General features: G+C 46.5%; 1 protein-coding gene across 1 annotated transcript; it reads right to left on the bottom strand.

Annotated features, from left to right (window-relative positions):
- Positions 1-35,677: 35,677 nt before the first annotated feature.
- Positions 35,678-69,001, bottom strand: ERICH1 (glutamate rich 1). The gene is made up of 6 exons (XM_005889148.3): positions 68,909-69,001; positions 60,352-60,498; positions 49,155-49,289; positions 41,924-42,418; positions 39,346-39,540; positions 35,678-36,068 (listed from the first exon to the last, which is right to left on the bottom strand). The coding sequence occupies exons 1-6, from the start codon at positions 68,928-68,930 to the stop codon at positions 35,995-35,997; spliced, it is 1,068 nt and encodes a 355-aa protein (XP_005889210.2). The 5' UTR covers positions 68,931-69,001; the 3' UTR covers positions 35,678-35,994.
- Positions 69,002-72,089: the final 3,088 nt, after the last annotated feature.

Raw genomic sequence — 72,089 nt, 5'->3', positions numbered from 1 at the left:
AGCCTGACTCATCCTAACTATGGCCTGAGTCACATGCTCACTAGGGCCTTACTCTTGTCTCTGTATGGCCTCACTCTGGTCCTCACAATATCCTCACACTGGTCCTCACTCTGTCCTCAATATGTCCTCATTCTGGTCCTCACTATGAACTAGCTTAGGTCTCTCTTCTTCCTCATTCTTTCCTCTCTATTACCTGACACTCTTCTCATTCTGCACTGACTCTTCTCCTCAAATGCACTGACCCTGGTTTCTCACTCTGCTCTCAGTGTGGTCCTCCCTATGGCTTGACTCTAAACCTCTCTATGGACTGAATCTGGTCCTGTCTACAGCCTGAATCAGTCTTCACTATGGCCGAACTCTGGTCCTCAGTACGGCCTGACTCTGTTCCTATCTACAGCCTTAACCTTTGACTCACTACGGCCTGATGCTTTGCCTCACTGGGCCCTGACTTGGGTCCTCACTGGGCCCTTACTCCGATCTTTTCTAGAGCCTGGCTCCAGTCCTCAATATGGCCTGACTCTGGTCCTCTCTACAACTTTACTCATTCCTCTCAGGGTCAGACCAAGTTTCGCACTATGGCACGAGCCTGATCTTCGCTGCAGCGTGTCTCTGGTCCTCATTCATCCTCACTCTTTTCCTCTCAAGTATCTCAGTCTGATTCTCTCTATGCCCGGACACTGTTTTTCACAATACCTTGACTCTTGTCCTCACTACGGGCTGACCCTGGTTCTCACTATAGCCTGAATCTTGTCCTCTCTACAGCCTGACTCAGCCTCACAACGGTTATTCCTTGCCTGTGACCTGACTCTGCTACTCTCTACATCCTGACACTCGTCCTCACTCTATGCTGTCTGTGGTCCTCACTGCCCCCTGATTTTCGTCCTGACTACTGCTTGACTCTGTTCCTTACCTGGGCCTGACCATTGTCTGTCTTTGGCCTGGCTCTCATCCTCACTAGAGCTTGTCTCGCATCCTGACTTTAGCCTGACTCTCATCCTCACCACCACCAGACTCTCATCCTCACAAAGGTCTCTGTCCTCTGTGCCTGACATTTTGCCTCACTATGACCTCACTCTTTGCCTCACTAGGACCTGACTCTTGCCCTCACTGCAGACGGACTATGGTCCGCACTAGGACCTGACGTTTGTCCTCACTATGGCATGATTCTCCTCCTCACTAGGACCTGATTCTTGTCCTCACTATGTCCTGAATGGTTGCCACTCGACCTTGAATCAATTCCTCACTGAGTCCTGACACTGGTCCTCTATACAGCTTGACTCTGGTTCTCACTATGGACTGACTCCTTTCCTCTTTATGAACTTTTTCTTTGCTTGACTTGCCTCACACGTTGACTCACTGGGCCTAATTCTGGTCCTCACATAGCCCTGATTCTCATCCTCACTGTGTCCTGACTCTTGTCCTCTCTACACCATTACTCTGGTCTTCTCTATGACTTGGTCTTTAACTAACTATAGCCTGAAAATTTGCCTCATGGATTCTGACTCCAGTTCTCAACTGGGGTCTGATTCTGGTCCTCACCACAGCCTGACTCTGTCCTCACCAAAGTGTGACTCTAGTTCTCACTAGGGCCTGACTCTGTCCTCTCTGGGGCCTGACTCTGTACTCATTGGGGCCTGACTCTCATTTCTGAGCACTCTTACTGTGTTCTCAATATGTCCTCATCCTGGTCTTCATTATGAACTAACTCTGGTCTCACTTTTCCCTCACTCTTTCCTCTTTATTACCTGACTCTTCACCTCAAAACACACTGACCATGACCTTGGTTCTCACTGTGCTCTGAGTGTGGTCCTCTCTGTGGCTTGACTTTGGTCATCTCTATGCCTGAATCTGGTCCTGTTTACAGCTTGTATCTGGCCCTCAATATGGCCAGACTCTGGTCCTCATTTTGGTCTGACTCTAGTCCTCTCTATGGCCTCATTCTGTTCCTCTCTATGGCCTGAATCTTTGCCTCACTACAGCATGAGACATTGTCTCAATGGGCCCTGACTTGGGTCCTCACTGGGCCCAATGTCTGGTCATCTCTGAGCCCGAGGTCTGGTCCTTTACAGAGCCTGGCTCTGGTCATCTAATTTGGGCTGACACTGGTACTCTCTACAGCTTTCCTGTTTCCTCTCAATGGCCTCACTAATTGCTTCACTATGGCATCACCCTGTTCTTCAATATGGCATGACCCTGCTCCTCATTGCATCCTAACATGTTCCTCACAAGATCCTGCGTCTGGTTTTCGCTATGCCCTGGCACTGTTTCTCATGATACACTGACCCTTGTCCTGACTACATGCTGACCCTGGTTCTCACTACAGCCTGAATCTGGTCCTCTCTACAGCGTGACTCTTGCCTCACAATGGTTTGATTCTTTGCCTCACTGGGACCTGACTCTGGTCATCACTGGGCCCTGAGTCTGGTCCACACTGTGACCTGACTCTGATCCTCAATACAGGCTGACTCTGGTCCTCACCGCATGCTGACACTGTTCATCACTGGGCCCTGATTATGGTCCTGACTACGACCTGAATCTGGTCCACACTATGGCATGACTCTTGTCCTCTATAGGGCCTGACCTTCATGCTTACTTAGGCCTGAGTCTTGTCCTCACTTCAGCCTCACTAGCATCCTCATTACATCCTTGATCTTGTCCACACTATGGCCTCACTCTGCTCCTCATTATGCCCTTACTGTGATCCTCACTACAGCCTCACTTTGGTGCTCAGTACAGTTATTATTTTCTCTCAATTACCTGACACTGCTTCTCAGGATGTGCTGACACCACTTCTTGCTGTGACCTGACTGTGGTCTTCACTACGCACTGACTCTTGTTCTCACTATGCACTGAGTTTGGTCTTCACTAGGCCCTGAATCTGGTCTCTTTAAGGCTTTACTCTGGTCCTCAAAATGGCCTGACTCTGAACCTGACTATGGCCTGAGTCTGATCCACTCAACTGCTTAACTCTGCCTCACTACGGCCTGTCACTTTGCCACACTGGACCTAACTCTGGCCCTCGGTGGGCCCTGACTCTGGTCCTCTCTATGGCTTGACTGTTTGCCTCATGACGACCTGACTCTGGTTCTTGCAATGTCCTGACTCTGGTCTTCTCTGTGTCCTGACTCTGGTCCTTTCTATGGCCTGACTCAGGTGCTCTTTACACCCTGAATCTTTGTCTCACTACCAACAGATGCTTTGCCTCACTGGGCCTGATTCTGCTCCCTGGGCAGAGTCAGTTCTACGCCCTGAGTCAGTTCTTCACTGGGCCCTAAGTCTGGTCCACACTATTGCCTGACTCCTATCCTCAACACGGCCTGAATCTGGTCCTCACTACGGCATGACTCTCGTCATCATTAGAGCCTGACTTTCATGCTCACGAGGACCTGATCCTTGTCCCTACTACATCCTGACTCTGGTCCTTAATGGGCCCTGATTCTGTTCCTCGCTGGGCCCTGACTCTTGTCCTCACTAGGGCTTGGTTTCTTTTGTCATCACTACCACTGACTCCTACCAGTCCATCCTAAAGGAGATCAGTCCTGCATGTTCATTGGAAGGACTGATGTTGAAGCTGAAATTCCAATACTTTGGCCACCTGATGCAAAGAGCTGACTCATTCGAAAAGACCCTGATTCTGGGAAAGATTGAGGGCAGGAGGAGAAGGGGATGACAGAGGGTGAGATGGTTGGATGGCATCACCGCCTCAATGGACATGGATTTGGGTGGGCTCCAGGAGTTGGTGATGGACAGAGAGGCCTGGCATGCTGCAGTTCATGGGGTTGCAAAGTCAAACACGACTGAGCAACTGAACTGACTGACTGACCACTGACTCTGTCCTCTATGTCTGGACACTTTGTCTCATTATAACCTGACTCTTTGCCTCAATGGGGCATGAATCTTGTGCTCTCTGGAGCCTGAAACTCTTTTTCACTGGCCCTTGACTCCTGTTCTCACTGTGTTGTGACTCTGATCCTCACTGTGCCCTAGTCTGTTCCTCATCGGGTCCTGATGGTGGTCCTCACTATGGCTTGACTCTAGGCCTCACTGGGGCCTCAGTCTGGTCCTCTCTCGGGCCTGACCATGGTCCTCTGTATGCCCTGACACATTGTCTCACTGGGCCAGTCTCTGGTCCTCACTAGGCTGTGATTTCGCTCCTCACTCATACTAATTCTATCCTCTAACAGCAAGATTCTCATCATCACTAGAGCCTGAAACTCAGGTCTACTAGGGTCTGACTCTGGTCCTCACTAGGGCCTGACTTTCTTCCTCATTATGGTCTCACACATGTCTTCACTACATCCTCACTTGAGTCCTCACTCTGGCATCACTGGGGTGCTCACGATGGCATCACTGTGGTCCTCCCTAAGTCCTCAGTCTGTTCCTCTCTATGGCCTCACTCTGGTCTTCACTACTACCTGACTTTAGTCCTCACTAAGGCCTCACTCAAGTCCTCATTATGGCCTCAATCTAGTCATCTCTACATTCTGATGGTTTGCCTCAAAATGAACTGACACTTTGCCTTTCTGGGGACTGACTGTGGTCCTCATTGTGTCCTGGGTCTGTTCCTCACTGGGCTCTGACACTAGTCTTCACTATGGCCTGATGCTGGTCCTGACTATTGGCTGTCCTTGGTCATAACTAGGGCCTGACTCTCATCTTCATTAAGTGCTGACAAAGGTCCTCTGTATGTTCAGACACTCATCCTCATTAGACAGTGACTCAGGTTTTCACTGTGCCCTGAATCTGGTCCTAATTGGTCCCTGACACTGTTCTTCACTAGGGACTGACTCGTTTCCTCACTTTGGTCTGACTCCCATCCTCACCACGGCCTGACTCTCCTCTCTGGCTTGACATTTGGCCTCCCTATGGCCTGATTCTTTGTCTCACTGGGCCGTGAAACTAGTTCTGTGTGGAGCTGACATTTTTCCTCACTAGGCTCTGATTTTGGTCTTCACTACAGCATGACTCTTGTCCTCTATATTAAGAGGGCCTGATTTTCATGCTCACTATGTCCTGAATCACATCCCAGACTCTGGTCCCCACTAGCCACTGATTCTCTTCCTCAGTGGGCTCTGACCCTGGTCCTCTCTGTGGCTTCACTCTGGTCTTTTCTCCATCCTGAATCTCATCCTATCTATGGCCTACTCTTTCCCTGTCTATGGCCTGATTCCTTGCCTCACTACGGCCTGATATTTTGCTTCCTTGTACCCACTAAGCCGTAATCTTTGGCTCTTTATGGCCTACCTCTTTGCTCACTGGGCCCTGACACTGGACATTCTATGGCCTGACTATGGTTCTCACTAGGGTCTGAGTCTCATTCTCATTAGGGCATGACTCTCGTCTTCTCTACCTCCTGACACTCGTCCTCACTAGCTTCTGACTCTGGACCTCAATGTGTCCCAAGTCTGGTCCTCACTGGGCCCTGATTCTGGTACTCAGTACATCTTGACTCTGATCTTCACAGGGGCCATCCTCACTTTGGCTGACACTGGCCTCTATGGCCTGACTCACTGATTCACTGGGACCTGTCCTCACCGGAGCTGGCAATGCTCCTCACTTGTCTCAGATTACGGCCCTCCCTATGGACTGACTCTAGTCCTCATTTTGTCATGACTGTCATCCTCAATAGAGTCTGCACTCATGCTCACTAGGACCTGTCTTTCATCCTCTGTAAGCCCTCACTGTGATCCTCACTGTGCCCTGAGTCTGTTCCTCACTGGGCCCTGAAACTGATCTCTTTAAGGCTTGAATCTGGTCCTCACAATGGCCTGATCTGGTCCTCTCTACGGCCTGAGTCTGGTCCTTTCAACTGTTTGACTCTTTGCCTCACTAAGGCCTGACACGTTGCCACGCTGGGCCTGACTCTATTCCTCAATGAGCCCTGCCTCTGGTCCTGTCTATGGTTTGACTCTTTGCCTCACAACGAGCTAACTCTGATTCTCACAATGGCCTGATTCTGTTCCTCTCTATGGCCTGTTTCATTCACTCATATGGCCTGACACTTTCCTCACTAGGCCCTGAGTTGGGTCCTCACTGTGACCTGAGTCTGGTCCTCACTGTTGCCCTACTCTGGTCCTCATGAAAGACTATACTCACCTCACTAGAACCTGACTCTGGTCCTCTCTATGGCCTGTCTCTTTGCCTCCAAACTGACTGTCTCTGCCTACTATGGCCTGAGTTTTTTCTTCACTGGGGCCTGACACTTTGGCTCAATGGGGCCTGACCCTTTCATCAAGAAGCCTATAAAAATTCCTCACTAAGCATTGATTCTGGACCTCGCTAGAGGCCAACTATGGTCCACACTGCCTGCTGAATCTGGTTCTCACTGGGTCCTGAGTCTGGTACGCATGAGGGTTTGACTCTGGTGCTTACCAGGACCTGACTCTCATTCTCACTATGGCCTATGTCCAATATGTCTTGACCCTTTGCCTCACGACAGCCTGACACTTTGCCTCACTGGGGCCTGACTCTTTTCCTCTCTGGAGACTGACACTGTTTCTCACTGGGTGCTGATTCTGGTCCTCACTAGGGCCTGACCCTGGTTCTCTCTAGGGCCTGACTCTGCTTCTCACTAGGGCTTGACTCTCATCCTCTCTGTGTCTGACACTGGTCCTCACTATACACCATCTATGGTCCTCACAGCACCCTGATTTTTTTCCTGACATGGTTTGACTCCAGCCCTCACTTGAGCCTGCTTATCATCCTCATTTTGGCCTGACTCTTGTACTCAGGAGGGCTTGTCTGTCTTCCTCATTCTAGCCTAACTTTCGTCTGCACGATGGCTAGACTCTCGTCTTCACCATAGCCAGACTCTGTCCATTATGGTGGACACTTTGCCTCACTATGGCGAACTCCTTGCCTCTCTAAGGCCTGACTCTTGTCCTCACTATGGCGTGACTCTCCTCCTCGCTAGGGCCTGACCCTCATCCTCATCCTGAATCCAATTGTCACTTGGCCCTGATTCTGTTCCACACTAGACTCTGACACTGGTCCTCTCCACAGCTTGACTTTGGTCTTCGCTGTGACCTGGCTCTGATCCACTGTATGGCCTGACCCTTTGCCTCACTGGGCCTGATTCTGGTCCTCATATAGCCCTGAATATCATCCTCAATATATCTTGATTCTTGTCCTGTCTAAGGCCTAAATCTTTCCCTCACTACTGACTGACTGTTTTCCACACAGAGACCTGACTCTGGCCCTCATGGGCCCTGATTCTGGTCCTAAATTGGCCCTGACTCTGGTCCTCTAATGGCCAGATACATTGACTCACAGGTCCTGACTCTGGTCCTCTCTAGGCCCTGATCTGGTCCTCACTACAGACTGACTCTGTCCTCACTAAAGCATGATCCTCATCATCACTAGGGCCTGAAATTCCTGTGTACAAGGGCCTGACTTTCATCTTCACTATGGCCTCAGACATGTCCTATGTCCTCACTCTGGTGCTCACTAAGTCCTCTCTCTGATCCGCTCTATGACCTCACTCTGGTCCTCACTAGGGCCTGATTCTCATCCTCACTTGGGCCTGACCCTCATCTTCAATAGGGCCAAACTCTTGTCCTCACTGTGGCCTGACTCTTATCCTCACTATGGCCTGACTATGTCCTCTATGGCCGACACTTTGCGTCACTATGACCCAACTCTGACTCACTGGTTCATGAATCTTGTCCTCACTGGAGATTGATACTGTTCTTCCCTGGGCCCTGACTCTGGTCCTCACTGGGGCCTGACTCTGGTCCTCACTGGGGCCTGACTCTGGTACTGTCTATGGCCTGAGCCTGTACCTGTCTGCGACCTGATCTATTGCCTCACTGGGCCTCACTCTGGTCCTCATTAGGCCCTGATTCTGGTCCTCATACAGACTGACCCTGCCTCATATACAGCATCATTCTCATCATCACTAGGGCCAAAGGTCGTGTCTACTAGGGCCTGACTCTCACCATCACTAGGGTCTGATTTCATCCTCACTATGGCCTCACACGTGTCCTCACTACGTCCTCACAACAGTCTTCTCTGGCCTCACTCAGATTCTCTCTGGCATCATTCTGGTCCTCACATTGGTCCTCTCTACGGCCTCACTCTGTTCTTCACTACTACCTGACCTTAGTCTTCACTATGGCCTGATTCTCATCCTCATTACGGTCTCAATCTAGTCCCATCTATAGCCTGACACTTTGCCTCACTGGGACCTAACCCTTGTCCTCACTGGGCCCTGATTCTGTTCCTCACTGGGCTCTGACACTAATCTTCACTAAAGCCTGGCTCTGGTCCTCACTATTGCCTGACCTTTGTCCTCACTAGGGCCTGACTCGTCTTCATTTTTTTCTGATTCTTGTCCTCTCTACTTCCTGAATCTTGTCCTCATTAGTCACTGACTCAGGTTTTCACTGAGCCCTGAGTCTTGTCCTAACTGAGCCCTGGTTATGGTCCTCACTAGGGCCTGACACTCTTCCTCACTTTCTCCTGATTCTTGTCCTCAACAGGGCCTGATTCTGTCCTCTGCCTGACACTTTGTGTCACTACTTCCTGACTCATTGCTTCCCTGGGCCATGAAACTCGTCCTCCCTGGAGACTGACACTGCTCCTCAGTGGGCTCTGATTTTGGTCCTCACTACAGCCTGACTCTGGTCCTGACCACATCAAGACTCTTGTTTCAATAGGCCTGATTGTCACGCTCACAAGGACCTGATTCTCGCCCTCTATACCCTAACTCTTCCTCTCTAGGCACTGATTCTGTTCCTCACTGGATCTGATCCTGGTCCACTCTATGGCTTGAATCTGGTCCTTTCTACATCCTGAATCTGGTCCTCTATACAGTCTGACTCTGGTCTGACAGTCCGACTCTTTGCCTCACCATTGCCTGACATTTTATTTCACTGGATATGACTTTGGTCCTTCCTGACTTTTGACTCACTATGCCTGACTCTTTGGCTCACTGGGAATTGACACTAGTCCTCAGTGGGCCCTGATGCTGGACATCACTACAGCCTAAATATGGCCCTCACTATGCCCTGATTCAGGTCCTCATTACAGTCTGAGTCTCATCCTACTAGGGCCTGAGTGTTGTCTTGACTATGCCCTGCCACTCATCCTAACTACATCTGACCCTGGACCTCAATGTGCCCTGAGTCTCATCCTCACTGCACCCTGATTCTGATCCTCACTACCTCTTGACTCTGATCCTCACTAGGGCCGACTCTCATCATCAGTTTGGCCCAACTCTCATTTCCCTATGGCCTGACTCTCATCCTCACCATGGCCTGATTCTGTCCTCCATGGCCTAAGACTTTGAGTGACCACGACCTGACTCTTTGCCTCACTCTGTCATAAACCTTGTCCTCACTGGACACTGACACTGCTGCTCACTCAGTGCTGAATCTGGTCCTCACTACTGCCTGACCCTGGCCCTAAGTGCCCCCTCACTCTGGTCTTCTCTATGGCCTGACTTGGTCATCTCTAAGGCCTGGCACATTGCCTCACTTTGACGCTGTGCCTCATTAGGCCCTGATTCTGATCCTTACACTGACTGATTCTCTTCTCACTGCAGCATGACCCTCATCATCACTAGGGCTTGAACCCTGTGTCTGAAAGGGCCTGACTCTCGTCTTCAATAGCACTAGACTCTCATCCTCACTTTCACCTGACTCATCCTCACCACAGCCTGAATCTGTACTCTATGGCCTGACACTTTGAGTCACTACCTCCTGACTCTTCACCTCACTGGGTCATGAATCTTGTCCTCCAGGGAGACTGACGCTGCTCCTCACTGGGCTCTGATTTTGGTCCTCATTACAGTCTGACTCCTGTCCTCACTATGGCATGACTCTCATTCTCAGTAGGGCCTGACTCTCATGCTCACTAGGACATGAGTTTCCTCTCAGTAGGCCCTGAGTCTGGTCCTCACCAGGCACTGATTCTCTTCTCACTGGGCTCTGCTCCTGGTCGGCTCTACAGCTTGACTCTGGTCCTTTCTACATCCTGAACCTGGTCCTCTGTAGGCCCTGACTCTGGTCCTCTCTATGGCCTGGAACTTTGCTTCACCTTGGCCTGATATTTTGTTTCACTGGGCTTGACTCTGGTCCTCCCTGTGCCCAGGCTCACTAGAGCCTGACTCTTTGCTTCACTGGGATCTGACACTGGTCCTACATGGGCACTGAAAGGTTGTTATTGACCGAAGAAAAGACACCATGATTCTTGGCCTCCAGAGGAGAAGAATTCAATCTGAGGTTAGAGACAAGGCTTGATCGCTCAGAGCTTTTGTGTAATAAAGTTTTATTAAAGTATAAAGGAGATAGAGAAAGCTTCTGACATAGGCCTCAGAAGGGGGCAGAAAGAGTGCCCCCCTGCTAGTCTTCAGCTGGATGTTATATAGTCACCAGCAGTCTGTTAATGAAAGAAAGGAATGTCTTAAAACTCAGAATGGCACCAGGCCCCTCATCCATAAGATGTATTTTGGGATAATCTTGGCACCAGACAATTCATCCCAGGCCATAAAACGACTGACTTGAATCTTGTAGAAGGGTAGATTACCATACAAATAGTTTCATTTACATAGATTAGGGGAACAATGTCTGAGTATAACATACTGGTTTGTCAAGTAGGTTCTGAGCCATTCGGTGGAACCGACTTGAAGATAGAGTCTGGGGTAAATGCATAGCACATTAGCATAGCTTAAGACAAACATTTCCATAAGAAAAATGCATTGGTTAACTCAAGGTTTGAGAATAGTTAACTTCAGGTGGAACCAGGTGTCACTATGGCAACACAGTATTTTAAGAGAAACCTCCTTTTAAATTGGTATAGAGAAGGAAAAAAAAATATTGCTAGTTTGTTTCCTCCTGCCGCTTAAGAGAGATTAAAAATGTCTGACACTTGCAGCCTATTTCCTCCGTTTGGAGACCCCTGGCCTTCCTGCCTGTTACCCTCACAGCACTGACGCTGGACATCGCCTAGCCTGAATATGGTCCCCACTTTGTCCTGATTCTGGTCCTCATTAGGGTCTGAGTCTCATCCTCACTAGGGCCTAAGTGAGCACGAAGGTCAGGCCCTATTGAGGGCGAGTCATCCATAGTGTGGACCACAGTCAGATCATACTTAAGACCATATCAGGGCCCAGTAATGAACAGTGTCAACATGCAGTGAGGACCAGAGTCAGGCCATATTGAGGGTCAGAGTGAGGCACAGTGTGGACCAGACACGGGTTCCAGTGAGGAACCAACACAGGGTCCTGTGAGGAGCAGAGTCCTATGCAGTGAGGCAAAGCACACTGCACCCTGACACTTGTCCTCACTAGACGCTGACTCTGGACCTCAGGGTGCCCCGAGTCTCTTCCTCACTGGGCAATGATTCTGGTCTACATGTTGACTGTGAACTTCACTAGGGCTTGACTCTGTCCTCACTTTGGCCTGATTCTCATCCTCACTAGTGCTTGACTCATCCTTACTTTGGATGACAATTTCCAAGTAGTGGGTTACTCTCAGCAGACAGAATGCTGGGAAACCTATGTTCCTTCACTGAATGAATGACAATAAATAGACTGTTTTCCAGGCAACTATTGTTCAGCAACTGTCTACATTCTAAGATGTGAGGTCACCACGTTTGCACAGAGGCCCTAATCCCCAGAGTCACAGCCAGGATGTTTCCCTGCACTTTCTGAGCCTTGTGAACACATTCCTGAGTCACACTGGGACTACCCATGAGGAAACAGGCTGCAGGAGTGCGTCTGACAGAGCTCAGTGCCAAACTGTTTTCACCTAGTTTAGTTGACAGTCCACTGGAAATGATCTTGCTGCAAGGAGTTGCAAGCCGCCTGCTTGCTTCAGAAATCCCAGTGTTTCAACCATAGATATTGCTGTCATAAGTGGGAAAACAGCAATTGGACTGATTTTCAAGCAGCTGCTAGGCACCGGCCTACTATGGCCAACAGAGAGAAAATGCTAATTTTGCAACAAGGTCCAGTATCCAGGCTCACACTCAGTATGTGTCCCTGAGTATCCAAGAGTTTTCCAGGCCGACCTAGGATCCCTGGATCCTTCTTACAGAGAAAACTTGATGGAACAGATATTTTGATGTTTGTTTGCTTTTCCCTTTGAGTGTGGAGACGTCCCTACTGTAACACAGGTGAGGAGATATTTTTATTTAAAAAAATGACCTCCAGGCAAAGATATCTAAGTAATGGATTACTCTCAGCAGACAGAATGCTGGCAAACTTTGTTCCTTCGTTGAATGAATGGCAATAAATACAGTGGTTTTCAGGCATGTTATTTCAGCAATAGTCTAGATTCTAAGATGTGAGGTCACCACGTTTGCACAGAGGCCCTAATCCCCAGAGTCACAGCCAGGATATTTCCTTGCACCTTCTGAGCCTTGTGAACACATTCCTGAGTCACACTGGGACTACCCATGAGGAAACAGGCTGCAGGAGTGCGTCTGACAGAGCTCAGTGCCAAACTGTTTTCACCTAGTTTAGTTGACAGTCCACTGGAAATGATCTTGCTGCAAGGAGTTGCAAGCCGCCTGCTTGCTTCAGAAATCCCAGTGTTTTGACCAAAGATATTGCTGTCATAAGTGGGAAAACAGCAATTGGACTGATTTTCAAGCAGCTGCTAAGCCCCAGCCTACTATGGCCAACAGAGAGAAAATGCTAATTTTGCCAACAAGGTCCAGTATGCAGGTTCATACTCAGTGTGTGTCCAAGCACTATCCAAGAATTTTCCAGACAGACTTAGGATCACTGGATCCCTCCTACAGAGAACTTCATGGAACAGATGCTTTGATGTTTGTTTGCTTTTCTCTGTGAGTGTGGGGGCATTCCCTATGGGAACACAGGGGAGGGGAAATTGGTACTTAGAAATGACCTTCAAGCAAGAATTTCCAAGCAGTCTGTTACTCTCAGCAAACAGAATGTTGTGAAATCTATGTTCCTTCAATGAATGAAAGGCAAAAAAAAAAAAAGTGTTTTCAGGCATCTATCATCAACTGTCTAGATTCTAAGATGTCAGAACTCCAGGTTTGCACAGAGGCCCTAATTTCCACAGTCACAGCCAGTATGTTTCCTCACATTTCTGAGCCTTGTGAACCCATTCCTAGGTCATACTGGGCTTGCCCATGAGGAAACAGGCTGTAGGAGTGTGTCTGTGAGTGCTTCGGAAATCCCAAAGGTTTGACCAGATATTGCTGTCACAAGTAAAAGAGCAATTGGATGGATTTTCAGGCAGTTGCTAGGCCACACGGTTTTAGGGCAAACAGAGAGAAAATGCTAATTTTGCCAACAAGGTCCAGTTTCCAGGTTCACACTCAGTATGTGTCCCTGCAGTATCCAAGAATTTTCTAGACAGACCTAGGATCACCAGATCTCTCCTACAGTGAAAACTTGATGGAACAGACTTTTGGATGTTTGTTTGCTTTTCTCTGTGAGTGTGGGGGCCTTCCTTATGGTAACACAGTCAGGGGAAATTGTTACTGAAAAATGACCTCCAAGAAAGCATTTTCTAGCAGTGTGTTACTCTCAGCACACAGAATGCTGGGAAAGCTATGTTCCTTCAATGAATGAAAGGCATGAAAAGAGTGTTTTTCAGGCATCTATCTATTAGGAACTATCTAGATTCTAAGATGTGAGAACTCCAGGTTTGCACAGAGGCCCTAATTTCCAGAGTCAATACAAGTATGTTTCCCTGCACTTTCCGAGCCTTGTGAACACATTCCTAGCCTTGTGAACACATTCCTAGCTCATATTGGGTCTGCCCAAGAGGAAACAGGATTGGGAAATTGTCTAAGGGTCCTGATTGTCATACTATTGTTACCTAGATTAGCTGACATTCTAATGGAAATGATCCTGCCCCAAGGAGTTGCAAGCCACATGCTTGCATCAGAAATAGGAAAGGTTTGAGCAAACCTGTTGATACCATAAGCAGGAAAATATCAGTTCGATGGATTATCAGGCAGCTGGTAGCCCACACCCTTTTAGGGCCAACAGAGAGAAAATGCTAATTTTGCCAACAAGGTCCAATATCCAGGTTCACACTCAGCATGTGTCCCTGCAGTATCCAAGAATTTCCAGATAGACCTAGGTTCACTGGATCCTTCCTACAGAGAAAACTTGCTGGAACTAACATTCTGATGTTTGTTTGCTTTTCCATGTGAGTATGGGGCCTTCCCTCATACAGGTGAGGGGAAATTTTTACTTAAAAATAACCGTCAAGCAAGGTTTCCAAGTAGTGTGTTACTCTCAGCAAACAGAATTCTGGGAAACCTATTTTCCTTCAATGAATGAAAGGCAAAATAAAACAATGTTTTTCAGGCATCTGTCAATCAGCAACAGTCTTGATTCTAAGATGTGAGAACTCCAGGTTTGCACAGAGGCCCTAATTTCCACAGTCACAGCCAGTATGTTTCCTGACATTTCCAAGACTTGTGAACCCATTCCTAGGTCATACTGGGACTGCCCATGAGGAAACAGGCTGTGGAAGCGTGTCTTTGAGAACTGAGTTGTAGTAAGAGAAGTACTAGGCACAGAACTCTGCTTAAAGCAGTGTTCTTCCAGGAAGATCCAGTGGGCCCTGTTTGTGTCTTCACATTCTGATTTGGAAACATGATGTGCATGAACCTCAAAAACCAAGTTTTTGGTTCAAGCTCTATTTCCTGCCTCAGGCAACTAGCGTCTTCCAACACTTCTCACTTTGGTTTTCTGGAGATTGACAACTTCTTACTCTAATCCTCAAGTTTTCTGAACTGAAAGAGATGCTTGCAACTCCTTACTAGGAGCTTATCTCAGAGTACAGAGTACATTTTCACCTATCCAGGTTAGTTATAGGTAGAGAACTAGCAAGTCACAGAACTCTCTTCTCAAACCAGTCTACCCAGAGAGGAATCCAGAGTGCCCTGTGTCTTTCCCTTCTTCAGAATCAGGCTGTGTGGGAACTTAACAAACCAAGCTTTTGACTCAAGCTGTCAAAGGCAAGTAATCTGATTTGGAATGTAACCAAATCAGAAATCTAGTTGGTTTTACTTGCCTTTGTTTTATTCAGATTGACAACTTCCTACTTTAATCCCTGAGCTTTCTGAAAGAAAGAAGCTGCTTGTCACACCTTGGTAGTTCTTCTTCTCAGAGGTCAAGTCCACCTAGAAAGGTTAATTATAGTCAACTGTCTGCTCAGACAATGATTCTTCCAGAAGGATCCACTCAGCCCTACTCAGCCCTTCTGCATCTTCACATTCTTCAGAAACATGCTGTGTGTAATCCTTGAACCCCAGCTTTGAGTTAAAGCTCTCTTTTCTGCATCCAAAACCTAGGTGCTTTTACACTGAAAGTTACTTGGAAAACGCTTTGTTACTTTTGTGTTATTCAGTTCCACAACTTCCTTAGTCAAATCCTGTTGGTTTTGGAAACCAAAGCAAGCTGCTTGCAACTCCTTATTACAGGGTCATCTCAGAGTACACTTTCACCTAAGCAGGCTAGGTAGACTTTTGAGTACTCTCTCATCACAGAACTCTCTGTTCTAAGCCAGTGTTCTCACAGGAGGATCTGAGTGTCCAGGTTGTGTCTTTACATTCTTCTGAATCATGCTGTGAACCAGGAAATCAAAACTTGCTTTCTAAAGCCTCTTTTCTGCCTCAGAAAAGTTAGATTTTACAATGTAAGTTACTGTCAAACCCTTTGGTGGCTTGGCTTTGCTTCTGGTTGATCACTTCCAGGTCTGTTTCTTGAGTTTTCTCGAAGAAAGAAGCTGCTTGCACCCCCAAATCTGTGTCCAAAGTGTGGACTAAGAGTGTTATCTGGCCTGTCAGTAAATGAAGGGTGTGGCAGTGATCAGCAACTGCATCCACCTTGAAGGCGTGTCCCGAGGGAACTCAGGACGGAAACGATAAATGCCCTCCCTCTTACAGTGACCCATTGCAGCCACCCCAGCTCAGGTGCAGCTGAGGAAGTTCTGATGAGAAGCACAGGACATTGGCTTCAGGCAACTGAGGTCATGTCAGAGGAATGAAGTCAGTGAGCTCAGACTCCTGCATCCTCCCATATATGGAAAGCACTGAATTCCTTGACATGTCTAGTTTTCCTTTAGTAACAGTGATCTTTTGATGTTCCCACTACCTAGCTTTTTGTTGCAAAAACTCTTATATGTCCTGACTCTACCCTCGCTTCCTTGGAGCAGTTTTTGTTACCCGAGGTGCTGTCTCCCAGGCTTAACGTCCCAAGACCGTCCACCAAAAAACATAACTCTCAAATTTAAGGTTGTGCAGTTCTGCTTTTTGTTTCAGCCTACTAAATCTAACCCCCATTTCCTTGGAGAGGTGACTAGGTCATGAGGGTGGGACTCCCATGATGGAATTAGTGCTATGATGACAGAGCCCTCACAGAGCCCCTAACACTTCCCCCACGTGAGGACACAGCACGGAGATGCCATCTGTGAACCAGGAAGGGGCTTCACCAGACAGTGAATATGCCAGCGTCTCCATCCTGGATGTCCAGCTTCCAGAACTGAGGAACTTTTATAAAAGCCTATGGCTTACAGGCACCCAGGTCAGGGCATTCTCACCACAGCAGCCAGAATGGCCATTCAACCCATGTGGTCCCACAAAACTTTGAGGGCTGTGACAGGTGGCACTGGCTTGCTGGGTGAAAATTTGGGGAAAGTCTTTACTGAGGCAGATTTTTCCTCCAAGCTTCTCCAAGCAGCCTGGGTGAAGTCTGCTATCAGGGGCAGGAAGGGTCTCAGCAGACTACTGTAGTTGCTGGTCATGAGTAAGGCCTGTCTATACCCACTGAAAGTCACAGGAATGAAATTCCAGGTCCAGTTAAATTGCTCATCCCAATAGGTGTGAAAAATGAATAATTTTATCTGCAGTACAAAGACGCTCACTCCTAAAAAAAAAAGGAGGAGAAAATGCTTTTGTTTTATCATTATTTTTTCTCTTTCAACTCTGTTTGTTACAATCAGAAGAGAGAAGAAGGAATACATTGAAATCAATGGAGATCATGTGGATAAGCCAGGTATGATCTTCCCAGACAGTGTGAAGTACAAGCTTTTTGTTCTAAACAAAAGGACTCCAAGGTACTTTCAAAGGTACTTTTAATAAAGAGTTAACAACACAGAGCAGCACAATTCAGTGCTCAACCATAAGACGTAGAGGAGGGGGCACTGAGAGAACAAGGTACTTGAACATAAATCAGTTATTTGTTTGACAAATAACTGCAGAGTTTGAAAGATGGATGATTAATATCTTTGCAGATTTGTCAAATCATTTATTACTGTTCACACACTTAGGTAATAAGATTTGTATTTATATAATTTCCAATTTTAACTTAAAATGAGATAACAGCAAATGTAATCTCTGAAGCAGTAAAGGTTTGTGCATATGCTTGCACAAAATCTATAAAATGCATAAAAGAAACTGTTATTTAAAGAATGAATTATGAACTTCATTATACAGATAAAATATATATGAAGTGGAAAATATACCAAATGTGAAACAGAGTATTTTTCATTAGGTAAAGCCAAAATGTTATACCATAGGTATATTTTATTTGTTTTTAAAATTTTTATTTATCAAAGGTATATTGTAAATGTATTAGTCTTTCTTATGTGAGAAAATTTAAGTTGTAAGAATGCCTATATATATGTAGATACAACCAATATTTTTTAAACAGAAATTAAATATTAATGAGACCCAATCTAGTAAACGTATAAAAAGGAAAAAATATACAAAGGTAAATGATAAGATCTTAGTCAAAAGTGATGAATAAAAAAAATCATAAAACATTTGGCAAATAATACCTCACTTCTTTGGGCCTTTGTTTCTTTATCTGTGATTGGCTAAGAGGTTACCAAGGTGGAATAAAACTCCAACTGGATTGAAAATGTTGAAGTTTATATGAGTTGATTGGTTACTCATTCCCTTAGGAAATTTCCCAAAGGAAAATTCTCTTGTCAAGTACTCTAGCACACACAGACAATGCTGGTTATAAAGGAGCTCATGGCATTTGATTTTCCCATGACCAAATCCACGTACTCAGTCATTCCTTTTGCTCTGATGAGACAGCTGGTCAGGGCTCCCTTTCAAAGCCTTGTTACCAGTGGTGAGGAATCAATGACCAATGCACTAAAACCTTGATATTGTTGTTCAGTAGCTTAGTTGTGTCTGACTGCAACACGCCAGGCTTCCCTGTCCTCCACTATCTCCTGATGTTTGCTCAAATTCATGTCCATTGAGTTGGTGATGATTTTCAACCATTTCATCCTCTGTTACCCCTTTATCCTCCTGCCCTCAATCTTTGCCAGCAACAGGATCTTTTCCAATGAGTTGACTCTAAATGTCCTTTCCTAAATGATGATGCTGTTAAAGTGCCACACTTAATATGTCAGCAAATTTGGAAAACTCAACAGTGGCCACAGGACAGGAAAAGGTCAGTTTTCATTTCAATTACAAAGAAAGGTAATGCCAAAGAATGTTTAAACTACCATACAATTGTGTTCATTTCACATGCTAGTAAGGTAATGCTCAAAATCCTTCAATCTAGACTTCAGCAGTACTTGAACAGAGAACTTGAAGATGTACAAGTGGGATTTAGCACTTTAACAGCATCATCATTTAGGATTTTAAATAGCTCAGCTGGAATCCCATCACCTCCACTAGCTTTGTTCATAGTAATGCTTCCTAAGGCCCACTTGACTTCACACTCCAGGATGTCTGGCTCTAGGTGAGTGACCACACCATTGTGGTTATCTGGGTCATTAAGACTTTTTGTACAGTTCTTCTGTGTACTCTTGGCACCTCTTCTTAACATCGTCTGCTTCTGTTAGGTTCTTGCCACTTCTGTCCTTTATTGTGCCCAGCTTTGCTTTAAATGTTCCCTTGGTATCTCTAATTTTCTTGAAGAGATCTCTAGTCTTTCCCATTCCATGACTTTCCTCTATTTATTTGCATTGTTCACTTAAGAAGGCTTTCTTATCTCTCCTTGCTGTTCTCTGGAACTCTGCCTTCAACTGGGTATTATCTCTTTCTCCTTTGCCTTTCACTTCTCTTCTTTTCTCAGCTATTTGTAAGGCTTCCTCAGACAATCATTTGCCTTCTTGCAATTCTTTTTCTTTGGGATGGTTTTGCCTCCTGTACAATGTTACAAACCTCTGTCCATAGTTCTTCAGGCACTCGGTCTACCAGGACTAATCCCTTGAATCTATTTGCCACCTCCACTGTATAACCAGGGATTTGATTTAGGTCATATCTAAAAAGTCTGGAGCTTCCCTGGTGGCTCAGATGGTAAAGAATCCACCTGCAATTCAAGAGACCTGGGTTCAGTCCCTGGGTTGGGAAGATCCCCTGGAGAAGAAAATGGCAACCCCCTCCAATATTCTTGCCTGGAAAATCCCACAGACAGAAGAACCTGATGGACTACAGTCCATGGGTTGTAGGGAGTCGGACACAACTGAGAGGTCTAGTGGTTTTTCCCTACTTTCTTCAATTTAAGTCTGAATTTTGCAATAAGGAGCTCATGATCTGAGCCACAGTCAGCTCCAGGTCTTGTTTTTGCTGACTGTATAGAGCTTCTCCACCTTTACCTGCAAAGAATGTAAACAATCTGACTTCGGCATTGATTGTCTGGTATGTTCAGATGTAGAGTCGTCGCTTACGTTGTTGGAAGAGGGTGTTTGCTAGGACCAGTGTGTTCTATTGCAAAACTCTGTTAGCGTTTGCCCTGCTTCATCTTGTACTCAAGGCCAAACTTGCCTGTTACTGCAGGTATCTCTTGACTTCCTACTTTTGCATTCCAATGATGAAAAAACATCTTTTTTTCATATTAGTTCCAGAAGGTCTGGTAGATCTTCATAGAATCGTTTGACTTCAGCTTCTTTGGCATTACTGGTTGGGGCACAGACTTGGATTACTGTGATACTGAACGATCTGCCTTGGAAACAAACCAAGATCATTCTGTTGTTTTTGAGATTGCACCCAAGTACTGCATTTCAGACTCTTATTGACTACGAGGGCTACTCTATTTCTTCTAAGAGATTCTTCCCCACAGTAAATATAATGGTCTGTGAACTGCATGGAAAGCACTGTTACATGTACCAACAGTTGTAACTTGGTGGTTTAATGACTCTAAAAGGTAATAGCTTGTACCCTTAAGTATCTCTTTAAAGGTACCTCCTGTCCCACATCTACAAATACTGTTCAAGTGATAATTTAGTAATACTGTCTGACTAATTGTAGGGGGAAGGTGTCTTGTCTGCACCTGTTTGGATTCCACCAGGAAGCCGGGCCTCATACCTCCTTATCTTTGTGTGAGGGAGCCTTCCCTCTGCTTCTGGTCCAGTGCTGCTCTCCCTGGTCCTGCCCACATCCCCGCTGAATGATTGATCGACGGAGCGAACAAAGCCCTACTTGCATCTCTGACAGCATTGGCTCCTGCTTTTCCAAGAGGCTCCCCTTGTAGCTTTGGTTTCCCCAGAAGATATACTGCTTCTTTTACCTTAAGTTTCTGTCTTTTGCCCAGAGTTCTCTGGGCCTCTGTAAAGGCTGAGGAATGCTGGGCATTGCAGACTCATGGACCCAGGATCCCACCCCAGTCTGCCCCGGGCCTGCCTTCTCCCATTTCCACCTTCCCCCTTACCAACCCTGGGGCAGGTGTGCAGAGTCCTGCTCCACCGCCCACAGCCCTGGAGGAGCCAGAAGACCCGGGGCAGAACACGCCTGGCCCCTACCCCCACACCTCTTTGGTAAGAAGGCCATTGTGAGCTGAAGGTGACTAGGGGGCAGTGGCTCCCCTCCCTACTTTCTAGAAGCAGGACAGAAATGCCCAGACCTGACTCCAGCTCTCCCCAGCTCTCACGGCCATCCAAACACACCCACATCCTCTGTGATCCCTCCCCTCCATCGAGGCCTTCCCCAGGCTCCGCCCCAACAGGGCTAACACAGAACAAGCGCAGGAAAGGTTTCTGGAGCACCAAGCAAACCTCTGCAAGTTGGGTGAGAGGGGAAAGCAGGCAGCACAGAGCTCAGAAAACTAGGGAAGGATGCAGTGCAGGATGCAGTGCAGCCGCCCAGCTCGCGTGGGCCTCTCAACAAGACATCTCTGCAACGTCTGACTCTGCTCTCTTGCTCAAGCACTGAAGCCTGGGTCCTCGCTCCCCTTTTCAATGCTGACTAGTAATTTTATGAATAAAGGTTGAAGCTTTCGTAATTCAAAATTGTACAAGCATTGGGACTCCCCTGGTGGTCTAATATTTAAGACTCTGACCTCTCCATGCAGGGAGTGTGGTCAGGGTACTAAGATCCCAAATGCTGCAAAAAAAAAAAAAAAATGTGCATAGATAAAACATATGTTATAAAAAAAAATAAGAATGCACATTGGAAACATGAGTGGCATCTGAAGGAAATTAAAGAGTCAACAATTTACCAACTTGGCCAACTTGGTGTTTGAATTACTGTTAGTTACAGATTCCCTTCAGCCACTGTTGCAGCAGCCGCTGAGAAGGCAGAGGAACCTGGAAAGCAGATGCAATCTGCTCATGGTCCCCAAAGAGCCTGGGCTACAGCTGGGCTGCGGCAGGAGCCCTGCCGGACACATATTCATCTTCAGGACGACAAGCAGCGCTGGCCTGCTTCTCCTCCAGGCCTAGACCTTCTAACAGACAAGGCCTCTGTGGTCTCTAGACAGGCGATGACACGCCATAACTTACAGTGATAAACCCTGTTTTATTCTCACACTCAAACCCCAAAGCTGCAGGCATGCTGTAAGGGCATCAAACATAGCAAATAATGAAGCCTGCAGAGAAATGTATGTGTGTGTTAGCACATCCAGGAGTCTCAGGATCTTCTGACATTTAAAAAATCTAGCATGAATTTCATTAGTGTTCTTTTGCCCTTTGCTCACATGGACTTCAATTTTTACAAAAGTATGGATTTCATGTTTCAAATTACAAGTGCTCTGGTGCACCAAATACCCACCCACATTGAGTAGCTAGTCTTTTCTTTGTTGAGGTTGGTTATCTGGTTCTGCAGTTGGTTGTGGGGTTGTGCTGTTGGTTGGTTTAGTTCATTGTAAATTTGGTTGTGTGGTGGGTTGTTTAAGTGATTGGCTGGTTGAGTGGCTGTGTTATTGATTGCTTTAGTTGGTTGTGTGGTTGGTTGGTTGGTTGGTTGAGTGATTGGTTGGTTAAGCAACTGTGTTGTTGACTAGTTTCATTGGTTGTGTGGTTGGCTGAGTCGTTGGTTTGGGGGTTGGTTGTTGAGCAACTGACGGGCTAAGTATCTGTACTGCTGATGGGTTTAGCTGGTTGCATGGTTGATTGGTTCTTTTACGATCCCAGCTGCTGAATTAATTGTGCTGCTCACTTTTCCCCACATGACCACTCCTGATCTGCACATGGTTGATCTCTGGTGTGCTTTCTATTCTCATTCATCCTCTTATCTCTACTCCCTCTCCCCTCTCTTTGCCATGGGCAGTCTTTCTACCATGGGTCTTTCTACTTGAATACAGTCTTACAAAATTTCTTCTATTGTTTTATGTGCACGGATTTTTGTGAAAATGTTTTATGTGGCCATGTCATCGTGTTTCTTACTTTCCCTCTGAGCACGTTCTTTTAGCACTGTACTCATCATTAACTGATGAGTTAATGAGGCTACATGTCCATCTAATTTGTTGCTTCTAACCACACACACTACATCCCCATCCACAGGTGGACACCAGGCAGCCTCCTGCTTTTAGGCACCACAAGTGATGCTGACGCGAGGACCTTTGTGGTGAGCTTGAGGACCTGTGTGAACTTCCCTGAGCAATGCTCCCAAAGCAGGTGCAGAGCCACAGGTGAGGCCCACGCTTGACTAAAGTGGTTCTTGGGTCCTCTTCGGGCTGGCTGCCCTGCCCACACCTCCTCTAACACCTGGTCTGAGCCCACTTTCCAAACTCTCCTGGTTGCTTTCGTTTGTTCTCCCACAAGACTTACAAATTCTGTGTGCTCAGCTCTGGGGGTTTATGTTTGCACCGTAGTAGCCCCTGTGCAGTTTTCTTCCTGTGCTTCGGAAGCTGGGGTCCTCCCGGGCTCAACTACCCATCCTGTTCTTGGCACTTCCGTCTCTCGCTTCTGGTCCATAGCAGCCTCAGACCTGCCTTCCCTCCTCACATCCTGCGCTGAGTCCCTGGCCGTCATCCACTCTTCCACCCAGGAAGCGTTCACTGAGTCCCACTGTGTACAGAGCCCCAACCCACTGCTGAGGACACAATGTCAACAGCAGATGACACACTCCCAGGTGTGTCACCTGGAGGGTCCTGGCACCTGCAGGCGGGCTCATTCGCAGGTCACACAGACACGCAGGGGGCTAGCCTGCATGGTGAGAGCCAAGAAGGATGAGTTAAGGGGCTGGCAGAGCAGGGGACCAGCTGGGGGCCCAGGGGTGTGAGGAGGAAGTGGCCTGAGGGATGAGCAATGAGTGGAGAATGGGGCAGACACCCCCCCAATGCCCACTGTTGGGAGGGGAGTCCTGATCAAGCTGCACCTGGCCCCATCCAGGGAACCTCTGCTGTATCTTCTCCAGAGACCCAGGAAAGGCACAGATGCTGGGCGGGGCTCAGGGCTCAGAGCTTCTTAACTCACCCTCATCTCAGCCATGACCTTCACCTTCTTTGCAGGACCTGATGTGGCCAAGTCCTGAGCATCTGGGCTTAGTCAGCATGGGCTGTCAGTTGCTCAGGCCATGTAACAGTGGACCACAGACTGTGGGCGTGTGAACCATAGACATCTATTTCTCAGTCTGGAGCCTGGACCTCCAAGATCAGTGTCGGAAAGGTATCGTGATTAAGAGCTTCCTGGTTCACAGATGGTGCCTCCTCACTGTGTCCTCATGTGGAGGAGGGGCTGAGAGCTCTGCGGAGTTATCTGGGCAATGATCCCATGCATGGGGATCCCACCTTCATGACCCCATCACCTCCCAAAGGTACCCCCCCTAAAACCATCACTTGGGCGTAAGGATTTTTGGAGGGTCACAGATCATAATAAGTTACAGTAATGAGACGCATAGATGAATTTGGGTGGGGGGAGGGCAAACGTTCAGTCCACAACACCGGCTGCTCTTCCAGGTAAATTGTGTTGGTTCCTGTTTCTTGTACCAATACCAGAATTAGAGCTTCCAGTTCTGCCTTCCCCATTGCTGTAGGTCATGAATCCCTGCCTTTAAAAAGCTTCTTCACTGCACTTTGGGGGGGAATTCAGAAGGGGGAGGGAAGAAAAGGGAGGAGGAGCTGTCTGAACACCGTTTCCAAGCTTCCTTCCTAGCTTCCTTCTGTGACACCCATTCCTGGCAGCCTTGCGTCTGTACTAAGCGCAGCTGACCGGTCCACCTGCTGCACCAGATGCTCATGTCTACCTTGATCACGACCCAGTCATCCTCACACCTGGCATCCAATCAGGCCCCTCAGCAGCCCCTCCTGTGAGAATAGGTCCCCTGAGGAGGGGGGGGCGGCGCTTCATGCGACACTCCCTTGTGCACACCTGGCTCTGAGGAGGAAAGCTCTCTGCTCTCTCTCCATTGAGGACAGAGCAGAAACTGATACTGACTTTTGGTCACATGGGTCTGTCCTGCCCCGGAGCCCAAGAAGGCGGGGGCTGCTGGGGTGGTGACACTGATGTAATTTAAACTTGGTTTCCGTTCCAGGTTCCTGACACAGAGCCTCTAAGACCCTGTATTTTCCAGCATGACACGTGACTTTTTACGTGCAAGGAGGTGACTCTTGGTGAAGCCCCAGGACTGCAGAATTGGGCTGGTGGCCATAGGACCATCCTGTGACTAGACGGCTGGGCCTTTCAGCCCTAACCCGACCTCCCTGAGGAGAGCAAAGAGCTCCTCCCCTGCCCTCCCCATCCTGTCCTTAGTGCCACTGGAATTACTATTCATCTGTTTATATCACTGTTTTCTTGAAAATTTACATTAGTCCCAATCTGCTGAGTGGGAGACTCCTGAAGCTGTCACTACGATATGTCCTTTCACAGCTGTGAGCATCTACTTGCTTTGGGAACAAGATACTCTGCACTCACCTCGCACTTGTCTCCACACCTGGAACTGGCTGCTTCTCCAAGGAGCCTGGTTAACCGGGCAGAAGTGGGGGTGGCAGCGGTTCTTAACTCTGCCTCTCAGGGTCCTGGATACACTGGAAAGGTGTTGAGGACACTGTGAGCTGTGCTTGTGTGTATCAACATTTACCACGCTAGAAATTAAACAGAAATTTTAAAATACACATTTATTAATTTTAAAAAACAGTAATAAACTCCTCATGTTAACAGGAATAATACACTTAAGCAAAAAGTATAACTTTAAAAACAAAATTTTTAGCAAATTTACTATAGAATGGGAAAAGAGAGGAGTATGTTAATATTCTTTCCTGATAATTATGGGTAATTTTTATACAAGAGCCAACCTCAACAAGTTGAAGTTTCTTAAAGGCTGGCTGTAACTGGAGTATGAAAATCACATCAAATTCAAGCTTTCAGGTAAAGAACTTGTCACAGGCCACAAGTACTGTCAGTATGTATTATATATCACACAAAATATAACATTGTATATATCACACAACATGTAACACTGCACACGTGGCATGTGATACACAATACTGCATATGACATGCAATGCACGTGTGTGCACATATATATACATATATACGTGCATTTGTATAGCCTGTCTTTAACCTTTGCAGATGGAAACTTCGGCTGGGTTCCAGGTGGTGAGGGCTTGCTGGGTTATTTCAAGACCTTCCGTGGTGCCCACATCTCCCACCAGCCACCTCTCTTCCCTCACAGCTTCACTGGCAAAGTTTTGTTTGTTGTGAGGTGCTTGAGTTTCTCTGTAACCTGATTTGGGAGGACAGTTCAAGCACTTTCGTTCTGTGTGTTTCCCTTCACCCAGCCAGCCAACCAAAAACTTGTCACGATTTCTTTTTTTATCGTTTTCCTTCTCATCTGCGTTGATGACACCAATGAGACCCTCCACCAAGAGGCTGCCCAGTTGGGCTAAAAGAGGCTCAGACCTTTGAGAACAGGACAACAAGCATTCTTGAAGCATCTGTGCCCTGCCCCGCTGGGAAGCCTGAGAGCGCCGAGCCCCTCCAGCCTGAGGGCTCCATCCGTCCTGACGCGAGTGTCTGGCCTGGAATGCAGTCAGGTGAGCTACGTCCACATGCATGGCTTGTCCCTCCTGCTGCCCCTGTGACCTCTCTCCTGCTCAGGACTGGAGGAAGCAGGGAATTCTGCTGCTCCATCCTTCCTCTTCTTCCCAAGAGCACAATTACCCCTCAATTCTCAGTCTTCTGCCTGGAGCGCCACGTCTGGTCTAACGGCAGACACTCGGGACTCCTGACCCTCCACACCCCACCCAGGCCCTGACCCCACACCCCTGGACCCAGACCACGCGCTGAAGGCAGACGAGCCTGTGCCCTTGGTTGATCCCCATCACAACACCATGGGCGTGGAGGGAGAGGGGCACTGGCCGTACCTCCAGGGGCTGTGCCTCCTCGGGCCCAGGTGCACAGGCCTCCCTGGTGGGAAGGACGAGCCTGGCTTGCCCTGACCTCTGGGCGCTCCACGCTGCCACCCGTGGGCCCCGGAAGCGTGGGGGCCGGCCCCGGGAAGCACCTGTGTCCCCTCCCCAACCTGCGTAAGGCACCTGGGGCCCTTCCGAGCCTCTCTGACCTCCAGGACCAGACATCTCTTCCACAGGCCCCTCCTCACTTCCTGAGCCTCACCTCTCTGCCTCTCTCTTCTCTGTTCTCCCCCCATACCCCAGGTGGACACACCTGGGGAGACCTCGCCCTCGTGGGCTTCTCAGGAGCTGGGCCTTCGGGGGTAGATTAAGGTCAGGGGAGGTCACAGGGCAGATCCCACTCTGACGGGGTTGGGTTCCCCTCTCCCCACAGAGGAAAGGCCAGGTGAAGACCCAGAAGGTGCGCCTGCAGGCCAGGCAGAGGCCCTCGGCACCCAGCAGGCCTGGGTTGGGGCTCCAGCCTCCAGGATGGAGGGGTCAGCGTCCACCTGACATCGTGCGGCTGCAGGTGCACACGGCTCTTGGTGAGGTGTCCTGAGGGCTGCCCTCAGGCTCCCGGCCCTGCACTCCGGCTGTGCCACCTCCTCATCCTCACCAGCCACCACTCTGCTCGCGCTGAGTAACCACATGTGCGCCAAGTTCTACTGATGACCCGGGCAGGCAGGAAATCCCCTTTCCTACTGACAGTTTGCCAAGGCTCACTTCAGCCAGATTGAGATGCTTAACTCCCCTATCAGGTAACAGGAGCTGAAGCGGGGTGTTTACCAATAGCCTCCTGGGGCTCTCAGCCTTCACTCAGCCTTCAGGGGACAGATAATCAGGAAAGGGAATCATGGCGTTTTAGGAGGGCTTCTTATAGCATTTCATTGGCGGCTGTGGTGCTGGAGATGTGGGCCTGACAAGCGACCTGGGCTCCACCCTTTAGCTCTGAGGCCAAGGGTCAGGGTCCGTATAACCTGAGTCACCCCATGTGGCACTAACCCTCCACACACTGCCACCCAAACAAGCACAGCTTCTGCCTAAAAGCAGACGTTTCCCCTAAAAGGCAGCACAGATGCTCCTCCTCAGGGTCTACAGGGTGTGGGATCCCCAAGGCTGCCCTGATGGGCCAGCACCGGGGAGCTCAGCCCACACAGGATGGGCCATCAGCGTGCACTGGGCGGTCTGTCTGTCTGTAGCATCCAGCACAATGGTATTCCCTACTTTAGTTGTGCTCTCCTGGTATCTTCCCCTCCCTACCCGATGGTGACTTAGCAACACGAGTTGCCATGGGGACTGATCTGCAGAGAAGGTGAACAGTTTTTGGTACAAAAGTTACAGGCCCCATGTGTATGACAGACCATGGCAATCCTGAAACCTGCAGGGAATACTGCAGTTGTGTGAAAACTGCCTTGTGTTCATACGTGAAACAGAGGTGGTGCTGAGCTCAGATGGGGTAAACAGCTTTCTCACCTGCATACCTGTTGCTGGAACACCTGCAGGTCAGGTGGCACCTGGGGAAGCTGCAGGAGGGACTTCCAGCATGGGGGCTGGTCTCCCACTCTCCTTTAATGCCGACTGACCACCAGATTTCTCTGATGTCCAGAGTTCTCCAAATTATAAGGCTCCTCTTTGGAGTTTGGCCCCCCAGAGAGAACAACTGTAAGGACCTTTAGGAACTAATATTTTTTGGGAGAAGTGTTTTTACCAAGCTCAGCATCTCCTTTAATATGGTTTCAGTGTCTTTCTCTTGAATACACAACCTTTTACTTATTGAATCAAGTAGAAGGAAATGTAATAACTGTTAGTTTTAACAGGCCCATCTTCCTTTGAGTCTTTTACTATAAAATTCTTCCCAACCATCAGCATGGCTGTCATCCTCCACTATCTCCTGGAGTTTGCTCAAATTCATGTCCACTGAGTAGGTGATGCCATCCAGCCATCTCATCCTCTGTCCCCCCCTTCTCCTTTTGCCCTCAATCTTTCTCAGCATCAGGGTCTTTTCCAGTGAGTTGGCTAGAAACATGAGAATATCAGGTGGCCAAAGTACTGGAACTTCAGCTTCAGCATCAGTCATTCCAATGAACATTCAGGACTGATCTCCTTTAGGATGGACTGGTTTGATCTCCTTGCAATCCAAGGGACTCTCAAGAGTCTTCTCAAGCACCACAGTTTGAAAGCATCCATTCTTCAGCACTCAGCTTTCTTTATAGTCCAACTCTCACATCCATACATGACTACTGGAAAAACCACAGCCTTGACTATACAGGCCTTTGTCAGCAAAGTAATGTCTCTACCTTTTAATACACTGTCTAGGTTTGTCATAGTTTTCCTTCCAAGGAGCAAGCGTCTTTTAATTTCATGGTTGTAGTCACCATCTGTAGTGATTTTGGAGCCCAAGAAAATAAAAGTCTGTCACTGCTTCCACTTTTTCCCTTTTATTTGCCATGATGTGATAAGATGCCATGATCTTAGTTTTTTGAATGTTGAGTTTAAGTCAGCTTTTTACCCTCCTCTTTCACTCTCATCAAGAGGCTCTTTAGTTCCTCTTGGTTTTCTGCCATTGAGTGGTGTCATATGCAGTATATCTGAAGTTGCTGATATTTCTCCTGGCAATCTTGATTCCACCTTGTGATTCATCCAGCCTGGCATTTCACATGATGTACTCTGCAAATAAGTTCAATAAGCAGGGTGACCAATATACAGACTTGACTTACTCCTTTCCCAGTTTTGAACCAGTCTGTTTTTCATGGTCAATTAAGGTCAAGCAAATATTTCTTCATCCACAAAGTGGGGATGATAATAACTGTTAAATTCTTTATAGATTGTGAGAACAGAAAGATATGAGATATTAGAAAGATTAAGGGATTTATCACATACCTGGCAGACAGTAGGTGCTCAATAAATATTAGTTCCCCTCTTCTTCATTCTCCATTATGAATATAATAAAAAACTGGATGAGCATCTAAATCTGCAATGAGAATACTGCAGAGAGAAGAAACTGGATTATACTGTGGAGTCTGTGAGGATGAGTTGATGAGGCTGCCCTCTGATTTCTGCAGACATATATACTTGATGTTGGTTCTGTGATCACTGCCTTGATGGCAGATTCCTGGCAGTTGTTGTCAGTTACTGTCTACAATCATTTGGAATGCCCCAATCCCTTAACAAAACATTTATTATTTTAGGACATTTCTAGCAAGGGTATTGTTTGGTTGCTAAGCCATGTCCAACTCTTTACAATCCCATGGACTGTAGCTCACCAGGCCCTTCTGTCCATGGGATTTCCCAGGGAAGACTGCTAGAGCGGGTTGCCATTTCCTTCTCCAGGGGATCTTCCCGACCCAGGGATCGGGAACTCTTGTCTCTTGAGTCTCCTGCATTGGCTGGCAGATTCTTTTACCACTGAGCTACCAGGGAAGCCCTAGAAAGGGTAGTGGTGACTAAATCTGAAGAGGAGATATTCTTGGGCATAACTGCCAGTAGAAATGTGTCAACATTTTGAATCAACAGCATAGCTGCTGACTGAAATATCTCCTTGTTGGTGCAGACAGAAAATAGCCATGAGAAGGTGAAGCACCTCCCTCTTTCACCTGCTGTCACCTCCCAGCATTTCTGCCTTCCTCCTGTATTTCCAGACAACCTCATCCTATCTCTTTTAGCTCAGGTATCACCTTTATGAAGCCCTCTTTCTCCCTTGATTCCTCCATGAAGGTAATTTCTCTCCATCTAATTCTGATAACATATCACCTATACATTCTCACCTACACGTTGCTCATCTCACTTTCTACTTTCTATCTTTAAAAGTGCTGTGTGATACTAAGCAAGTCCCCTAAATTCTCTGGTCACAAGAGAATTCTCTCTTGTAAAATGAAAGGAGATAAATGATTCCATCTGAACATCCATGGGACCTAGAAGGCGAAGGTGACCAAGGGCATCTGGTCTACCCTGGTGACTGAAGACATCTGGTCTATGTAGGACATGGACCTGAAGGGCTGGCAGCAGCTAACCACACTGACAGCAAGTCCTCTGGAAGGAAGACCTGAGTGGTCACCTTAAGTGGTCTGTTAAGTGACCAGTGCAACATCTGTGCCAGGTGCTATGGGCCAGGATGGTACCAGAAGGGTCATTGCCAATGGCTGCATGCAAGGAAAAAGGACTTCAGGCCCCGTAACCAGTTGGTTTTAAATGAAGCAGAAGGGAGACAATCCTGGCAGCTTAACTCTACCAAGGCAAGCCTTCCAGACTCTGGTCTTTCCCAGGTCTCCTACTGGCCTCCGAGAATTGCTGGCAGGTGGGCAGAGGCTCAGGTGGAGCTGGGGCTTGTGGGGAGCCTCAGGGAGGTGAGAGTAGCCTCCGCTGGCAGTCAACAAGAAAACTAGCACCTTGGTCCCATAGCCACAGGAACAGATTCTGTGCACAGCCTCTAGGTCCCAAACCCAGGACACAGCTGGCCAAGCCTGGGCCTGACCCATGGTCACTGCAAGGCAATGAAAGATGCTGTTTTAGCCACTAAAATTTTGGTAGTCTGTCATGTGGAGTGGGTTTTGGGGATCCTGCAACTCCTCGAGTTGTTCAGTGTCTCCAGTGTGGTGGGGAAGCTCTGTGCACCCTTCATACGTTGGAGGGGACCCAAGTTTTCACCAGACTCTCTGAATGAGAAGACAAGCGCCACAGAAAAACTGGGCACTGACAGTGCTGGACAGAGGAAAACCCAGAGCCGGCCGAGTGGGGATGAATGAACCCAGGACAATTTCTTCTGAAAACACTGAGCCTCCGGATCTGGGAGGCAGTGGCGAGATTCGGCCACCTCTTCCACTCACTGAGGCTTTGGGGTTCAGGAAAGCCTGGGGGTTTTCCTGGCACACTCACCTCACTGTCAGCAAGCTGATGAGCACTCCTCATATTCTTGAGCGCTTCCTTTGTCTGCATTAATTGGTATGGTTTACATAAAATAAGTGGCATGGACTGAATAAGCATCCTGCACGACTGTAAAAGATAAGTTGATCTAATTATCATCCAACTACAATCACGCTGGGAGAATCAGATTATTGTATTTATGCTGACACAGAGACATGATTTATTTGTTTTTGTTTTCTAGACGAGGCATTTTTCTTCTTGAAATTAGGATGATCCACAAAACTGATTAACCCTGGCTACCCTACCTGTTCAGCTACACCCTTGTTCCTCTGTACCTCTGGGGTGTGGTCAGAGAGACTTGTCCTGGTTGGTGGCCCGTCCTGGTTGGTGAACTGTCCTGGTCTCCCAGTGAGCTGATAGAAGGGTTTACAGGGATTCTGTGCTGAGACCAGAAAGAATCAAGTAAAAGGTCAAGTCCTATCTGCAAATAAGTTTTCCCTGGAATCCATCAACAGTGTGTCTACCTGCTGGGCATGGAAAAGATGTAAATTGTGTATAACTAAAATATGCAAATTGGAGGTGGAGAAATAACAGGAAATTATGAATCAGCCAATATTTTATTTTCATACCAGCAAATGGGTCGTTAATCGGGAGGCATCTTAATAGAAGAATTACAACCTGGCGAATCAGAAAGCCAGGTGTCCCTCCCGAGGCAGTGGGATGTTCTGGAGAGGAGGCAACAGGCTGACATCACCTGCCTGCCAGTGACCCCTCAACCCTGCGGTGAAGGGGACGTGATTCCCCAGCCTTTGACCTCACCAAAGTGACGTCTCAGGGAAGGAGGAAGAGGCAGTGGCAGCAGCTGAGTATGTCTCCACTGAGGGGTAAGTGAAGGCCGTTGTGGATGTAGACAGGAAGCTGCCACAGCTCCCACTTCGGGGTGTGGCTGTGTTCTTTTTCCATCTCCATGGGGAAAATGGATCATCACCCATTCTCAAGGAGGCAGTCCCTGGGGTACAGTAGGCCCATCCTGCTTGGTGGCCCATCCTGGATGATGGACCTCTCCTGGTTGGTGGATTTGTCCTTGTTGGTGGACTTGTCCTGGCTAGTGACCCATCCTGGTCAGTGGACCTGACCTGGTCGGTCACCTATCCTGGTTTATGGCCCTGTCCTGGTTGGTGGCACATCCTGGTTGGGCCTGTCCTTGTCCAGGCCTGGTTTGTGGCTCCACTTGCCAACTTTTATTAAGCCTGGGGAGCTTCACAGAAACCAGTCTTAAGTTGACAGATCTCCAGAACCAGTAGGGCATCCTTGCTGATTCATCTGCCTCCAGGAGGTTCCACTTAGTGGGACAGACACCTCTTAAGAACACAGTGAGGTGAGAGGGAAAAGGAGCCCTGGAGAATGGTGCATCCATGGTGGAAGGAAAGAAATAAAATTATCTTTTCCAGAGATGATATGATCTTATATGTAGAAAACTCTAATGATTATACATACATACATACACACACACACACACACACACACACACACACACGACTGTTAAGAGCTAATACATGAATTCAACAAACTAGTGGGATACAAAATCAATATGAAAAATCAGCTGCATTTCAAAAAAATCAGTTGCATTTCTGTATACTGGCAATGAACAATCTGAAGAGAAAATAAAAACAATTCCATTTATGGGACCATATCTCAATATAATAATAGCTGTTTATAACAAACTCACAGCCAACATAACACTCAATGATGAAAAGTTGAAAGCCCTGTCACTAAAATATGGAACAAGACAAGGATGCCCACTCTTACCACTTCTATTCAACAGAGTGTTGAAGGTCCTCACCATACCAATCAGACAAAAAAAAGGAAAAATATACAAACTGGAACGGAAGAGGTAAAATTATCATTATATGCAGATGGTATGACACCATATACAGAAAACCCTAAAGACTCCACACAGAAACTACTAGAACTGATAATTTCAGCAAAACAGCAGGATGCAAGATTAACATATAGAAACTGGTTGCATTTCTTTAGATTCACAGTGAAATGTCAGAAAGGGCAAGTAAAACAAACAATTCCTTTTAAAATTGCATTAAAAAAATACTTGACAGAAAACAAAATTCTGTAAAGCAATTATCCTTCAATTAAAAAAATTATTAAAAAAAAAAACTTAGGTATAAACCTGACCAAGGAGGTGAAAGACTTATATGCTCAGAACTATAAAACATTCATAAAGGAAATTGAAGATGATTCCAAGAAATGGAAAGATAACCCATATTCTTGGATTAGAAGAATTAATATTGCTAAAATGGCCATACTACCCGAAGTAATCTACAGATTGAATGTGATCGAAATTACCCATGACATTTTTCACAGAACTAGAACAGATAATCCTAAAACTTATATGGAACCATAAAAGACCCAGAATTGCCAAAGCAATTCTGAGGAAAAAGAACAGAGCAGGAGGTATAATCCTCCTGGACTTCAGACAGTACTACAAAGCTGCTGCTGCTGCTAAGTCGCTTTAGTCGTGTCCGACTCTGTGCGACCCCATAGACAGCAGCCCACCAGGCTCCTCCGTCCATGGGATTTTCCAGGCAAGAGTACTGGAGTGGGGTGCCATTGCCCTCTCCAACTACAAAGCTACAGTAATCAAAACAGCATGGTACCAGAACAAAACAGATATATGGATCAATGGAACAGAACAGAGAGCCCCAAAATAAAATCCACACACCTACAGTCAGTCTTCAGCAAAGGAGGCAAGAACATGTAATGGAGAAAAGACAGTCTGTCTTCAGTGTTGGGAAAGTTGGACATCCACATGTAAATCAATGAAGTTAAGGACACACCCTCAAAATGTAAGACATGACACCATAAAATTCCATGGACAAAACATTCTGTGACATAACTTGTACCATTCAGTCTCCCAAGGCAAGAGAAATAAAAGCAAAAATAAACAAATGGGACCCAATCAAACTTATAAGCTTTTGTACTGCAAAGAAACCATCAATAAAACAAAAAGATAGCCTATGGACTGGGAGAAGATATCTGCAGATGACGTGACTGACAAAGGCTTAATTTCCAAAATATATTATACAAACAGCTCATACAACTCAATATTAAACAACCCAATCAAAAGATGGACAGAAGACCTAAATAGACATTTCTCCAAAGAAGACAGACAAATGGCCAGCAGGCATATGAAAAGATGTTCAACATCACTAATTATTAGAGCAAAGCAAATCAAAACTACAATAAGGTACCACCTTACACTGCTCAGAATGGCCCTGATTAAAAAGTCGACAAATAATAACTACTGGAGAGGGAATGGAAAAAAGGGAACCCTTCTACATTGCTGGTTGGAATGTAAGCTGGTACAGCCACTATGGAGAACAGTATGGAGGTTCCTCAAAAAACTGGAGTTGCCATATGACCCAGTATAAAGAGCTCATAATTCAATGATAAAAAGCTAATAATCTAATTCACAAATGGGTAATAACTTTAAGCATGTCTCCAAAGAGGAGAACAGCTAATGAGTACATGGGATGTAGTAAACTGAAACTACCACGATATGCCTTTACACAACCACGAGGATGGCTGTTACCAGAAAAGTGGAAAATAACAAGTATTGGTGGGGACGCAGAGAGCTCAGGACTTCTGATCGGCTGGTGGGGATGAAGATAGCGCAGCTGCTGTGGACCACAGCCTGGAAGCTCCTCAAAAGGTTAATGTAGAATTACCATCTGACCCAGCTATTACACTCCCAAGAGAAGTGAAGAAAATGTCCACACACAGTTTTGTACGTAATGTTCACAGCAGCATTATTCATAAGAGGAAACAGGGGTGACAACCCAGTGTCCATGGACAGATGGTAGATAAACAGTGTGGAACACCATTCAGCCTAAAACAAGGGAAGATAGTCATGATGATCTCATGATGCTGTGAATGCACTTAATGCTACTGAATCATACACTTCAAAATGGCCTATTTATGTTACATATATTTTACCACAATAAAAAATGTATGTTTTTATAGATAGAGACAATGTTGTCCTATAACACTGCATTGACTGGTGTTTTTAAAACTCAATCTCACTGAAAACTGGTGATGGCTTCCACAACAAGAGGAAACAGGAAAAACAGGTTCTTGATATTATTCCCAAAGTAGAGAAGAGGAAAAAGAAAAGAAAACAATAATAAATTCAATTACTGTAGAATCAAACTACTTAAAATGAGTATTTTAATACCCATACAACATTCTTAAACTTTCAGACACAAGTGATTCAGAACTTTATAAAAATATATATATATAGCTTCAAACTATACAGTTTATTCAGTTTAACAGAATGTCCATTTTAAAATTTAAGACATACAAAATTTCAAAGAAATTTTCAACTTTATCCCAATTTATCACTTGAAGTCTCAGATTACATTTACCTATTATGTACAAACAATAAATAAATAATATGGCAGAAATGTCCTCAGAGTTCCCAGGGTCTGGGTTATAAAGAAAACTTAGAAGAGAATTTCATCTCCTCTGTGTATAGGAAGTAAGTCTCAGACCATTTCATACTTGTCTTTTCTGTTCTTGTCAAATATTAGCTCTTTTTAAATAGATGCACTGATTTCATTCATCGTTTTTCTCAGGAAGGATATGTGTGATCCAGTAATTAAAGAAAGCTGAGATTACTCGGGCATATTCTGAAAAGCAAAAAGAAAACAGAATAAAAAATAAAAACAAAAAGAAAAATTATAAATTATTATTTTGCAACTATTAGTTCTTAGGCCAAAAGTAAATCCTGAATTAATCAAATGAAACAAAACTTAGGAGTTGAAATGACACTAATAGCACACTTGTGAATCCCACAAAAGTACAGGTCAGTCTGGAATGTTTGTATTTCACTTTACAACATCACACCCAACACTACATGCTTAACGCCTGAGCTCAAAAAAACTGCATACGAAGTGAAAGAGAAACACAAGTTTACGTCAAAGGTGGACAAAGCAACAGGAAGTTAGAAGCATAATTCTAAGTGAGATGAGCTGCGATGGATGGCACTCAGGTTTCAGAACTGTCCCAGGAATGGCTCAGCAAAGTGCCTGAGCTGAGGGCACAGCCCCTTGTTTCAGGCCTTGCTCTTTGTAAAGACGCTCACGGCAGGGAATGCCAGGTCCAAGGCTCCAACCCCAAGGCTTAGAGCTTGGTGCCTACGGGGCAGCTGATTGCTGCTGAGGCTGAGATGCATTTCTGAGAAGAGGCTGGGACTGCGGGCCGGGGTCCATCTCGTGCTCCATACAGAAGTGTGCCAAGCTGCCTCCAAAAGCATGGTCTGTCCTGCCCCAGGCCAGCCACCTGGCCCCCTAGCCTCACACGTGATGATGCCTAATATGGACACAGAGGACTCAGGAGGGTTCAGGGCGGGGGTGCCCGTAAGGTCTTCATGGTGTGCAGAGAACAATACAAACCCCACAGATGGTAACTGTATGTACACGCAGATGACAGAATGTGGTATGTCGGACCAAATGTAGAAACACGTGCACGGGCTGTGGATATGCTGCCACACCCAGCTGATGCAACACCCACAAACTAGGAAAACTAACTGCTGAGGCAGCAGAGAGAGAAAGGGCCCAGTGGCTGCTATTGAAATGCTACTATTTCCAGGCTGATCCCATTGACAGGAGAGACGTAGCTACCGACTAAGCTTCATAAGCTAGTTGTATGAAAAAGAAAACAATTTCAGAATTCTAAAGCTGACTGAATTAGACAGAACCAATATTTGAAAATAAAGCTTCACCATTTGTAAGATTTAATTTAATAAAGTAGCATGACATGGGAACACTTCTAATGCATATCCTACACAGACACACAAAAAAGGAATTTATTTTCACAGAGAAGTGCTTCAAACCTAAATTTTACTTCCATCAACTGGTTAAATAAGTGCTTCCAGGCAAAACTTGTCCAATGATTTTCACTAAAGCCCCCAGCGCTGCCCCGTGCGCTGGGAGCACCTTCAGTGTGAGGAACTCAGCTGGACTGTAAATCATTTGTTTTCATATCTTATAAAAACACTGTATTAGTTTAACTTAATAAAATTGGCTTTTTGCAAAAACTTCCTTATGGGAGTAAAAATGCTAAAACACTGAATACAATGGGCCCAACAACCAGCAGGAAGGAAGAATGCAGACATGGGGTCATGGGCTTGGGGTCCTGAGCGGCCAGGAGGCCCCCCACTGGTGGAAGCCCGGCTCTCGAGCGCTCGGCCCACACCTCAGGACCTCCTTTTGGAGCTGCTCCTGTAAGAAGTGCGCCCACTCCCTTCCTGGGCACACACACCCTCGAAGGTGCCATCTTCACCCCCCAGATCCCCGCTTCACACTCCAGATCCCACCAGGACAAAGCCCCTGTCCCCCAGGCCCCACACTGCTCCGTGAAGGGGACTGGCAGTGGCTTGCTGGGGCATGAGCCCCACCCTGGACATGGACAGGCACCTCCAGCCAGTCCCGGACCCTCTGACCGCCTCTCCTGCTCATGATGGGCTCAGGCCAAAGAGGGCTCTCGCCCAGGCAGCAGGGAAACCCGAGTCCACCTTCACACATGGCCCAAATCTGACCATGCCTGGGGATGGCCCTCTTGCCAGGAGCATGACCAAAGCCCCCACTGCCCCCCACCCCTTCTCCGGTCTGAGTGCGATGGCCCGAGAGGCTCTACTCAGCGCAGCCACACGCCACGGGCCTCCCAGTGGCCCCGTCTCCCAGGACGAGGGCCAACACACTCAGCAGGCTCCCCAGGGCCCGACATGACCAGGCCCCAGCTACTCCCCACCACTCTCCTGCTCATCCTGTGTCTCCTCCATGGGCGTAGCTGTACAAAGCACACCTCGCTGACTTCCCTATCTCCACGAGAACACGACCCGGAAGGGCAGGGAGCTCCTCTGCTCTCTCCACTGAGGGCCTGTGGTGGGACCAGTCACAGGTAGGGCAGATAAGGCCCCTCATGGATCAGCTCTGGGTCGAAGTGGAGGCAGGTCCTCCTGAGGACCCCGACTCACAGGGTCTTGTCAATCCCCCATCCACCTGCTAATTGTATCAGGGCCACACTGCTTTACCGTTGGCTTTACTATCAGCTTTACTGTCATTTCATGCGACGAAATGTGGCATGTAGCTTTTTCAACATGTCAGTCTGACTCCTCAGCTGTACTCTGAGGTTTCCGAGGAGGAAAGCCGTGCACTGCACTCACTCGGAGACCACTGCCCAAAGGTGACCTGCAGGAGCTTCTGCCCACTCAGCTGGCTGGCTGTCCTCTGCCTGTCTGGGTCTGACAGGGGCTCTGCTCCACGCTGCTCCCAAACACAGTCCTGATCCTTTGATCCTCAGTGTCTGCAGACTTCGGTGGCCTGAACATTCCCACTGAGGCCCATTTCAAGCTGCTAACGTGAAGGCCCCACCCTACGGCGCTGTGAACACGCAAGCACAGTCAGCCCCAGCGCCTGACAGTTTGCATTGAACAGGTATCCAACAAAGGTTGAGGAAGTAAACAAAAGAGAAATCGTCTAATGGTTCAACTCCCCCTTTTAACTTCAGGGGTTCAGGAAGGCAGACCACGATACCTGGGGGACAGAAAATGGACCATCTTCACATCTAGCAGAGGAAAAAGAAAAGGGAAAAGAAATGAACTCTTCCACTTCCATTTAAACCAGTAAAAATTCAGTCCTAAGAGTGGAGCTCACAAGTCTGGAAAAGTAGATTGCACATGCATGTCTGAATATATCAGGAGATATTTTTACAGCAAGAGATGCAAGGAACATAACCCTCTGTGGGAACCTACTCCTCAAGCATATGTGCAGCCTTACATTTTCTGATACAGGACTGTTTTCTGATACAGGACTGTTTCGGTGGAGAAAGTTTTTCAGAGGTGAGCCCGAGACAAGTTTCTAAAGCAGCACAATGAACCCAGAGCATAATGAACAGAGCACATACCGAGTGGCATCCTGCAGTGTTCCGGGAACACATCCAGGGCACTCTTCAATCTCTTGGTGTCATGCAAAAGTAGTAGCGTTTTCATGTGATCCAGAATGAACACGTCTGAGGGGGACACACTGTGAGTTTCCAGTTGTTTAAATAGCTTCTTGGTGCTTTCCATAAAGACACCAGAATCGGAATCCTTGGAGACACCTAAACAAAGACAGGGTCACTGAGAATTGAATTTTTACTCTTGTAAACTGAAGATAAGCTTTCACCTCTTAAAGAAAGCCTCAAACATATATTTCTACTTAAGAGTGTATCCCAAACACTCTTGGGATACAAAACGTTGCCATGAGGGACAATCAGAGCAGAACTCTGAAAAGTAAACAACAAATACCATTATTGAAGTGCAGTGGAAACATGGTGTCTGTTAAGGCACCGACTCGTAAAGTATCTGGGTGTCCCGTGTCCTAGAAGTCACACATAGAGCACAGGGAACAGACACCACACCAAGCCCTCTGACAGCATCAGGAATTGCAGACAACAAGCTGCTGGGCGTCTGTCGACGCTTCGGGGAAGCCCAGGAGGTGACCGTGGCTCTTCTGTTGCCCACAAGCCACAGCACCCTCCCCATCGCATCGTGCTGAGGCCGTTTCTGCACTAGCCCCAGCTGGCGCTCACAATGTCCAGAGCCTGTGACTCTGTGGCCTTTGCCAGCTCTGAAAAGCTCCTGGCTGCCACCTCTTCCTGTCCCACTGCCCAGTACCATGGGTGAGCCTCTTTCTGACCTATGTGACTGCTACACCTAGAAGCTCCGTTTGGTTATCCTAATAGGTTCAAATTTTCTCGTCAAAGTCTCTTATTTGTATCCTTGTCCACCTTCTCCCTACTTCTTGGACATCTCCATTACAGCTATTTTATATCTGCCGTCTGGTAACAGCGGTGTCTCTACTCCATGGACCCTTTCTACTATGCTGTTCCTCATGGTTTAGGTCGTGCCATCCTGCCTCTTGCTGCACCTGACACACTCCATCGAATGCACGAGAAAATCTCAGGAGCTTGGCTCACAGCATTCTCCTTGCCTCTGCTTGGCAGACAGAGAAAGGGCCATTGACAGAGCTGACAGCAGGGAGTTGCATGTATGGCCGGCAGGGGTCCAGCTGCACCTGAGCGTGTGGCCAGCATGCTGCACGGGAGGGTGAGTTTAGCCCTGCCTGCTTGGTCCCCAAGACACCATATGCTGCCCTCCTCCCATCCCACAGTTCAGGGCTGGGCCACGGCTTTAAAGGGGACCAGTGTGGCTCTGCTTCTGATCTTTGACCTTCCTTTGTCACAGAGCTGCCAACTCCTGGCCCTCCACCTTCCTTCCCAGACCCGGGCAGCCCCAGGGCTCTGCTAGTCAGCCTGCTGCCCAGGGCTGCGCTGCCCCTTCCCCTGGACCCTCACTTGAGCCTGTCTGGACGGGCAAACACCTGAAGGGCAGAGGACAAACACCCGAGGGGTGGAGGGCAAGCACCTGGAGGGAGGAGGGCAGCAGGCGTCTGGCTCCCCTGGCCTGTGCTGCACCTCCTCTGGAACCTGCCCTTGGCCTCCTCAGCAGCTCCTGAAACCCCAAGTTCACCTTACACATCAGGCTCCTTGGCAGGAGGGTCGTCTGCCAGAAGCTACTCTCTCAGGCAGAGATCATCTACTGAAATCTCTCTGAATCCTATTTCTGTTCTGCAGTGTATCCGCCATGTCCTCCTATTAGTGTTATGTGGATATTTGCTAAGGATGTTTTCAACTTATTATCAATATAAAGTGCGGGTAAACAAGCAAAGAGAGAAAGGGTTAATCTTCTTGGTTAAAATGGATCCACTAAGCACAGTTTTTTTGCATCATTGTTTAAGTCCATTCCTTACCCCTCCAGTTATTATACAGTCAGCATTTCTCATCTCGTTTGTGCTACAGTCTGGACGCACTAAACCACCGCATTGCCAGAATCTACCAGGGACGGATCAGAACCAGGGGAGGTGGAAGGTAACTCAGCACTCTGCTCTTGGCTCCTGATCCTCAGGGCTGCTGTCAGACTCTACACAAAGGTAAGGAATCATCACCCATCAGAACAAACTCCAGAATAAATTTCATCTCCTATATCAGTACAAATAGTGCTCAAGTATCCTGAACATCAGAAAATCTCAAATCACTGAGTCACACATTGGGGAGCAAATCAATGTGTATACTTCCTTCATAACTCTACCAGCTGATAAAACGAGCAAGAGTTCATCAGTCCAACCTGGATTTATATTCTCTGTAGACATACAGCTGAGAATACCAACATATTCAGAGAAACGAGGATGAGGAGACCCTTATCTGGACCCACACCGCTAATGGGCTGGCTGTTAACCCTGGTAAGCCTCAAGCAGGGGTCAGCCCAGATCTTTGCTGGGATGAATTTAAATATTTGCATTTTTGCCTCAAAACTAATAACTTATTTTGAATACTGAATATTTTAATGCATTTTGTATTTTAAACTTTTAAACATTTTACATTTGCTCATTTTTTCCAAGTGAGTGGATGCCATTATTCAACATAACAACAGGAAAAAACATACCATCATAAAAATAAATTTCTAGTGTTGACTTCAGAAAGTTCAGGATACCATCTGCCTTTTCATTGGTACTTTTCACCTCTTCCTCCTCAGCGTCCGGGACTCCTCCCTCCTCAAGGGGCAGGACCCGCTCCTCCACAGCGCCCGCAGCCCCGCCCCCCGTGGCAGCCCCGGCGCTCTCTCCATCAGTCGCTCGCACATCCTCCTGCTCACTGCTGGTCTCCTCAGGCTGGTACATGAAGTGCACGCCAGAGGCTCCTGTTAGTGAGCCAGCTGCTTTCTTCCTTTGCATTTGCTGTTTCTTTTTGAGTTTCCTTTTTTTATTTTTGCTTATTGTGGGGCCATCTGTGTGCCGTAGTTGCAATTTTTCCTGCAGAAGACTCTGCTGTTTCTCTAATTCTGCTGGTTCTACATGGATGTTATTGGGATTTTTAAATTTTTTCTTTGATTTATGCTTTCTAATTCTTCTTCTCTTTGGCAGATTGTGAAGATCCTGATCTATAAAAATAAAAATTCAAATTCAACAATTTTCTGTAAAGTGGAATCATAACAAACTCACCAGGCTAAATACATTTTCCATTAGGATTTTGTAAATTTAGTAGAAAAGGAACGTAAGACATTTACTTCAGTGATTATTAATTTTATTCAAACCAAGTACACTATCAAGGATCCTGGGATTTATCATAAAGTAAATTAAAAACCTACTTGTTCTTCCAAAAAAGGTGTGTGTGTGTCTGTATTTATTCATTATTGCAGTCATGACATATGGCGTGATTTTAAGGATGTAAGAGTTGTTGCAATTTTATCCAGAGTAAAATTTCACTCCTAGTTTTGGGGAAAAAACCATGAATTCTTATGCTTTTTAAGTGTGCTTTAGCACCTTCTAAAGAGTTACTTGTATGTGGGGATGAGAAGCAAAGTGATGACTGAACCGTTCCAGTCAGCAATGGGTCACACCTGAATGAAGGGGAGATCTGGGCTCTCAGAGGAGTCGAAGGTCTGGAGTAGACATGAGGCAGCAAGGCCTGTGGGAGGACGTGGGCCTGAGAGGAATCACCCCCTGCCAGTGCTGCCCTGGCCATCCCATCTTGGCACCCTGGTGGCAGTGCGTGCCCAGTGCACACTCAGCACACACCCACTCTGCTCCAGCAGACCGAGGACAGCGGTGTTGCCACCCACACTCAGAGGCTCTTACAGGTGATCCCCGGGCCCACCACAGGTCGTGGTGAGACTTCTGAAACACTGTGGCACCCCATGGAACGAAAAGCCCTCTCCCTGAAAGTCCCACTCTGGAGCCTTGATCTGCCACTGACGTCAGAAGGAAGGTGCCGTGGGGTCGATGAGGGGCTCGAGACTCAGAGCCCACAGGGCACCCCTGCAGTCCCCAAGGCTGTGGCTGCCCTTGTTCTGGGCTCCGCATCCATCTAGGCACCCACATGCCTCCCTGCCGCTCCCTGTGACATGGAGGCCCTGCCCTGCAGCCAGGAGTGGTCGCCACATTAGGCACTGCTGCTAAAGACAGGCAGAGAGTCCTCCCTGGCCCTGGTCCTTGATTTTCTCTTGATGTATGTGAGAGCTTAAGACCTGTTGCTGCCTGGAACTTCACGCAAAGCCCAAATCACTGCTCATAAAGTCATGACATAACAGTCATGTAGTCCCACACAAGCTGTATTTTCTCTCTCCTCAGTTACAGTGGATGACTAAGCACAGCACTTTCCTATTTCATTTGAAAGGTGATACTAACTGACATTAGGGACCTGCTCAGTGTAACAGACAGGCCATAGCTGATTCATGAGCACCTCCGAATAGCTGGCCCTTAAGTTGGTCTTGTAAAATATTAATGTTTGAAAAATGACAGCAGCTTATGAAAATTTTTTAATTTTCCAGGTTCAGTTAAAAAAAGGAAACATCAGATTTCTCTTCATTAGGGTCTATTCTTGACTTTATTGATTTGGAAAAAAGTCATCTATAGGATGCTCCATCATGTCACGGTAAAGCCGCCTGGGGACCAGTGTGCAGTCATTTGGGGGCATCCTTTCTGTCTACCAAGAGTGGTATCCAGGGACCTGCTCTCATTTCTTCCCAGTATCTGCATTCTCCAGGCCCGTCTAGCCGAGCCAGTCACTGACATTATCCTCCAGTCATTGCTCTCCCCAAGCAGTGAGAGCGCAGCATGAATGCAGCCCTGCGAAGATGGTGAGCCATCAGCCTGCTACTCTGACTATAAAACAGGGATCCAAGGAGGAGGATGTGGCAAAAAAGGCTGTAAAATGTAAGCATACCATACTTTTTTATATAACTGTGGGTGTGCACTTCTTAAGAGGAAAACTTAATACGATACTGAGACAGTGAAGGTCCAGATGCTGGGGGTTAACTGTGGTTTCTGGGTGCTGTGATTGTAGGTTGTTTCCTTCACTGTACTTTTCTGATTTCCAAATGTAAGACATTGAGCAGATACAGCTTTCATAATAAGGAAAACTGACTATTTTAAACTTAGTGAAATTATAACAACCGAAAACATATGGGATGCCACTAAATTCTACTTAAAGGCAAATTTATGATCTTAAATATGTCAGCAAAGAAAAAAGGCTAAAAATCAATGATATAAGCAAGAAGCTGGAAAAACACAACTTAAACCTGATGAAAATAGAAGAAACAACAATAAGAGGTGCAGAAAAGAGAGGAAGAGGAAAGGAAAATCCAACAGAGAGGCAGCAGCCAGCACTGACACTGTGAAGAAAGACAGACAAACAGCGCAAGACAGGACGGACGGGCAGAGGAGACGTAAACAGAGTCTCGGTGAAGGCGTGTGTTAACACCCTGCCGGTGGACTCTAAAGGACCAAGAGGATGACCCTGTGAACAGCTCTATGCAGATACATCAGCGAGCAATCCCGCAGCCAGCTACAGGCCTAGGTGGAATCACCTAACTTCTGGGAAACATTTAACAAAGAAACAAACGCCAAACACACAAAACATTTCCAGAGAATAGCGACAGTGACAGTGACAGCGCTTTGTGAGGACAACACAGTGTTCATTTCAAAACCGGAGGAGGACTCCACAGGAAGGGAAGCCTGCAGGCCAGCCCTCCCATAAACATCAACACTAGAGAAACACTACTCCTATACAAAGTATCAATTGTTTGACTGCAGCAGCATGAAGTACTCAATCAGTATTAACATCACTACATCATGGAAACTGGTTGCAAACTAGAAATGGAGGGGAAATGCAAAATGTGACAGAGGGTGAGAAAAGCCCTCCCCCTGCCAGTCTGAAGAACGCCCGGGCAGGGCAAGAGGGGATCAGAAGTGTCAGAGGTCGGAGGAGGTGCTCCTGGGATGCCAGCCTGACGGCACCTCTGTGAGCCCAGAAGGACCCAGCCCCTACAGACCGGCTCCGGGGGAGCATGCAGACACAGAGGCGGGAGGCAAGCTCACCTGCCCAGCAACCAGGGTGGCAAGACCACACCCAGAACACTAAGTGTGGGGCCCCCACCGGGACAAGAACTGCAGCCCCAGAGCAGCAGGGCGCCTTGCTGCCCCGGGCCTCTCCATGAGGGCTCCAGACAAGAATGAAACCTGCTAATAACTCTTGAGTGTGACTGCTGGGCCCACGAGTGACTGCGGTGTGTGCCAACCGCAGCCCTGGATCAGAGAGTCTACACTAAGAGCCCACCTAGGACTCTGTCTCAACTTCAGGTGCATCTGGTAAAAGTCACACCTTCTCAGTCAAACAGAGTGCCCGCTCTGCTCCGCACCTGGGAAGCTCTGGAAAGCATGCATCAAGATTTCTTCAGCCCAGACAGAGTCAATAAGATCTGAAAACTGATCTGCCTCAGAACTGCGGCCTAAATCTGTCAAAACACATTGAAAGGATGGTTGTTTAACTCACAGTGAATCCACATTAGAATTGTGCACTGAGCTCATGCTTCCAAAAGCCATGAAGTTAATAACTATTTCAACTGGAGCTTGCTATTAGAATAATAATCATAATAGCCTCCCATAAAAACGACTTGATTTTAATGACTTTGCAACTTGATCTGAACACAAAAACCATGTCAATACAGTCAAACCACTTGTAATTATGAACGAGGAGAGGGGACCGGTGTTTCCTTACCAGCTGTTTTTATAAATATTCAACTCGGTCATCAAATATTGACTGAAGACTTAACTCTAGCAGGCGCCAGAGCCTTAGGGAATTAAGAGCTGGCAGTTCTCACATTTGTACAAGCTTTGCAACAAACCCAATCTGATTGGCACGGCGAGTGTGGGGTTTGCCAGTACAGGATTATTACCATCAGGTAGTCAAGGAAACAGGTTGGAGAAGCAAGGAAGGCCACATGTACATTCAGCAGTGGGGCTGCAGACCCCAGGCCCTTCCTGCACCCCCAGCCAGCCACCTGGCAAGTTGGGGCTCCAGCCCCCAAGAGTTGGAGGTGAGGCTGCGAGAGCAAGAAAGTTGTAGAAATAATCAGGTACTGGATGGAAGGCGGCGGGGGGGCGGGGGGGCAGGCACCTGCATTTCTAAGGTGGGTGCAGGGTCAAGGAGGCCAAGAGAGGAAGTGGGGAAGGACCTTATGAAGGAGAGGTCTACACGCTAGGTTGACCGGGCAGAGGGCAGAGGGCCACGGGAAGCTGGGACCTCACCTGACCTGACGCTGCCTGCTGGCTGCATGGGGGCAGGTCAGAAGAGGGTGACAGCAGTTGTGGCACGTCTCAGATGGACACAGGATGTGTGTGAGGTCAGTGAATGAGACACCAACCACTGCACAGCTGGGCCCCAGCAGGACTGACCAGCAAGAACAGGACTGGCAGGAGCAGACAGGAGCCCAGGGCGCAGGAACCCAGGGGCTGTTTCTGCAGGCAGGGTGGAGGTCATGGGAGGAGCCCACAGGAGCCCCGCGAGGAGCTCCGTGTCCACCAGAGCCTGCTGGCCCTCTACTGAGAGCCGCATGGCCCGGGAGCCACTCCTGTCACAAACAGCATAGTGGAGGCTGCTGAAAGTGAGAGAGGGGGGTGTGAGAACCCTGAGCGCGAGAAACCACGTCACACATGTCCGCGGAGGAATTAAAACCAAAGCAAGGGAGATTTCGTAGGAAATCTGGAAAAGGAAGACATCTACAGAGGAAGATCCAAAACAAGAGGCTAGCAAGGAGGAACCGGGAAACGGCCCAGACGGCAGGTGGCAGGAGAGTGTAGAAAAGACACCTGGCGGCACCTCACAGTCAATGAAACCACAGACCTGAAAACAGATACCAGGGTGCCGGCGCCCAGCAGAGGGCATAACTGTCACAGTGATGACAGCGTTCAAATGCCAAGGGCTTATTGAGCACCAGGGAAAGGTCTAGATGTCTTTCAACGTGGGAAAGGAGAGCCTAGTTATAAACAAATTGCTTACATAAGACAGATTTCAGCTACTTAAAAAAATGATATAAATACATCTATATGCAATGAAATGGAAAAAAAAAAATCTCCATAACACACCAAGTGTGGAAAGTGGTTTATAATGCAGGACGTATAATATGTACTTTTATAAAAGCTGCATGTGCACATACAACATGTACAGGGAGAATTTTCAAAAAATGTTTATTGAGATCTTGCCCAGGTGGTCTTAGGTAATGTTTTACTTCCTGTGTGTTTTCTATAATGCTTGACTTTTCTATAGTAAGTGTATTTGTAGTCCATAAAAACAAAATATTTTTCTTTTAAAAAAAGGATTGGCGTAACAGAGAAGAAAAGGCCCTCTTTCCAAGAGGCTGGCCTGTTTTTCAGTTCATAAGAAAGTTGAGGCTCCTATTTCTGTGTAGAACATGTGAATGTAACGTCTCTCTGTAGAGGTCCCAGAACTTCACCTGCTGGCAGTGGCAGGCAGGGACTCCTCCTTTGCAGGATGAATAAAGGATCTTTGCAAAGCTGCTGAGGCACTGTTAGAAGGCAGGACGCGAATGCCTGCAGTGGAGGGACGTGCCTCTGGCTGCATGGGGTCTGACAAACCAGGGGTCTGGACAAGGCCTGAGGGGAGGAGGGGGCCGGTTTTGGGGGTCACCAGCAGGCCTGCCGCCTGTACCCTGGCTGAGCCAGGGGAGGCAGGATGCCGCGGGCACATATGGGGCAACGAGCTGCACTGACGCTTCCTCCTCAACTTCTTTAGATGTAACTACTGAACTGATTTAACGGTGCTGCACATTCAAACGGACACAAATGGTGGACAGTGCCCCACTGGACTTTTCTTCTTTTCTGACTCCAGTCCTCACACTCTCTGCTTAAATTGCCAGCAACAAGACTGTGGAGCTTTTCATCTCCCGGAAGGACACCCCTCTAGCTTACAGTGCACCCAGAAGGCTCTCAGCTGGGGTGCCGAGCAGACCTGCCTGGGAGGCTCGGGGGTGGACCTCGCTGTGGCGGCAGCTCCAGGGTGAGTCCGCACTTTGTTATTAAACACCTGAGGTACACAGCGAGTATATCACCAAAGCGATTTATCTTTATAAGGACATAGCTTAATTTTCTAATGAAACAATCTATTTTTCCAATAATTATATTCCAAAGATTTTCAACAGGGCTTAAAAAGATAAATATATCACTCCTTAACTATCTCATTTTTGATTTTATGGTTTCTGATTCTTAGAAAGTCAGAAAGATCAATCTAGTAGAAAATCATATTTTCTTAATATGCAAATTAATTAAGGCGTATGGTATAGAGTTTCTTAGTTTATTACTTGTTAAAAACCATCTGGGGAAAATTTTATCTGAAAATTCCAAATTCCTCTTAAGGAAGTTTTAAAGCGATAAATTAAAGGGGGAATTTTTAAGGCATAAATATGACATGCAGCCTCCGTACCACCCCCAGTGCACCTCCTTCACTCATAAAACATCTGACAGCATTGTTCAGTTTTCTACCAGACATGCAACCTAAGTTATTTCCATGATTACAAAACTGATAACAATCTTGGAAATTTTGAAAAAAATTGGAAAGTAAAGAAAAAAAGTTCACTTAACAAGAGAAGCACTTTCAAGTTTGGACATAGTAACGCCAGACTTCTCCTGATGTGTAATATGTTAACAACGGGGCTGAGATCACACCCCAACCTGAGTCCCCTCCCAACCTGAGTTGGTGCTGTCACGCATCTTCACAAGTGTCTGTAATGACTGCAGGCCACATGGCCACGTGACACTCACCCCCATTAAAGTCCACGTGAAGTTACGACCCTGGAGTCCCTGGGCTGTCGGCCGCCTTACCTCCTGTGTCCTCACTGCTGGAAGAGCTCTCTGAACTTGAGCAGCTCAGCGGCTCCGGCAGAGTGGGGACCCACCCCTCGGGAGGCAGGCCCACGGTATAGAGCCGCCGTGTGGGCTGGACCCGAGTGTCACCACCTGCAGGAAGAGGCACAGACAGTTGCTGTCAGATGTCCACGTGCTGAGCAGCTTCTCCAGCCAAACTCACTGAAGATGGGAAGCCATGGCCATAACTGCCAACTTTAGTAAGCGGAGCATTTTGCCAGAAGAGCCACTCAGCTATATAACCAGCCAGGAAAAAGGAACAAGTTATGATTATTTAAATTTACATTAAGTTACTTATTATATAAACTTCTGAGTTTTTACGATATTATATAAAAACATAATTAATTCATGAATAAGAAGCAAAACAAAAAGATTCCACATAACACACCCCTCATTATCATAATATCAACCTCAACATCATGGTGCCTATCCTTCTGGAACTTTTTCTCTGTAAATGCTAATATGTGTCTGCACATACACCCACACAGACACACACTTAATAGGATCACATGATATGAGTTTGGGTGAACTCCGGGAGCTGGTGATGGACAGGGAGGCCTGGCGTGCTGCAATTCATGGGGTCGCAAAGAGTCGGACACTACTGAACTGAACTGAACACATATTTTATCATTATACATGTATATATTATATGTATAATATCTTTCAAAAGTGAATATGATAAAATATTAAGATACACTTAAATCTATATGCTCTTAATGGCTACATGATGTTCCATGTTATTGGCAAATTTAACTGTAATTTAACCAGTCTTAAATTTTGCATACAGAAATTGACTCTAAATTTTCACTATCAGAAGTGGCTGCCATGACCATCCAGGGTATATAAAACTTTGTACAGTTGACCTCGCAGTTCCACTAAATAAACTCCTGGAAGTGGGCTGCTGGTCTGCATGGTCCAGAGCAGCATCAGTGCTGCTCCCCACACCTTCTCAGGGTAGGATCAGCGCTTCCATCTCCATATTTTCACTCAAAATATGGCAAAGTAACCTTTACCTAACACAAGGGGATATCCCAATTACTCTTTCAAAGAAAAATGAATACCTCATTTTATAAACAACAATGACAAGGACTGAGAGAAATCACTAGTGCACACATAACAGAATATGTGGTTTCAAGACATTTAAATTGTAAAAGCTTTGAAGCATTGTCAATTGCTTCTGCCATCAGTGTATTTCACTTTTGTGAAGCTAAGGTGCAAGAATATAGTTCTTACGTTAGGCTTATCCGCCTGGTTGATTAATGACTGAGTCGTTCCCACCGGGATCAAGGGCAGAGAAAAGACGTGTTTCCAGGCAGACTATCCCCTGTCGGGCAACATCAACGCTTGATCATTTTTCTTAAGAGTATTTTTGGAAGCTTTTAATTGGCTAAATTTTTCTCAATAAGAAAATCAAACAGAACTTGGAAATGTTATTGTTCACCAAATTATCAGGATAAATACGGGCGATGCCAAGAAGGGAGGTGGAAGGTGACTCCTGGGATGAAGGATACAGATGCTGGACACTGAGGGCAGAGTTCTTTGCGAGGCTCCTGTGCTGACCATGCGCTGCCCTGAGGCCAGGCCTGCGGGCGGTGGATGGGAATCTGCTCGTGTGTAAGTTAGGGTGGCCCAGAGCAGAGCACAACATCCAGGCCTGGCTTCTCTCGCCTCTTCTGGTAGCAGATGCTCACTGGCAGGATGGCGGTCAGGGTCATGTTCACCACTGAGTGCTCAGGGGACAGCAGGGCCAGGGCATCCCCTCGCCCCTACACTAGGCTGCAGGGTGAGGCTCGAGAATCTGGAGGGGCAAGTCAGCACCCCGTTGCTGCTGACAGAGGCCAGTGCCTTCCCAGAAACACTGGCGTGGCCACAAGGTTTCAGAAGAGGCGACTTCAAAGGCTCTCCTCTCCGTGACTGACTGGCTTTGATTGTGGTTCACCATTCTTACCAGATCAGGCTCTGGGTCTGATATGCAGGATACTCACTCGAGTTTGCTTTCATTCCGAACCTCTGACTCCCCTCTGCACTGTGCTTGTCCACACGGCCCCCCTCTACCACCAGCACACATGTGCCCTCTGCCAGGGCACCGCCACCGGACTGCCCCTGGCTTGGCTGATGCCTTCAAAGTTGGTGTGCTTGTGTTAGGGGGCTCAGGGCACAATGACACAGTTTTTTATAACTCTTGTGGGATTATTTGGCTCTTTAAAATATATGCAGATATAATTAGCAAGTTAAAAACAATAATAAAAGCAATAACAAAAAAAGAGAGTCCAATATGCACTCTTGAGTGACAGAAATTCACCAAAACCCACACACAGGTGGTTGTGGCCATTTACAGATCATGTCCTTTTCTTTAAGAACAAATGGAATTACCAATGCTCTTCTAAAATAAACAAATGCACTTCTGTAAAGTGACTATGCCAAAGGCTTTTACTGTGTGGATCACAAGAAACTGTGGAAAATTCTCCAAGAGATAGGAATACCAGACCATCTGACCTGCCTCTTGAGAAACCTGAGCAGGTCAGGAAGCAACAGTTAGAACTGGACATGGAACAACAGACTGGTTCTAAGTAGGCAAAAGAGTACGTCAAGGCTATATATTGTCACCCTGCTTATTTAACTTATATGCAGAGTACATCATGAGAAATGCTGGGCTGGATGAAGCACAAGCTGGAATCAAGACTGCCAGGAGAAATATCAATAACACCAGATATGCAGATGATGCCACCCTTATGGCAGAAAGTGAAGAATAAGTAAAGAGCCTCTTGATGAAAGTGAAAGAGGAGAGTGAAAAAGCTGGTTTAAAGCTCAACATTCAGAAAACTAAGATCATGGCATCTGGTCCCATCTCTTCATGGGAAATAGATGGAGAAACAGTGGAAACAGTGGCAGACTATTTCTTTGGGCTCCTGCAGATGGTGACTGCAGCCATGAAATTAAAAAACGCTTACTCCTTGGAAGGAAAGTTATGACCAACCTATTGCTTGGTTAAAAAGCAGAGACATTACTCTGCCAACAAAGGTCTGTCTAGTCAAGGCTATGGTTTTTCCAGTAGTCATGTATGGATGTGAGAGTTAGACTATAAAGCAAGCTGAGTGCAGAAGAATTGATGCTTTTGAACTGTGGTGTTGGAGAAGATTCCTGAGAGTCCCTTGGACTGCAAGGAGATCAAACCAGTCCATCCTAAAAGAGATCAGTCCTGAGTGTTCTTTGGAAGGACAGATGTTGAAGCTGAAACTCCAATACTTTGGCCACCTGATGTGAAGAACTGACTCATTTGAAAAGACCCTGATGCTGGGAAAGACTGAAGGCGGGAGGAGAAGCGGACAACAGAGGATGAGATGGTTGGATGGCATCACCGACTCAATGGGCATGAGTTTGGGTAAACCCTGGGAGTTGGTGATGGACAGGGAGCCTTGGCGTGCTGCACTCCATGGGGTCAAAAAGAGTTGGTCACGACTGAGCGACTGAATTGAATTGAACCGAAAGTGAACAAATAATTATCAGAATCACCATGCTGTGTCTTTTAACAGAACAAGGAACATTTTCTCAATCTCAGCCAAGGGCTGACTGACAAAGGCCCTTTCCTCATTAGGATGATTCTTCCAACACTGAAGAGACCTTGGCACATCTACACCTCTGATTATCAGCAAGCTGCCGCCTCCACAGGCATCAAGCCTTCAAGGGAATTCTCAAATGACCTTTCATTTGACCTGCACACAATTTTTGTCTGTTTGATTGTGATTTTGTTGTTTTGTCTTCAGTCAAGATTTCTCTTTTTCTAGCTGCAAATAAAGTGTTTTTCCTTCAGAATTCCCAAGACATAGTGCTTCAAAAAAATACACTGTTCTTTCATGATTAAAAAATACTCAAGAAATTAGTATAGAGAGAACTTCAACATGACAAAGATAAAGCACGAAAAGCACATGGTTGACGTCACACTCCATTGAGAAGGCCTGAATGCTCCCCCTAAGACCAGGAAAGATGAGAATTCACACTCATGCCACTTTGCTTCAACATTACACTCAAAGTTCCAAACAAGGCAATAGTCAAGAAAGAAAATAAAAGGCGTCCAACCTGAATAGGGAAAAGTGAAATATCCCTGCTCACAGAGGATAAAATCTTATATATAGAAAATCCTGAAAACTACACACACACACACACACAAACTGTTAGCACTAATAAGTTTGGCTAATAAGGTCAATATACAAAAATCTGTGTTTCCATATTTAAGAAACTATTACCTAATCCAAGGTCAAAGGGTTTATTAGTATTTACATTCACTAGCTAATCCAAAAAGAAAACAATTCCATTTATAATAGTATCAAAAAGAATAAAATACTTTGGGACAAACTTTTTTTAAGGTCACAAAGAGTTGGACACAACAGAGAATGCTTGGACATACCAAGCATGGATATACCTGTCTTATAATGAAAATTACAAAGCATTGTTTAAAGAATTTAAAAATGACAGAAATGGGAAGCTAGACTAAATTCATGATTTGAACAACTTAATATTGGTAAGAGAGCATTAATCCCCAGAATCATCTGCAAATTCAACACAAAATTGTATCAAAATTCCAACTGCTTTTTTCCCCCTGAACTGGACACGCTGATCCTAAAATTCACACATAACTGTGAGGGACACTGAATAGTTAAAACAATCTTGAAAATTAATGAAGTCAGAAGACTCTTACTGCAATTTCAAAACTTATGACAAATCTACAGTGATTAAAACAGTGTCATACCGGCACAGGGACAGACATAGAGACCAGTGGAATAGAATTGAGAGCCCAGAAATAAACCCAAACAACTATGGCTAACTGATTTTTTTTCTTCTTTTAATTTGGCCTCATGAGGTCTTAGTTGAAGTCCACGGGATCTTCGTTGGGGCATTCAAACTCTTAGGTGTGGCGTGTGGGATCTAGTTCCCTGACCAGGGATTGAACCCAGGCCTACTGCATTGAGCACAGAGTCTTTGGCTAACTGATTTTTTGACAAGAGTGCCAAGTGGGAAAAAGACAGTCTCTCCAACAAGTGGTGCTGGTATGACTGGATATCCACAGACAAGGGAATGAATCTGGACCCCTACCTCACACCATATACAAACATCAACTCAAAATAGATAAAGGACTTGACTGCAAAAGCTAAAACCATAAAACTCATAGAAGAAAACTCAGATGTAAAACTTGTGACCTTGGATTTGGTTTCTTAAATATGACACCAAAACCACAGGCAACAGAAGAAATAGATATGATGGACTTAATCAAGACTAAAATATTTTATACTTCAAAAGACACCATCAAGGAAGTACAAAGCTAATCCATGGAGCAGGAGAAAATATTTGTAAGTCATGTAACTGATAAAGCTCCATTGTCCACATTATAACTAACTTGTACAACTCAGCAACAAAAAGAAAAACAATCCAACTGAAAAATGGGCCTAGGATTTATATACACATTTCTCTACAAAAGATACACAAATGTCCAACACGCATCATCAGGGAAATAGGAATCAATGAGGTGCAACCTCACCTACTAAGACGGTTATCAAGAAAACAGAAAACATCAAGTGTTGGCAAGGATGTGGAGAAACTGGAACCCTCCTCCATGGCAGGTGGGGTGAAGAATGACACACTACTGTGGAAAACAGCTTGCCAGGTCCTCAACACAGTAAACACAGGATTACCATGTGACCCAGCAATCCCACTCTTAGGTTTACATCCAAGAGAACTGAAAACACATGTCCACACAAATACTTGTGCAGAGATGTTCATTGTTTATCGATAAAAGCCTAAAAGTAGAAAAAAATCCAAATATCTATCAATTGATGAACAGATAAACAAAATGTTACATATCCACAGAATGGAACATTACTCAGCAAGAAAAATAAATGAAGCAGTCATACTCCTTACAACATAGATGAGCATATAAAACTGCTCACCTGTGTTGGATGTGACTGGTGATGGAAGCAAGGTCTGATGCTGTAAAGAGCAATACTGCATAGGAACCTGGAATGTTAGGTCCATGAATCAAGGCAAATTGGAAGTGGTCAAACAGGAGATGACAAGAGTAAACATCGACATTTTAGGAATCAGTAAACTAAAATGGACTGGAATGGGTGAATTTAACTCAGACGACCATTATACTTGCTACTGTGGGTAAGAATCCCTTAGAAGAAATAGAGTAGCCATCATAGTCAACAAAAGAGTCCGAAATATGGTTCTTGGATGCAATCTCAAAAATTACAGAATGATCTCTGTTCATTTCCAAGGCAAACCATTCAATATCAGAGTAATCCAAGTCTATGCCCCAACCAGTAATGCTGAAGAAACTGAAGTTGAACAGTTCTATGAAGACCTACAGGACCTTCAAGAACTAACACCCAAAAAAGATGTCCTTTTCATTATAGGGGACTGGAATGCAAAAGTAGGAAGTCGAGAAACCCTGGAGTAACAGGAAATTTGGCCTTGGAGTACAAAATGAAGCAGGGCAAAGGCTAATAGTTTTGACAAGAGAATGCACTGGTCATAACAAACACCCTCTTCCAACAACACAAGAGAAGACTCTACACATGGACATCATCAGATGGTCAACATCGATATCAGACTGATTATATTCTTTGCAGCCAAAGATGGAGAAGTTCTATGCGGTTAGCAAAAACAAGACCGGGAGCTGACTGTGGCTCAGATCATGAACTCCTTATTGCCAAATTCAGACTTAAATTAAAGAAAGTAGGGAAAATCATGAGACCATTCAGGTATGACCTAAATTAAATCCCTAATGATTATAGAGTGGAAGTGAGAAATAGATTTAAGGGACAAGATCTGATAGAGTACCTGATGAACTATGGATGGAGGTTTGGGACATCGTCCAGGAGACAGGGAGCAAGACCATCCTCAAGGAAAAGAAATGCAGACAAGCAAAATGGCTGTCTGAGGAGGCCTTACAAATGGCTGTGAAAAGAAGAGAAGCAAAAAGCAAAGGAGAAAAGGAAAGATATATCCATTGGAATGCAGAGTTCCAAAGAATCTCAAGGAGAGATAAGAAAGCCTTCCTCAGTGATCATTGCAAAGAAATAGAGAAAAAAAAATAGAATGGGAAAGACTAGAGATCTCTTCAAGAAAATTGAAATACCAAGAGTACATTTCATGCAAAGATGGGCTCAATAAAGGACAGAAATGGTATGGACCTAACAGAAGCAGAAGATATTAAGAAGAGGTGGCAGGAATACACACAAGAACTGTACAAAAAAGATCTTCATGACCCAGATAATCACGATGGTGTGATCACTGACCTAGAGCCAGACATCCTGGAATGTGAAGTCAAGTGGGCCTCAGGAAGCATCACTACAAACAAAGCTAGTGGAAGTGATGGAATTCTAGTTGAGCTATTTCAAATCCTAAAAGATGATGCTGTGAAAGTGCTGAACTCAATATGCCACCAAATGTGGAAAACTCAGCAGTGGCCACAGGACTGGAAAAGGTCAGTTTTCATTCCGATCCCAAAGAAAGGCAATGCCAAAGAATGCTCAAACTACCATACAATTATACTCATCTCACATGCTAGTAAAGTAATGCTCAAAATTCTCCAAGCCAGGCTTCAGCAATATGTGAACCGTGAACTTCCAGATGTTCAACCTGGTTTTAGAAAAGGCAGAGGAACCAGAGATCAAATTGCCAACTTTCACTGGATCATCGAAAAAGCAAGAGTCCCAGAAAAACATCTACTTCTGCTTTACTAACTATGCCAAAGCCTTTGACTGTGTGGATCACAATAAACTGTGGAAAATTCTGAAAGAGATGGGAATACCAGACCACCTGACCTGCCTCTTGAGAAACCTGTAAGCAGGTCAGGAAGCAACAGTTAGAACTGGATATGGAACAACAGACTGGTTGCAAATAGAAAAAGGAGTACGTCAAGGCTGTATATTGTTACCCTGCTTATTTAACTTATATGCAGAGTACATCATGAGAAATGCTGGTCTGGATGAGGCAGAAGCTGGTATCAAGATTGCCGGGAGAAATATCAATAATGTCAGATATGCAAATGATACCTCCCTTATGGCAGAAAGTGAAGAAGAACTAAAGAGCCTCTTGATGAAAGTGAAAGAGGAGAATGAAAACGTTGGCTTAAAGCTCAACATTCAGAAAACTAAGATCATGTCATCCAGTCCCATCACTTCATGGCAAATAGGTGGCGAAATAGTGTAGACTTTATTTTTTGAGCTCCAAAATCACTACAGATGGTGACTGCAGCCATGAAATTAAAAGATGCTTACGCTTACTCCTTGGAAGGAAAGTTATGACCAACCTAGACAGCATATTAAAAAGCAGAGACGTTACTTTGCCAATAAAGGTCCATCTAGTTAAGGCTATGGTTTTCCCAGTAGCCATGTATGGATGTGAGAGTTGGACTATAAAGAAAGCTGAGTGCCGAAGAATTGATGCTTTTGAACCATGGTATTGGAGAAGACTCTTGAGAGTCCCTTGGACTGCAAGGAGATCCAACCAGTACATCCTAAAGGAAATCAGTCCTGAATATTCATTGGAAGTACTGATGTTGAAGTTGAAACTCCAATACTTTGGCCACCTGATGTGAAGTGCTGACTCATTTGCAAAGACCCTGATGCTGGGAAAGATTGAAGGCGGGAGGAAAAGGGGATGACAGAGGATGAGATTTTTGGATGGCATCACCAACTCAATGGACATGAGTTTGAGTAAACTCTGTGAGTTGGTGATGAACAGGGAGGCCTGGTGTGTTGCACTCCATGGGGTCACAAAGAGTCAGACACGACTGAGAGACTGAACTGAACTGACAGAAGTCAGACACAAAAGGTCACCTACTATGCAATTCCACTCACAAAATGTCCAGAATACACAAATCTGAAGAGACAGAAAGTAGCCAGGTCTCTTCTAAACATCTGAGACTCCATTCCTGCTCTACAAATAGGTTCATCAATACCATTTTTCTAAATTCCATATATGTGTGTTAATATATGATACTTGTTTTTCTCTTCCTGATTTTCTTCACTCTGTATAACAGGCTGTGTTTATTCACCACAATAGAACTGACTAAAATTTGTTCTTTTTTATGGCTGAGTAATATTCTATTGTACTTATATACCACAACTTTATCTGTTCATCTGTAGATGAATATCTAGGTTGCTTCCATATCCTGGTTATCATAAATCAGGCTGCAATGAACAGTGGGGTACTTGTGTCGTTTAGAACTGTGGCTTTCGGCAGAAGGAGTGGGACAAACGGAGAATGTAGCATCAGCATTATATACACTATCATGTATAAAAAAGATAGCTGATGAGAAGTTACTATACAACACAGGGACCCCAGCCTGGGATGGGTGGAGGGGAGGGAGGCTCATGAGGGAGGCAAAAGTGAAAAGTGAAAGTGAAAGTCACTCAATCATATCCGACTCTTTGCAACTCCATGGACTATACAGCCCATGGAATTCTCCAGGCCAGAATACTGAGGGAGTGGGGCGGAATGTATGTACAATTATGGCTGATTCTCACTGTTGTACAGCGGAAATCAACTCAACATTGTAAAGCAATTTTCCTCCAATTATAAAATAAATTAAAGAAACAAAAAAATAGGGAGGCATGACTGGGGATAACTGTAATGGATATGGGTTTCTTTTGGGGTGATAAGAATGTTCTGGAGTTACTGGTATCCTTACACAACATAGTTAAGTATATTAACAATCACTGAATTGTGCATTTTGAAATGGTTATGGTTAACTTTAGATTAAATGAATTTTATCTTTTAAAAAATATGTTGCTGCTGTACATTGCATGGAGTTTTCAGGAAGGCAAATAAGTTAGGCTCATTTGCATCTGTAACAAAAACGAAAACTCCCAGAAATGCCTCCTCTACTCATTGCCTGAAGCCGTGAGGAAGGTGGGGATCCTACCCACCAGACTCTGCCCTCAACCCCCAATCCAAGGATCCTTGAGGCCAGAGGGTACTCTGCAAGGGGAGGAAAGGCAGGGTATCCAGAAACAGAGGGACTAGATGCCCCCCAGGACCTGATGAGACCATCCTAGCCACACCGTATCCTTCTCATTGCTCCCCCGCCCCCTCCCACCCAAGTTTAGGCCATGGTAGGTGACCAGTGTACCCTGTGTGGGGTACACAGAGGCTATGACTCAGATAGCAAGCACCACTTGCAGGGTCTGTGGTCTGAGAAGCACACAGGTGGACAAACACCAAGACCACAGCTGAATCCCACCTGCAGCACCCTCACATCTCTCCTGGCCTCGGCACCACGCTGGCCATGCAATCTCCCCGGACCCTGTCCTAGCCTCCAACGGGACCACACAGCTGCTGGCACCAGCCATTACAGCGTGGCTCACGTGGGCCTTCACAATGAACAACAACTGCCTGCTGAAATGATGTGATCCAACCTGGAGCTTCTGAGGAAAGACACTGCCCAAATTATTGCACTAATTATTGCACTCCTCTAGGGAATCTTCCCAACCCAGAGACTGAACCTGCATCTCCTGCATTGGCAGGTGGATTCTTTACCACTGAGCCACCTGGAAAGCTCATTAGTGAATAATCACTGTTAAAACCGTCAGGTTAGAAAAGGAAAGAAAACTCATATGGTCGTCTTGCTGTATGTGTCTGGGTCCTGATCTCTTCCTATCTCACCAGTCGCCCTAGATTAGGACCCACCCTAAAGGTCTCATTTCACTCCATCTCCAAACATGGTCAACATCCTGAGGTTCTGGGGTCAGAACATCAACACATAAATTGTAGAGGGTACAGTTCAGCCCAGGACAGGACTGTCTTTGAAAGGGAAGAGCACAATAAACAGCAGCCACTATGCTCGAGTGTGACTCCAGGGCTGAGAGGCTGAGAGTCCCTCCTATACCTCTGGCTCTCCGGCAGAACAGCGGCACGAACACTGTGGGCAGCGGTCCTGGGGCAGCAGGGCCCAGTCACTGCACCCAGGAACAGCATGGAGTTGAACCCAAAACAGTGATGAACCTGACCCTGTCCCCAGCTGGGGGCACTTCTTCCCTCACAAGTGAAGTAACCATCCCCAAAAAGTCTAAGCAGAATGACCCCGTTGCGCCCGTGATGGTGCCACAGTGGCCTGAGACCAGCATTCACTCTCCAGGGAAACAGCGCTCACCTGTCTCAGGAGGGACACTCTGGCCCTTCTCTCTCTCAGGAGCCCCTTTCTCAGGTGGGTTTCTGGAGGCTGGAGTCACAGGGGCCTTCTTTTCTTGGCTGTGTGAAACCTCAGGATAAAGTTTCTTCAGTACTTTTCCAACAAACACTACAGAAGCAATCAATTTGCAAAAGAAAGGAAAGTATTACTGATTGAAGTTTTATTTAAATTGCAAATGAATTTTATATAAAACAAGACATATCATGACATCACCATCTCAGGGCTAAGTGACTGCCCCTCCACAGGACACAAAAAGGGTGGTGCCTACAAGACCCCCAGCACTGTCCCCATGAGGGTCACCCCCCCAGCACTGTCCATCACAGCACCCCCACTACTGACCCAATCACAGGACCCCCAGCACTGTAGGCATCAAAGGCCCCCCAGCACTGTGTTTGCACTAGGTACCCCCACAGGTGTGAGCACAGGTGGGCAAGGTGAGGCTGGGAACTGGTGGGGCACGTGGGCTCACAGTTCTGTTCTTCCTCCACCTCGTCGCTGGTTGACTATGAGCTGTTTTCAGACCCTGGTTTGTGGTCCTGGGCTGCAGAGCAGCCCTGGAGAGGCTGGGTCCATGCCAGTTCATAGCAGACAGGCTGGGCAGACCCAGGGCCCCCTCTGGGGCCCCCACAGGGACAGCATAGTTGGCACAGTGCCTACAAGGATGCAGATTCTTCACTTGGCTTATCTCAGGGCACTCTCTGCCCTGACTGGAGGGGAAGCGCTGCCACAGTGAATAAACATTTCTGTCCTGATTTAAGTGTGAACAACGAGCAGGGACAATCTCAAAAGAGCAGCCAAGAAAGATGAGGGGAAAGGTTAATCCAGTGAATCTGTTTTGAAGTGAAATGAAGTGAAAGTTGCTCAGTCGTGGTAGACTCTCTGTGACTCCATGGACTATAGCCCGCCAGGCTCTTCAGTCCAAGGAATTCTCCAGGCAAGAATACTGGAGTGGGTAGCCATTCCCTTTTCCAGGGGATCTGGATCAAATCCAGGTCTCCTGCATTGCAGGTGGATTCTTTACTGTCTGAGCCATCAGGTAATCTGTTTTAACCTCATTAAATTTAGAAACAAATCAACAGAGAGAGAGAGAGAAAACTGCTCTAGTGACCAAGTACCATGGCGCAGAAACCAAGAGCAGGACTCTGGAGACAGGCTTGAGGTATTCAGACGACAAAGTGGGGGACAGACATTAGGGCCATTGAGGAGGCGGTGATGTGAGGAGGGGGAAGTGAGAGGTCACGTGTGACGGGGCCGCTGAGCCCCCTGTGGGTCATGGAGGGCAGGCTCCTGTCCCCCAGAGGGAGCACAAGCCTAATGGCATAGACCGCTCCTCCTTTCACCCTGTGCGCAGATGGCCCTCACTGCAGAAATAAGCCCCTCCAATTGGTGCTAGTTGGAAAACACACAATTTGGGTCTAAAAACACAACAGGCCTCCTGAGAAAGCTACTCAAGCCCAGGTGGTGTTCAGCCAGGCGCCTGGGGGGAGCATGGGGTCCTGGTGTCACCCGTCTGCCCACCCCCGGGAGCCCCTGCAGGAAGAAGCCAGTCCTCGCGGGGATGCCCTCATTTCCCCGGCCACGCGGAGGCCCTGCCTCCCAGCTCTGCCAGGTTGGGCAGCACAGGCCTGTGAGCATGTTCCCCAGGCCACTGCGGACGGCCAGGGCAGCACCTGGGTCACAGGGAGGCGGTCTGTTCCATTAGGCCAGCACTCCAAGACCTGTCCAAAGGGCAGGTTCCAAGTTTCCAATAGAAACTGAATGGTCACGTGCATTTCCTTAAATAGCAGAGGGGAAAAACTTCTACTCCAGAAAACCGGGTGCAATTTCTGGGAGAACCAAAAGCAGCTGACAAAACCCTAACCAGTCATCCTGCTCTAAAATGAACTTGGGGACACTTGGAGCCCGAGAGCCACCTGGGCTGGCAGCAGCTGATGCAGGCATCCCGCTGAGGTCACGGCTGAGCTCTGCACACACATGTGTGTGAACACATGACTACACTACAGGAAAACCAGACATGGGTCATCACCAAGCAGCGCGTGCATCCACTGCGGAACACCACACAGCCTGAAGGAACCAAGATACACCGCAATCCCAGGGAGAAACCGGCACGACCACCAGGAAACACTGAGATGAACCAGTCACCTGACAATTTTGCTTCCACTGGTGCCCTGACACAGTGGCAAGGGCGCGGCACATAGCAGGCCGGCCATGGGCGGAGACACGGGCTGTGTGGCTGCGGCACTGTCCCTGAATTCAGCGTGTCACCTGCACACACTGTATCTATGACCTAGCTGGCGGCCTGTCTGCAAAGTAGGTCTTGAGGCCCTCTGGTCTCCACTCACTGCCTTTTGGTGTCTCTGCATGACCCTGGGGTGTGGGGGTGGGCCCAGGCCTGCAGCAGGTTCAGGATATGTGGTCCTTCCTCAGGGACAAGACTCAGCCCAGAGCCCAGGCTGGGAGCTCCAGGGCTAAGGTCCCAGGGCCAGTCTCTGGGTCTCTGACTTGGGTGGGGTCTGACGGCTTCAGGCTTGCCTCACAGCTGGCTCTGGAAGCTGATAAATATACATGTCTCATACAGGCTTCCCAGGTGGCTCAAAGGTAAAGAACCTACCTGCCAATGCAGGAGACAAGGGTTAGATCCTTTGGTTAGGAAGATCCCCTGGAGGAGGAAATAGCACCCTGCTCCAGTATTCCTGCCTGGGAAATCCCATAGACAGAGGAGCCTGGTGGGCTACAGTCCATGGGGTTGCAAACAGTCAGACATGACTTAGTGACAAAACAACAACACATGTCTAAATACTTTCAGTTGTCACAATTTAAAGCATAGTCTTTTAAAAAATAATGATTTTAATTTTCCAAAATCAACTTTAAAAGAGCCATGCGTAACAAACAAAGTAATACTTTCTACCAGCTAATACTGCTGGAGGAGTCCTCAGTGAATTTCACTTCTTATTCACAACACAGAGAATAAGACCACTCAATGCATGAACGTTGTCCTCTAAAGAAAACAAGCTGTCAGCGAGGACCTGCCCCCACCCCACCCCCGATCAGCTCATCTGCTTTTCAAACGGAGGATGGGGTCGCTCCAGTGCAGTCACAGAAGGAGCTCATAGTTTACTTAAATAGAAATCACTAGCTATTAATATTTTATACCAAAAGAAATGTGCAGCCACTGGACTCTAACTTCTTGGAGCCTCTAGGGCTATGAAGGACATGGGTGCATGTGAACTGCCTACCAGTTTACTACAGATAGGGACTTCTGGCCACAGCTATGTAGGGATTCAAGTCAAAAGCAGAACAGAAATGAGAGGTTACTTTTTTCAGGGTACTGGCACACAGTAAAGCATCATTTTTAAAAAGCATCTGTCACCTTTGGTTTGTTGAAATGCACCTTGTGACTGTGTGTATCGGTGTTTGTGTGTGTTGCCTACTGCAAATGTAGCCCTAAAAATCAATTTAGGTGTTAAAAGTCTCTTTTGTGCTTAATTTACATTGTGCTCAAAAACAAACAAAAAAGAGCTGGGTGCTCAGGTTCAGGAAGGCAGCTCTGTGTCACCACAGGGACCCAGTGACCTGCCTGCTCCTCCCTCCTCACACCTCGTCCTCCTGCTGTGCCCCTACCCCCTCTCCCAGCAGCAGGAGCAGGTTCTAACTTGAAACTCTGGTATCTGTCAAAAAGTAATCAGTAGAATATAAAAAAGCAGAACGGACATGGATGCCTGCAGGAGATGAGTACAATCACTACGCAGATGGGCGCCTGGAGTTGGGACACAAGAGACACAGCAAAAGGTCACCATGGAGAAAACCATCTCGTCTGAAGTTAATAGGATGGAATACCAAACAGAGAGATCAAGTCTCTGTGTCACAGGGGAATCAAGCCATTTTGATATGATTTTCAGAGAGGACTGTCATCCACACTTGCTGTTTCAAGCTAAAGACATAAGACAAAGAAAAATAAATCTTCAGTCAAGTCTTCTTTGGAAATTAGATACCTGGGAAGGACTGTGAATACATGTACCTCAAAAGGAAATAGATGGCTTGATTGCTGGTGGTAATTCAATTCTGACCTCTTTCACACAGCTACATGTTTAGAATCTAACAGCTGGGGGTAAAAAAAGGCAGGGGTCTGCTCCATGTTTAACAGAGGTGTTAGTGGCAGTATTTCAAGTTATTAGGCCTCCTTCGCGGTGGTCTTAGGAAGGAGGGTCTAACAGGCCCCTGCCTGAGGGACTTGGTTCCCAGCACTCCTCCCAGAGGGGAAAGCCTCCTCATCAGGGGATCTGGGTGAATATATTTTCTATTAGAAAAGGCTCTCATAAAAACAAAAACAACGGAAATAGAACTTTTTCTTCCATAGCGTTCCACTCTGAAAAAAGACAAAGGAAAATGAAAACTATGCGTTTAAAAAAAAAACCCTCTTGAACTTTGAGGCCAGTAAGTTACCCCATCAACATCAAAAATATTTTCCTTTTCCTTAAAAAAGTTCACTTTGATGGTAAAGTAACACACATTTCCCTCAACATCTATGTTCACATCTACGTTCATACTTTATTTAACATGGATGTAAAACTACACATTTCTTTTTACTACATTTATACTGGAGAGCTTTCTGGTAATAGAAATGATATTGATTCATTTGTGATTCTCTTGCCATATCATCCCTATGAACCACTGTCTTTCAGAAAAGCACAATTCTCAGAGGACAAAAAAACATGTGTAGAGCTAATCTGGAGACATGAGGAAAAAAATTAGCCAAAAAACTGTATTTTCAAGGGTGGATGTTAAATGGAAAGCAGTAAAACTGATGGGGCCACATATTTATAGAAATTACACAAAAATAAAGAAGACCCTAAGTATTAACAAATAACTTTAAAAATGTGATTTCTAGATATTTCATTATGAAAGAAAGCTACCAGAACAAACAGGTTTATAACATACCTTTTAAAAGTGATTATCTAATGGAAAAGTGATTATCTAGAACTTAAAATGAGAGTTGGCAGGCTTCTTGAAATCATATATAAATGAATAACTACTTCTGAAAATAAGATCAGAAATGGAATTTCATTGAACTTTCCCAGTGGCCAGTTTGATCACAGCCTCCCAACTATAGCCTGGCTTGGTAGAGAAAATCTTCCAAAACAAACACACACCAAGAAAATCATAAAGAAAAGGAAGAGTTCCCCAACCTCAGTAAACAGTGACTCAGATGATTCCCTTTAAATTTTCTTAAGTTTAAGGTACTTCTTGGAATCTTAAACAGTATTTTCAATTTCCTATTTTCAGTAAAGTAATATTTATCTGCCAACCTCTCTATAGCTTTTTCCACCACAATATTCAATATGGGTTTTTTGTCCTGTAATATGAAAAGGCTGCCTAGGAATAAAGGAATACATTGATAATAGTATTGTATCAATTCACAAGAAAGAGAAGCTCAATATATATGCAAATTCAATGATAGTTTCTTAATGAGTTTCATCATAGAATTATAAATGGAAAAACAATTAGCTAAGATTAAGCAAGAGTTGGCAAGCTTTCTGAAATATTAATTAAGAGGAAACTAGTTCTCAAAATAAGACTATAAATAGTATTCAAATGGAACATAACTGGAATCCTACACCATGACCAATCTGAGGTGGCTTCCCCATCTAAGGAGTAGACATACACTAAACACTCAGTTTCTCACAAAACTTTAACACTTAAAAATATTTCAAACTCTGTCCAAAATTTTTCCTCACAGTTTTTTAGCAGCAATTACTATGCCATTAGCCATTCTGAAACATTTTAAATGCACGTAAGGCTGTGATCATTTTGTGCGGAGAGCAAACACTGTTCTTGTTTTGTCACCAAGACACGATGCAAGGGATCTGGCAGGGCAGGCTGAGAGGACACTTGAAGGCAACTCAGAACGTTGCCACATCCCAGTTGGAAGATAGAGGAGACCCCGTTCCTTCTACTCCAGTACTGTTACTGAGGTGCAGTGTTCTCCTACAGAGGAAGCAGACTGGGAATGCTATCTACTTTTCTCCATATTCTGCCTTACAGAGAAATTAGTTTCCTTATTTTACGTAAATATTAACTATAGTTGCCACTGGGCTTTTCCTTTCAAAGGGCAAAAACACAGCATCTGTTTTAATGGAGAGAAGGAAAGAAAATAATCATGGCCTGAACTAATCCAAGTAAAATGAGAAACATATCCAAAACCTTCACCTTTACTTGAAACCACACAACTCCTAGAAGAAAACATAGGGAGAAAGTTCTTTGACAACAGGAGTCTTAGTGAAGATTTTTTTTTTTTGATTTGACACCAAAAGCAAAGACAACAACAGTAAAAACAAAAGAAACTAAAAAGCTTCTGCAAAACAAAACCACCAACAAATGAAAAGGCAACCTACTGAAGGGGAGAAAATATTTGCACACTATAAATCTGATAGGGGCTAATATCTAAAATATATTAAGAACCATGCAATTCAGTAGCAAAAAGGCCCCAAATAATCTGAGTAAAAAATGGACAGAGAAACTGAGCAGACATTTCTCCAAAGAAGACATACAGGTGGTCAACAGGTACACAGAAAAGATGCTCAAGATCACTAATCATCAGGGAAATTGAAATCAAAACACAATGAGATATCACCTCACACCTGTCAGAATGGCCATCATCAAAGAAGACAGGAAATAACAAATGTTGGTGAGGATGTGAAGGAAAGGAAACCCTTGTGCACTGCTTGTGGGAATGAAAATTGGTGCAGCCACTATGGAAAAGAGTCTGGAGGATCCTCACAAAATTAAAAATTAAACTATGATACGATATACAATTCCACTTTTGGATCTGGGTATTTATCCAAAGAAAATGAAAACACTAACTTGAAAATTCAGACACATGTACCTCAATGTTCACTGAAGTTATTCACAATAGCCAAGATATGGAAACAACCTACGTGTCCGTGGATGGATGAATGAGTAAGATGTGGAATACTATTCAGCCTTAAAGAAGGAAAGTGCCATTGCCAATAACACAGATAATCTTGAGGGCATTACACTAAGTGGAATAAGCCAAAGAAAGACAAATACTGTAAGATCTCACTATTTGTTGAATCTATAAAAAAAAAAAAAAGGAGCTCATAGATATAGAAAACAGACTGACGGTTACCAGAGGTGATTGAGGGATGGGACAAATTGGTAAAGACGGTCAAAAGGTACAAGCTTCCAGTCACAAGTAAATAAGTCCCAGGATGTACTTGTACAGCATGGCGATTACTGCTAACAGGCATATTTCCTAAGACAGAAAGTAGGTCCTAAAAGCACTTATCACAAGGGATTTTGTAACTATATGAGGTGATGGATGTTAGCTTACTGGGTGATGGCTTTGTAATATGTAGCCCATCATGTCACTATGCTGTACACCTAAAACCCATACAGTACTGTGTATTGATCATATCTGAATAAAACTGAGGAAAACATAATCTTCCCTTTTTTCTAATTTTAATGTTGATGATATAGGGTAATGAGAAGTTCGCTGAGCTTCTCAAGTGTCTGAAGTTCCCTGTATCTCTGACATTCATTCTAAAGCATGTGCCAGGTTAGCCAATTAAATGTATCCATTCTGCCTTTGAGTGTTGGCTGCTCTGCCCTGTCTGACTCTTTGGGACCCCATCAAGGACTGTAGCCCATCAAGGTCCTCTGTTCATGGAATTCTCTAGGCAAAATAATGGAGTGGGTTGCCATTCCCTTCTCCAGAGAATCTTCCTGCACGGGGGTCAAACCTCCGTCTCCTGCATTGCAGGTGGATTCTTTACAGTCTGAGACACTAAGAAGTCCCATTCTGCCTTTGGTGCTGGTTAAAAATATGCCACCACTTAATAAACACTAGTTAAGTTCCCAGAAATTGAGGGTCCCTGCACTTAAATGGTTTGAGAGTCTGAATGTGGGGTTTGGGCAGGTCTTCACACCTGTCCCCTATAGTCTCAGGTCCCAGACTCCTACAGCCGCCATCCCTCACAGTCCCGTATCCTCACAGTTCGCGTCCCCGCAGTCCCGAGGCCTCACAGCCCCCGTCCCTCACAGCTCCTGTCCTCACAGACGCCCTCCCCGCCTCTCAAAGCTTTGTGTTCCTCACAGCCCCCATCCCCACAGTCCCGGGTCCCCACAGACCTTGTCCTCACAGCCCCCATCCTCACAATCCCGGGTCCCGGCCCCGACAGCAATCCCCACACCCCGCGCCATAGCCCCCATCCCTCACAGTCACGGGTACCTCAGAGCCCCAGTCCTCACGGCCATTGTCCCCCACAGTCCCGGGTCCCGATCCCCACAGCAACCCCCACGCCCCACGCCATAGCCCCCATCCTTCACAGTTCTGGGTCCCCACAGACCCTGTCCTCACAGCTCCCTCGTCCCTCACAGTCCCCGTCCCCACAGCCTCGGGTCCCCACAGTCCCGAGGCCTCAGACTCCCCATTCCCCACAGCGCCGGGTCCCCTTCCCCCAAAGCCACCGGTCCCCCGACACAAGCGGTCCCCGCCTACCGTGCCTTCGCAGCGCAGCCATGGCAAGCTCACGACCCCGGGGATCCCAGCCCAGGCAGGAGCAACTCTGCTGCACTTCCGGCCTCCGCCTTTGTAGACCCGCCCACAACAGCAGGATTGTCCAATCAGGATCCGGAACCTCTGCCGCTGGACGCCAATCAGTAGCGCACTGGCTGCGGATTGGCTCTTACGCGCTCCGGGCACGGCCCGCGGGCGTTAGTACTCTGAGCATGCTCGGAGGGAAGGGCGTGAACCCGGGAAAGCGGATAAGGACCGCGGAGGAATCTGCGGGAGGGGATGAGGCGTTATGGGCTCATCTGAAGAGCGTCACTGGAAGGGGGTGGGTACGTCAGCGGGAGGTGTATGGGGTGTCAGCAGGAGGGGAGTCAGGGACTGGGTCATTGGGAGGAGGTCAGCGAGGGGCGGGATTGTGCTCCTGGGTGACCGCCCGCAGTGTCATTCTGGGTCCCAGCGCTGCACAGGGATGCGGGCATTAGGAAGGGTCCGCTGAGCGCCCACTGGGCCAGGGCCCTGAGGTGCGAAAGAAACTGGGACTAAAAGCAGAAAGGAAACCGGGAAGAAGGAAACTCGGGGGCCGCCCACTGACCCCGGACCCTTGTGGCGCGGATCCCTTCTGCCCACTGTTAAGATTTGTGCTTTGTGCTTCCGTCCAACCATCTCACCTACTCCGGGACCTTGGTTTATAGTTTACTCCTCTTCCTTGAGTCCGTTTCTTGGAGAACATTATTTCCTGAAAGCCTGTCTGTGTGGAGCCCTGCTGTGGAAGCTGGGGTTCCTCCTTAAGAGCAGGGAAGGGGTTTCAGACTGGGGAGAGGGGTGTCAGGAAGGCCTCCCAGAATGTAATTTGAGGGAGCAAAACTCCCGATGTCCAGGCAAAGGGCACTCAGCAGAAGCCCAGGCCTGGAGCAGCAGGCCCCAGTGCGACAGGAGCCCAGGGAGGAGGGACGGTGACAGAGCCCTCAGGCAGGAAAGCAGGCAGTGCTGAGCAAGATCGTGTAGGTGCAAGGATTAGGGGAAGGATAGGCTGGTTTGCAGCAGAGGAGTGAAACTATCTGACACCCACTTTGAAGAAGTTGCCTGAGCCACTGAGCTGAGAGCAGACTGTGGGGAAAGCAGGGGCACCTCGAGTCCACGGCAGTGAGAAGGACATCGGTGGTTAACACCAGGGTGGTGGCTGTGGGAAGAGGTGGTTGGATCTGGATACGTGTGAAGATAGGGCAAGAGAGGTTTTCTGACTGACTGAGAGTGGCTGTGGCAGGAGAGGGGTGGCCTGGCTCCAGGTTTTGGTCTAGAAACTGGGAGGCTGGAGTGGTTCCGAGGATTTGAGAAACCTCCTGGGGGTGGGGGGCAGTCACTGTTGGGTGGCGTGCAGTTTGGAGTGCTCCTTGGATGTATGAATGTGGGCATGGATCAGGCAGTTGAGTGATTTTTGACGAAACAGAAAGGACCTGGATGGGATACACAGCTGGGCTAGTTGGCTCCAGGTGCATTTAAAGCTTTAAGGGGGAGTGTAGACAGAGAAGTGGTTCAAGTACAGCTCTGAGGGGTTCTAACTCCTGCAAGGTGGGGAGATGAGGAGGGAGTGGGCAGGGGGTAGGGAAGGACAGTGAACTGTCCTGAAGCCAAGCCATGTCATCACTGGTCGGAAGTGATATTGAGGACCCATCACAGACAATTGCTGGAGAAGGCAATGGCACCCCACTCCAGTACACTGGCCTGGAAAATCCCACGGATAGAGGAGCCTGGTAGTCTGTAGTCCATGGGGTCACCAAGAGTCGGACATGACTGAGCGACTTCCCTTTCACTTTTCACTTTCATGCATTGGAGAAGGAAATGGCAACCCACTCCAGTGTTCTTGCCTGGAGAATCCCAGGGACGGGGGAGCCTGGTGGGCTGCCGTCTATGGGGTCGCACAGAGTCAGACATGACTGAAATGACTTAGAAGTGAAAGTTCTCAGTGACCTTGATTACAGTCATTTTGTTGAAGTGGTAGAGGCAGAAGCTTGCTGGGAATTCAGTAGAGAAAATTAACTGCAGGAGAGAAATGCAAGATACTGGATGCAGACCGCTCTATTGGACCCAGGATGGGGCAGCAGCTGGAGGGTCCCTAAAGACAGAACACACATACATACACACATATAATTGAAAGAGAGTTGTTTAGAAAATACACTTGCCATACATACCAAATGTATGTGCTGAAAGGTCTGATTAAGTTTGAGACTGAAAATGAATAATGGAACACAAATGACACAATTTAAAACTGGGCCAAAGACCTTAACAGACATCTCACCAAAGACAGATGATAAGTAAGCATATCGAAGGTTGTTGTTGTTCAGTCCCTAAGTTGTGCCCGACTCTTTGCGACCCCACAAACTGCAGCACGCCAGGCTTCCCTGTCCTTCACTATTTTCCGAAGTTTACTCATGTCCAGTGAGTCAGTGATGCTATCTAACCATCTCATCCTCTGCTGCACCCTTGTTTTGCCTTCAATCTTTCCCAGCATCAAGGTCTTTCCCAATAAGTTGGCTCTTCGCATCAGGTGGCCAAAGTCTTGCTCCACATTATATATGTCATCACGGGTTGCAATTTAAAACAATGAGACACCACTACTCATCCACGAGAATGCCCAGATCCAAACACTGACAACATAAAGGGGGTGGAACAGCAGGAACTCTCATCATTGTTGGTGGTGCAGCCACTTTGGAAGACAGTTTGGGGGTTTCTTACAAAATGAAACATACTCTTATGATCCATCAATCTCATCCCCCGGTATTTTCCCAGATGAGATGGCAACTTATGTGCACAGAAAACCCTGCACACAGATATTTATAGCAGCTTTATCTATAATTGCCATAACTTGGAAGCAACCGAGGTGTCCTTCAGCAGGTGAATGGATAAATAAACTGAGGTGCATCCAGACAATGGTATATTATTCAGCTAGAAAGAAATGAGCTATCAAAAGATGTGAAAAGACATGGAAGAAACTTAAATGCATATTACTAAGTGAAAGAAGCCAACCTGAGAAGGCTACAGATTGTATATGATTGTAATTCTATGACGTTTTGGAAAAAATTAAACTATGGAGAGAGTAGAAGGATCAGTGGTTGCAAGGGATTGGGTTGGGAGGGAAGGCACAGAGAGGACTTTTAGGGCAGTGAGA

The sequence above is a fragment of the Bos mutus genome, chromosome 27 (assembly GCF_027580195.1).
Source record: "Bos mutus isolate GX-2022 chromosome 27, NWIPB_WYAK_1.1, whole genome shotgun sequence".
NCBI classification, from domain to species: Eukaryota; Metazoa; Chordata; class Mammalia; order Artiodactyla; family Bovidae; genus Bos; species Bos mutus.
This window is presented reverse-complemented; position numbering and strand designations above follow the sequence as displayed.

Excerpts from the sequence above, each read along its gene's own strand:
- ERICH1 (XM_005889148.3), bottom strand. The coding sequence starts at position 68,930 with ATGGCTGCGCTGCGAAGGCACG. Across the intron at positions 49,290-60,351 it reads GAGTGTCCCTCCTGAGACAG|GTGGTGACACTCGGGTCCAG; the intron begins GTGAGCGCTGTT and ends CTCTTCCTGCAG. Across the intron at positions 39,541-41,923 it reads AGAAATTTATTTTTATGATG|GTGTCTCCAAGGATTCCGAT; the intron begins GTATGTTTTTTC and ends GTCTTTGTTTAG.